The 72089-nt window shown below is 43.1% G+C and overlaps 3 protein-coding genes across 5 annotated transcripts in view; all 3 read left to right on the forward strand.

Annotated features, from left to right (window-relative positions):
• The first annotated feature begins 5569 nt into the window (after positions 1–5569).
• LOC112267036 (TLC domain-containing protein 2) lies at positions 5570–27214 on the forward strand. Its single transcript, XM_024445042.2, has 5 exons — positions 5570–5855; positions 6250–6332; positions 11375–11457; positions 25375–25543; positions 26571–27214. The coding sequence occupies exons 1-5, from the start codon at positions 5677–5679 to the stop codon at positions 26810–26812; spliced, it is 756 nt and encodes a 251-aa protein (XP_024300810.1). The 5' UTR covers positions 5570–5676; the 3' UTR covers positions 26813–27214.
• Positions 27215–41806: 14592 nt separating this feature from the next.
• LOC112267037 lies at positions 41807–49642 on the forward strand. Of its 2 annotated transcripts, none has more exons than XM_042296607.1 (4): positions 41807–42044; positions 43360–43517; positions 46147–46194; positions 48640–49642. In XM_042296607.1, exons 1-4 carry the CDS (start codon positions 41914–41916, stop codon positions 49449–49451), a joined length of 1149 nt encoding a protein of 382 aa, XP_042152541.1. In that variant the 5' UTR covers positions 41807–41913; the 3' UTR covers positions 49452–49642. The 2 variants fall into 2 exon arrangements, with proteins under 2 accessions (XP_042152541.1, XP_024300811.1); XM_024445043.2 differs by having other exon boundaries at positions 41809–42427.
• Positions 49643–62031: 12389 nt separating this feature from the next.
• LOC112267039 (clustered mitochondria protein homolog) overlaps positions 62032–72089 on the forward strand; it is a 29085-nt gene continuing 19027 nt past the window's right edge. For both annotated transcript variants that reach the window (XM_024445044.2, XM_024445045.2), the window contains exons 1-4: positions 62032–62374; positions 70645–70835; positions 71113–71284; positions 71684–71827. In XM_024445044.2, the coding sequence (XP_024300812.1) occupies positions 62251–62374; positions 70645–70835; positions 71113–71284; positions 71684–71827 (631 nt within the window). In that variant the 5' untranslated portion in view covers positions 62032–62250. The remainder of the gene's footprint in view (positions 62375–70644; positions 70836–71112; positions 71285–71683; positions 71828–72089) is intronic.

The following is a 72089-nucleotide window of genomic DNA, read 5'->3' on the forward strand; positions in this document are numbered from 1 at the left end:
GTCCGTCACTCCTCAGCAGGTCAGGCTTGGTCCTGTTTGTGGGTGAGTCCCAGAAAGAGGGCTAATTATCTACAAATTCTAACTTTTGGGAGGGGCAGAAAACAGTTTTCAACCAGCGATTGAGTTGTGAGACTCTGCTGTAGAGCTCATCACTCCCCCTAACTGGGAGGGGGCCAGAGACAATTACTCGATGCCGACACATCTTTCTAGCTGATTTACACGCAGAAGCTATGTTGCGCTTGGTGAACTCTGGTGAACTGTTTCATCCTAACATCGTTGGTGCCGAAGTGGATAACAATATCTCTATACTCTCTACACTCGCCAGTTTTAGCTTTAGCCAGCACCATCTTCAGATTAGCCTTAACGTCGGTAGCCCTGCCCCCTGGTAAACAGTGTATGATCGCTGGAGTCACCAATGACTAGAGTTTTCAATTTGTCAGAGCTAATGGTGGGAAGCTTCGGCGTCTCAGACCCCGTAACGAGAGGAGTAGAGACCAGAGAAGACTCTGCCTCTGACTCCGACTCGCTGCTTAATGGGGAAAACCGGTTGAAAGTTTCTGTCGGCTGAATGAGCGACACCGGTTGAGCATTCCTACAGCATTTCCTTCCAGAAACCGTGAGAAAGTTGTCCGGCTGCGGGGACTGTGCCAGGGGATTTATACTACTATCTGTACTTACTGGTGGCACAGACGCTATTTCATCCTTTCCTACATTTATATTTTTTATTTGATCTTATCTTTAACTCTGCATTGTTGGAAAAGGTCCTGTAAGTAAGCATTTCACTGTTAGTTTTCACCTTTTGTCTATGAAGCATGTGACAAATGAAATTAGATTTTACTGTGATGCCAGCTGCCAATGTCCGATGTTGATCCTCTGGTATTTAGGTATGGTGGGAGGAAAGGATGTCATGTCTCCATGTCTCCAAAAACATCTGAAATGTTGGTCCTCATGAACTGTATGGAAGCAGCAATGTGTTGGGGAGTGTAAACCATTAGTACCACAGTTATTACATCAGCATAACTATAGTTTGTTAATGATAACCATCTCCATAGTTACCTATCAATGATGACAGCCTACCTAGAATCCACCTCCACCTGGATTTCCTCCAGGAAGTCAGAGTTAGCATGACATCTAACATCGAACCCAAACCCGCTGCGCATGTGCGCCATCGTGCATAAATGTATTTTGCCCCCCCCACACCAAACGCGATCACCACATGCAGGTTAAAATATCAAAACAAACTGAACCAATGACATTAATTTGGGGACAGGTCGAAAATCATTAAACATGTATGGCAATTTAGCCTGTTAGCTTGTACTTGCTAGCTCACGTTAATTTGTCCTATTTAGCTAGCTTGCTGTTGATAGCTAATTTGTCCTGGGATATAAACATTGAGTTGTTATTTTACCTACAATGCACAAGGACCTCTACTCCGACAAAAAACGGCCAACCGAATCGTTTCTAGTCATCTCTCCTCCTTCCAGGCTTTTTCATCGTTTAATTTATATAGTGATCGCATCTAAACTTTCATTATATTACCACAACTACCAGCAAAACAGTTTATCTTTCAGCCACCCACGTGGGTATAACCAATGAGAAGATAACGCGTGGATACCTGCTTCTATAAACCAATGAGGAGATGGGAAAGGCAGGACTTTCAGCGCGATCTGCGTCAGAAATAGGAATGAGTTCTATTTTAGCCCTTGGTGTCGCAGACGCTCGTTGGCGCGCGCGAGCAGTGTGGGTGCAATAATTGAATAACATGGATTTCTAAATTTAATTTGCGACGCTCGCGCACGCGATGTGTCCGGTCTGGTCAGCATGTAAGGAGAGATCATGATGGTTACCTCAATAACTACAAAAGTGCGTACGTTTGAGACATTGTGAAACCCCATCTATCAGACCTGCGTTCAAATAGTATTTATTTTCTTTAAAATATTTCAGCTCTGGTTGATTGAGCTTGCCTGACACTGAATACTACTTGAATCCAGGTCTGGTTAATTCAAACACATTGTGGAAATAGGATAGGAAAGTTCCACAGAGACCATGTAGAGAGATTTAACAGTGAAAGTGTGAGCTGATGGAAAGTCTAATAGATAATTGATGTATATTTGAGGATATGTAGAAGTATCAGAGATGACCTACCAATCCCTGCTATCACCAAATCCATTTCCACAACTGCACCGCTGCTCAGAACAACCTCTTTCACCTACACAAACAACTATTTACCATCTTAATCATCACTATGGGTCTTGAGAGAATGTTGATTACGTGTATTACAGTGATATAACACTCCCTAAGTAAGGAGGTTGTGATGATGTTTGCTGATGGGTGAATATTGGTTTACTTTACCTTACCATTCTCCCCTCTGATCTCCACCACTCTGTCATTCATGTAGAACTTGATTTTTGCTCTCCTCCAACATTTTTGACAGAAGAGAAACACACACTCATGTTGATATTTGTACTATCAAAACTTGGGATTTACATATACATAAACATTTGTAGCCTAGTGGTGGGTGTTGTATCAGGTAGAGTACATTACGTATGATAACCATTGTCTCAGGCCTGCATTGTCATCTTCCCAATCTCTGGGCCCAGGCACCTCTCAAAGGGATATGAGCAGTTACCAACCATCACCACACTGGCAGCTTTGTCTGCCAAGTAGGATGCCACTCCATATTTATGACTTAAAAATGGAGGAGGGAAAACTTGGTTTTGAGGCACACAAATCAAATGAAAGTCTTACTTATCAAATTCAACAACCTTACCTCACTGTAAACAACCAAGTCACAAATTATAGTATATAAACTATTTACTATTTACATTTATAAAAAATAAAATAAAATAAAAAATAGGACTTCTCCGCAGTGTACAGTATGAAATTATCTCTTTATGGTTAACCTATGAAGGAGGCTCCAATGACCACAGCTTTCTTTCCCACACAGAACTGGTGGATCTCCTTCTCGTAGCTCTGCAGTGTCCTCACTCCCTCCAGCTCAGAGGCCTCGTCAGCTCAGAGGCCTCGCCTTTAGAGAGGCAGGAATAGAGGGAGACGTCGGTAAAACAACAGCTAACATGCTAATATGCTAGCATAGGACAGAGCAGTAGATAGGCATACAGATTCAGTAGTTTGACATTTAAAATTCAAATGGTCACCAATTCAAATTAGAATGTGATTGTCATGGAAAATATGGTGACAAACGTTGTAGGCCTATAGCTATTGGTGTCCTTTAGGAGTGGTTTCTTTGCAGCAATTTGACCATGAAGGCCTGATTAACACAGTCTCCTCTGAACAGTTGATGTTGAGATGTTTCTGTTACTTGAACTCTGTGAAGCATTTATTTGGACTGCAATTTCTGAGGCTGGTAACTCTAATGAACTTATCCTCTGCAGCAGAGGTAACTCTGGGTGTTCCATTCCTGTGGAGGTCCTCATGAGAGCCAGTTTCATCATAGCGTTTGATGGTTTTTGCGACTGCACTTGAAGAAACTTTCAAAGTTCTTGAAATGTTCCGTATCGACTGACCTTCATGTCTTAAAGTAATGATGGACAGTTGTTTCTCTTTGCTTATTTGAGCTTTTTCTTGCCATAATATGGACTTGGTCTTTTACCAAATAGGGCTATATTCTGTATACCCCCCTACCTTGTCACAACACAAATGACTGGATCAAACGCATTAAGGAAAAACATTCAACAAATTAACTTTTTAGAAGGCACACCTGTTAATTGAAATACATTCCAGATGACTACATCATGAAGCTGGTTGAGAGAATGCCACGAGTGTGCAAAGCTGACATCAAGGCAAATGAGTGGCTATTTGAAGAATCTCAAATATAAAATATATTTGGATTTGTTCACCACTTTTTGGTTACTGCATGATTTCATATGTTTTTTCATAGTTTTTATGAATTCCCTATTATTCTATAATGTAGAAAATAGTACAAATAAAGAAAAACTCTTGTATGAGTAGGTGTTCTAAAACTTTTGACCAGTAGTGTACATAATTTTCTAAACGTATTTACTTACTTGAATAGGTTCTCCCAGCCATGTTGATGATTGGAAACAAGGCAGCAAAGTTTGTTTGTCACCAGAGCGTTATAGAGCATATTACTGTATACCTGTGAATAAATTCATGAAATGGAGAATGGATTAAACTAATTACCCCTTTATAACCAGACCTTCATACAAACTTGCTGTCCTGAATTCTTGACGCACAGTCGAAGGTGCTGCTATATGCTGCCATATGCTGCCAGCACACCCAAAAGCGAGCCACTCTGGGCGCCTAAGCAGCACGCGACAATTTACCATGTGCTCGTGTACATGAGCCGCAGGCCTACAATGGAATAATATATTTTGTATCTTACAGTTACAGCAAAAGTAATATAATATTAACAATCTATCCGATTGTGTGATGGGTGTGTGATAAGATCTTAATGTCCATCTTGCAGGTCAGACTCCAGACACACCATCCCAGTGACCTGATCCTGACCTGTAGAAGCTTGACCCTGGCATTGACTCATATCTGCAATGGGGGAAAAATCATATTCAGCAGGGAAAATGTAAAAGGAAGGTTATGTCTGTATTTTTTCCCCACAAATAAGATAATGCAAAGAGGATGGGTTAAAGAAGCCATTCTTTTTTACATTAAAAGCAAATGCTGTCAAATGGGGAACCATTCTCTCCAAGCACTTTTGTGTTTTCCATCCGATGGCGATGAGATTGCGTGCACTGTCAAAATTGCGAACATAGTTTCCTAGAACAGGCCATTCATTTTCTAAATAACAAACTTTGCTCACCTGTTGTCCTGCCAGGCAATGCACTAGTCCCGAGAAAATGAAACATTGAACGTATCAGACTGTACAATACAGTTGGTCGGCTCTTTTATTTTTTAACCAAAGAGTCGTTCGCGCGTGCCTCCCAGTCTGTCACGTTGAGACGTCGGAGACCTTTTCTACCCACAGCAGCACCAAGAGCCAAACCAAGCTGAACTACTTTTATCCAAGGGAAATAACATAGCTATATAATCCATACAGTCATACCCCACACCTCCTCAGCACTACACCGCTGATTCAAATAACCAGAGTTGGTTGCACCCAGTATGGGCCCACGGACCGAGTTTGGGAAACCCTGTCATAGCCCACTGAATATTGTAGCCTACTGGATTTTAAGCTTATCAGTCCATGCACAACCATACATGTAAATTCCAAATACATTTAATTTACGGAGGATTATGCCTAATAGATTAGGAAAATAAGGAGTCAGTGTGGATGAGGGAGTAATTATAACTACTACATAAGATAGATATGTATTGTGCAGTAGTAGCCTAATTAGCGGTCATGTATGCAATAACCACTAATCACATACCATATATAGGAGTTACAAAATCAATTGTGTGGCCTAATATCTACCATGACCACAAGAAGTCGCCCTTTTCAACACAAAAATCAACCTGCGTCTATTTTGTCTGGTACGTTTCAGGAAAAAAACGATTCCCATAACGCTTTATGAATGAACAAAGGCGGGGCGATAACTTCATGACGCACACTTCAGTGAGTGTAGCTGCACCCGCGTTGACAGCGTAAATATCAGTCCCGAGCAGAGACTTCAGCGCGCGAATTTTCAGACGTTGAATTCTTCAAGTGGAGAAAGACACAGACAGGAGTTGGTCGTGGCCATGGAGTTGAATTCAGTGCTTTTGACGGCGGGTGGCTCTATTGGATTTTTTAAACTTGTCAATTGTGGTGTCAGTAAACTCCCTATACCCGAGTCTGCGTGCAGAAACGCCTGGAAATGGAGAAATGTATGCACATCTTTGACACACAGTCTGATAACTGGGATATGGGCTGTACTGTGGTGAGTCGTTTTCCACTGCCATGATGCTTAAAATGTAAAGATACATTGTTTTCAATTAGCCTACTGAAAGCTTATACGTTACAGACTAGTAACTGATATAATAGGTTTTATAATACATTTGTATATGTTGATTTTTGTCGGATAAGGTAACGGAATAATGTGGACAATGTTTTGTTCTGGACTGAATTGTGAAATGTTAAATCAATGAATCTATGGTCATATAAAATGCTTCAGATTCTACTTTTATCTAGCCAACACATATTTTCACTATTCTAATTATGTCAATTTCTCTCCCAATAAAAAAAATATATATTTCATTGTTTTGAATAAAATATCAATTTTAATTGCTTTCTGCTTATTATCGCAAATTAATTTGTCTATTCTTCCCCTACAGCTTTTTCGTACACCCACAGATGGCCGAAGATTTGATAGGAACCCATTCTGTGTTCTCGCATGCGTTGGTTTCTGTATCAATCGGTGAGTGTGTGTGGATGGACAGAGGTAAAGGGAAGGGGTGTGTGAGCTTTCCACACATAGCCACAGGAAGTAGGTGTGCTGGAGGTGCTGCAGCTCCCCCTGATAATTTAAAATAATTTTGCCAAAATTAGGTTATAACAAATCATTTCCCCCAAAATGATATTACTCCTGTTTAAACAGACACGAATCAAATTATTCAAAATACTACACCAGAGAGCTTAATTTAGCTACAGAGGGTCAATAGCTTCTAAAAAAATAGCAGTCGTTTAAGTTTTATCACAGGCACGTACAGTTGGGAAGGCTGCAATTTGACCAATACACCCTCCAAATATATAACAGCTTGTTCCGTTGTGGCCAACGCGGACTGATTGAGACAAACACACGCAGGCACTCACACAAGCTAGCACACAAACGTATATTTTTATATTGTTATATGGTGGTATTATACATTTTGTTGTAAATATGGAGTGGGTTAATGATGTTTTATTAAGAAAAGTGTTTGTTAATTGTGTGATGTGCCTTAATGTTTCTGGACCCCAGGAAGAGTAGCTGGCAGCAGCTAATGGGGAGTTTATTTATAGAGTGTGCGACTCTATTTATTTTTATAGCAGCTAATGAGGAACCATAATAAATACAAATCGATATAACCCATAGAAGGATTTTGGAACTTTGACTGTTAAACTCATGGCTACACTAGCAATTTCTGTCAGTCCTGACTTGAGTGGGAACTGCCATCTATTAATTATATTTCTGTGGTTGGTTACGGCTGCCAGTAAGCATTTCACAAATTTCAAAATACATTCACGAGAAAAACGTGGCCCTACCGGTTGGAAAGCAAATGCCTACGGGTGAAAAGAGAATACTAATCTGTCTGTAGAAGTTAACTTTATTTCTCAATTTTTGAGCGATTCTGAGCGAACAGCACTGCTTTTCAAAGTAGTTTATCTTGAGATATTGGCACAAGCACATCAGCCATTACCGGTGAGTAGCCTATGCTTCATCTTCATAATTGAGTCAGTTACTGGACAGTTTATTTTGTACCCTACTGTAGCCTATACTATATATCAGGGTTTCCGTTATGAAGATTCGACGCCGGACAAATTTACCGGTCATCCATATGCACTGGGTTCATAACCTATTAGGATGCCCACCCACGCAGCCAGCACAATCAATATATATATATATATATATTTTTAAATATTTGTATTTATTTAACTTAGGCAAGTCAGTTAAGAATATTATATTCTTAATTACAATGATGGCCTACCCCGGGCCAAACCCAGACGACGGTGGGCCAATTGTGCGCTGCTCTATGGGACTCCAATATCGGCCGGATGTGACGCAGTCTGAATTCAAACCAGCTACTGCAGTGACGCCTCACTGAGGCTCAGGAGCCCTAAATGAGGGACATTAGCCAAATAAGCCACATTTACATGACGTTAAAAACAGCCTATAACAACTTACAAAAACACTATTCCTTGTGTTTCCTTGTGGGTTATTACTTTCCTAAAGCAACAATTGTCACCCTCACGGTTCAGCTGTCAGAGATTTGAGCACTAAATGCATCATCGTAAGGGATGCATAAGCCTGTAGGCTTAGGCGTCTACTGTGATATTAATATTTTAAAAAATAAATTAAAATGGAGAGAAACTTAGCTCTAGCCCCAGAGAAAGAGAGAGAGGTATGCCGGCGGTATGCTGGCTACCCAGACTATTTGCAACCCCACCCCCTCTTTTACACCACTGCTACTATCTGTTATTATCTATGCATAGTCACTTTAATAACTTTACCTAGTAGTACATATTACCTCAATTACCTTGACTAACCGGTGTCCCCGCACATTGACTCTGTACCGGTACCCCCTGTATATACTCTCGCTATTGTTATTTTACTGCTGCTCTTTGATTACTTGTTACTTTTATTTCTTATTGTTATTCGTATATTTTTGAAACTGCGTTGTTGGTTAGGGGCTTGTATGTAAGCAGTTCACTGTAATGTCTACCTTCACCTGTTGTATTCGGTGCATGTGACTAATACCATTTGATTTGTTTTGAAGCAGTGTGGGACCGACTCTACAAACTCATGTTTGTAATGTGACACAATGAGGGAAAAAAACAGAAATGTTTTTGCCTATATTCGAACTTGCAACACCAGGCCCTGTATTCATAAATTTTCAAAGTAGGGGTGCTGGTCTCGTATCAGTTTTGCCTTAATCTAGATTATAATGAATAATATTATATAGAGAGGGGGGACCTGATCCGATATCAGCACTATGGCACACTAGGCTTAGTGAAGCTGGCTGGATCAACAGATTAGACCATCAACAACAGAGGCACCGCGATGTGGAACACACACCACCTTCCACGACATGTATATCCTCTATAGATGAGGATACACCACCAATTCACTGAAAAGCTGGACTCCCTTAATTGTGTCTAAATTGTTTCTTAACTGTCGCTCGTGGTTACTGATGCATTCATATGGCCATTTTCTATTATTTGTATGGTTAACTGTCACAATGATCTGTGAGGACCATTATAAGGCAACTATGAAATTGTGTGGATGGACACACTGGACTGACATTTTTTAATTAAAAAAAAATTAACTAGGCAAGTCAGTTAAGAACAAATTCTTATGTTCAATGACAGCAGGTTAACTGCCTGTTCAGGGGCAGAAGGACAGATTTGTACCTCGTCAGCTCAGGGATTTGAACTTGCAACCTTCCAGTTACTAGTCCAATGCTCTAACCACTAAGCTACCTGACCTGCCACCTTACAATGTCTATCTCTCAGGTGATTTGGAACAATACTGTGTGTGTGTCAGGCAGCCTATACCCTTCCACTGATCTCTCCCCCAATCTCCCCAACACGCTTCATGTGTCTGACAGCTAAAATTGCTCTGTAGAATGAGAATTAAGCCTGCAGCACAAGTCAAACACCAGACCATAGCTTTCACATTTTTAGGAGTCTCGGCTAGTTGGACAAAATCTTTACGCCAAGCTTAGAGTAAACCCCAGCAGTACAGCTCCTTTAAATATAACTTCCTCTATTTTGACTTTGACTCTAATTGGCTAGTGTATTGTTTCCCCCAATGGCATGAGCCCATTTAAATGACTGCATGCCATGCTATAAACTGCTAATTTATTGGATATGTGCCTTGCTAACAAGGGCTCCAACAAGGGCTCCCTTATAATTCCAAGGCTTGTTAGCATTCTCCCAGAGAATCCCACCCACCCCCGAATGCTGCCTGCCAGTGCTGTTAGTTTTGCCAGAGTTCTAGAATCAATGGAGGGGCATTATGTTGCTTCGTCCCAAGCACCGCTCCGGACCTACCCCCATAGATCACGTGACCCTAGAATGGGCTGTAGCGCCTGAGAAGAAGGCTGCCCGGGTCAAATGCCATATGTAACAGAGAAGGGAGTCAGGGTGAGGAAGGAACGTCCTCTGGGCCCTGCCTACAACAATGTGGCGTGACCATGACACTGAGCCTATAGTATGGTCGTCTCTATCAGGCCACAATGCAAAGCCACAATGCAAAGCCGGAAAGAGAAAGTATTTCCACTATAGGCAATTTCAACATGGCAGTTTGGCCACATAGTGAAAACCCACTATATGTTCGGAGGACATATTGACATCATTTTTTCTTTTTTCTTTTGCTCTGATTGACCAAACAAACACTAGCCTGGGACTCTGTTTGTGGGCCAAGTTGATGTTGTCAGGCCAAGACAACGGTGTTGACATTTTGGAATGCAGAACAGTTACATTAGGTACCCTCCCAGGCTGACCAAAGGTAAACGCAGTGTTAGACACCAAACATGACACTCATGAAGTGCCCCTCTCCTATTGGGTGTGTCGTTCTTTTCATTCAAAAATATTTTTGTTTTGAGAATCCGTGATCGGTCACAATATTTTCCGATAATAACTATTTCAGTAGACTTCTGTATTATTAGTTGCCATCTCAAGAACCAAACATTCCAGGGTTTGGCTGTCAGCCAGTATAAAGACAAGTTGTGTTTGATCGCCATGTCGTTGTACGGTCACTGCCCAACACCCACAGAACGGAAGAGTTTGGCTCCAGTCCCCATTGTGACAACATATAGAGAGCTATGCTGCTGTCGTATTTAAACACTACTCAAAAAATACAACTTTTTCAGCCACGTGTGGTGTTAGACAGGTGAGAGACTGGGGCAGAAGGACAGGGGCAGGGGGAGAGAGAGGGAGAGAGGGGCAGAGAGAGACAGAATCAATGAATCCTTATGAAACACTGTCAGTGTCGTTATGATAAGAGAGCCTGTTGGAAGGCCAACTGACAGAGTGTTGGTCACATGCTACCATGGTTCGATAATGTGAACACTTGACCTAGGTTGCCTGTCTTCACTGGTTGTAAAATGGCTTTTCTTTATACACCTCTAAGAATGATAAAATATGAATGGATGACACTTTTTAAAAATCTAATATTATGGCTCCTATTCAGTCAAAATCGATTCCCAATGCACAGTGAGAATTCTTTTGGAGATTCAATTTGGACGATTTGGTTAAGTAAACATCAGTCGTTTCTTCAGCGTGTGTTTGTCATATACTGTAGCAACTGAGGATGCTCTCAAGGTGCACATCTCATCACTATATTTACAGAAGCTTTTTGGTGTTGTCAAATGGATGTCAAATGGAATATGTAGTAGGAACGCAGACTGGGGTTAATTCTAGTCTGCCCTAGAGGAGGACCTCCTCCCCTACACACACACACACACGCGCGCACGCACACATGCCAGACTATCTTTAACTCTTCATTCTTTTTACACCATTCTGAAAGTCTGTCTCCATGGTTACACCCATAGCGGAGGACTGATTAAATAGCGTTCTCTAACTGACATCTTGGTTACCATCCTTGGTTTCGTCATGGAAGCGACTGGCAAGAGGGGTTCCCACTAAATATACTTGATAAGCCAAATGGTCCTCTACTGAAAAAGCCTTTATTCAATCAATCTCCATTCCTTTGTTTTGGTTCTAAGCTAGAATATGCCTTTTCTATATTTTGTTCAACAGGTTACTTCATCTATGACTTCCTTGATATGGTGCTCAACCAGAAGATGATCCTGTCATGGGAGCTCCTATTCCATCACACAGTGGTAAGTGGTCCTCCTGGTAGCATCTAGGAGGTTTGAGGTACACGTTGTGTACAACCACAGATCTAGGATCAGGTTACCTTACCTCACTCACCATAACCTTGATCATGTATCAGCGGTTAGGTGAAACCTAGCCTAGAATCTCCTGTCTCAACCTTATTATCTAGCTAACACCAGAGAATACTGAAACAGTGCACACACATTTTACACATAAAACTACCACAGTCATTGGCCCCTGTTAGCATACAGCACAGACCAAATCACATTTTATTGGTTGCTTGCACAGTTTTGCAGATGGCATCACAGGTGCAGCAAAATGCTTATCTCTCTAGCTCCAACAACGCAGCAATATATAGCAATACAATAACAATAATCACATAATCACAAATAAAAAGAAGAACAAGAAATGAAGACTTATCAGAACCTGCCTGTTAACCTTGTCCAGCTAGCATTCCTCATCAGGCTCCTGACCTGTCAGACATCCCCTTGAGGATGTCAACCCCCAGGCACTCCAGTGTAACAGAGGTCTTTGGGCAACCACACTCACATGACGAGTAAATTTGCCAGAGACCTGATGAGTTGCATTGGCTCCCTAAGTCAACGCCTAGACCTTAGCTTAGCAGGCTAATGTGCTCTTCTGTCCCTCAGAAACTCAGAGTTCTAACCCCATCAGTCACAGTAGCTAGGAACTACCCCTCATTATCGTTCTCTTTCCCATCAAAGCTAGACAGCTCCAGTATGACGTAATAGGCCTCAAATGAGAGCACCTGCTGAAAAGAAATGCTCATTATTCATCATTGTCCTTTGAGAAAAGTGTTCATTGTTTACCAGTGTTCTTGAGAAAGACCTGATGGTCTTGTTCTCATTCCCTTGAGAATGGATGTCTCATCTTTGTAGAATGCTGCTCCAGGCTTTACCTCAGGGAATAAAGTTGCCTGTTGGCAACAGATCTAGGATCAGTTTTTCCCTCCCCCCATCCTAACCTTAACCATTGAGGTGTAAAATGCCATTTCCATGGCAATGCTGAGCTTTTGAATACTTTTTTTTAAGGACCTGTTTGGGATGTTGATGTACATTTTTAAATGAGTGGATAGAAGATGATTTGTGTAGGTTTGCACCTGCCTTTCAAGGATTTTGTTGTGTCGGTTTCTGTCTGCCTGTCTCATAGATTTCTTACTTATATACTTAATGTTTGTGTATACAAACAGGAAGTCCCCTGTGAGCCTCTATAAGTGTGTGTCTCAGTATCTCTCTCTGTCTGACTGGACTCACACTGCCAGGCAGCTCCATATCTAAACTGACTGACTGGACTCACCCTGCCAGGCAGCTCCATATCTAAACTGACTGTCTGACTGGACTCACCCTGCCAGGCAGCTCCTTATCTAAACTGATTGACTGGACTCACCCTGCCAGGCAGCTCCATATCTAAACTGACTGACTGACTGGACTCACCCTGCCAGGCAGCTCCATATCTAAACTGACTGACTGACTGGACTCACCCTGCCAGGCAGCTCCATATCTAAACTGACTGTCTGACTGGACTCACACTGCCAGGCAGCTCCATATCTAAACTGACTGACTGACTGGACTCACCCTGCCAGGCAGCTCCATATCTAAACTGACTGTCTGACTGGACTCACCCTGCCAGGCAGCTCCTTATCTAAACTGATTGACTGGACTCACCCTGCCAGGCAGCTCCATATCTAAACTGACTGACTGACTGGACTCACCCTGCCAGGCAGCTCCATATCTAAACTGACTGACTGACTGGACTCACACTGCCAGGCAGCTCCATATCTAAACTGACTGACTGGCTGACTGATTGGATTCAGCTCAGCTTGTCAGGCAGCTCCACCTGCTTCTGGCCCTGGAAGGTTAGTGAACCAGTGTATTTTGGCTCAGTCCCTCCCTGGACTCCCAGCTCCCTTGATGTCTCCCTATGGTTCTCATCCTTTCCTATCCCAGGGCCAGCAGCCAGCCAGTCAGTCCCCCATTCTGAGGTTTTGTTGTTGTTGCTCTTTGCTCCTTTAATTTGCTGGAAGCTCCATTCAGGACAGGAGAAGGAGGAAGTCTGGATGTGTGTTGACAGACCGTCCATGGCTGTGGCCTGGGAGGAACTATGACTTCCACTTTTCCTCTCCTTCCAACACATCCTCCTTTTTCTCTGTGTTGTGATCCCTTTCATTTCCCCGCTCCCATCCTCTCTTTTTCTTTATCTCCTTATCAGTCTTTCTATATTCTCTCTCTCCTTCTCTCTTTGCTCTCATCCTCTCTTTTCCTCCTTCCATCTGGTGTTTACTGCTGGGGTCTGGTCCTGGCACTAATAATAAATAAGAACATTGTTTTGTGATTTTGGGGAAAAGTAAAGGGAGAGAAACTCTCTTTCTGAATCTGAGATCTCAATGGAGCATTTTGTTGGTCTTTGCTATTGTCTTGTTGACTATTTCTATGGTTTGCGGCAAAAACCACCTTAGTTTGGCATACCCCGTCCCCATCCTCTGAAAGTAATGTTGGTTACAGTCAGTCACTCACTTTGTAATCCAGTAGAGGGGTTTCTCTGAAATGCAGACTTAACAACACTAAAGACTCAAGCTAAGGAACGTCCCTAAAGAGTTAACAAGGAAAAGTTGTAGTAGTAGTTCCAGTAGTCGTCGAGCAGGGTTCGTATTCATCAGGGCAAATCGTAGCAAAATGGGTCAAAACGATGTGCAATGGAAAACATAAACTAAGGTTTCTTATTGGACAAGTTCAGATAGAAGCCTACCTCCCAGTTTCAGCCCGTTTTCTACCATTTCATGTCTAGTGAATATGACCCAGTCTTAATAATTGGGGGTGGATAAGCTGTCAAACGTTCCATGGAAACTTGGGGATTTTTTCCACTTAAGTGGAGCTTGCTGGGTAAGAAAGGCGGGAGTTCTCTTACAATGACATATGGGTACACCACTGGCAGTTTTACACAGAGCAACACAGAGTCCCCTAGTATAGACACTGACCCTTCCTTTCCTTTGAGAAACTGTCTGTGGCAGAAATAGGGCACCTGTAACAACACAGCACTGCCCCACTCAGATCTGACTGAGAAGATACTGTAAAATATGTATGAAAAAGTATAATGAAGATAATGAAGATTCATAACAGAAGATATAAGGGCTTTATAAGTGTCTGGAAACAGAACGAAATGGACAGACATTCTGACAAACACTAGATTTGCATTTTCAGAACTGTAGAAGTTGTCAGGGACGCTTTTTGTTTCTAGGGGTTTTTCTCCTGTAGTTTCAGTAACATTTTTGGAGCTGCCACTGCCCTTAACTGGGTTCATGGAAAAACAAGGAATCATTTACCATAAAACACTCCCCTCTCCTCCTCGTGTGCTGCCCCAGTTGGCCATGATATTTGGAAATATTAAGGTTGCTATGAACGAGGGTGAGTAGATGCTAGAGAACTGCTGCAGAAGTTAATGAAAAAAGCATTTTGAAAATGGCATTGCATCTAATACAGTTCATTTAAGGTATGTAGATCAGCAGGGAAGATGAAATTTGACGCAAGTTGCTTTTATAATTGAACTCTCTATAGCTACGCTCTCAGTTCAAATGTTCTCTCACTGTCAGATGTTTTTGTGTGTTTGCCATTTCCCTCATCCCTGTCTCGTTACGCAAAATGGAGTTTGCTTATTAGTAGTGCTTAGGGCTGGAAGGGAAGCGAGTGTCATGCGCTACCCTCTAACTGACATTTACTGCAGTGTTCCATCTTTGAGATTTACTATGTTCTCTATTCCCTTACATTCTGTATGTGCCCTGTCTACGACTGCTGCCATATTGGGAACCCAGTCTACCCTCCTTGATCCTCCCTCAGGTTCTCTTACCCCATCTTCATGCTTAGTCTATTCTCCACTTGAAGAGTCATAAAACACCAGCCTAAAGATATGAATGGAACTCTGTTCAGTTGACTACAGTGATGATTGATATAAGCAGGCAGTATTGGAGAAGCTGGACGTTTCTACTTGCTCCCTGTGAGAATGTCATGCGATTGGATCCATGACTTAGGCCTAACTTGGAGACTCCGTGTTCTACAAGAACTTCCGCATGGCCGTATTTGGACGTCACCGGTGGCTGTGGTTGTGTCACTGTGGTGTGACGCTTATGGAATGTCATGCCTGCCAGCTTCTCTTCTCCTCCTTTCCTCTCCTGTCCTCTCATTTTCTCTCCCCCAAGCTTCTTCTCTACTGTAACGAATGTCGTCGGGAGAAGGAGAAGAGGACCAAGGTGCAGCGTGGTAAGTATTCATAATACTTTTAATAAATACGAATACTTGAACAAAAAACAACAACACGACAAACGAACAGTTCTGCAAGGTGCAATACACACAAAACAGAAAACAACTACCCACAAATCATAGTGGGAAAACAGGCTGCCTAAGTATGGTTCTCAATCAAAGACAACGATAAACAGCTGCCTCTGATTGGGAACGATACCAGACCAAACACAGAAATACAAAAACATAGAACAACACATAGAATGCCCACCCCAACTCATGCCCTGACCAAACTAAAACAGAGACATAAAAAAGGAACTAAGGTCAGGACGTGACATCTACAGACCCTGATAGTCCTACTCCTGCAGACCAGTCTTTCTCCATGTCCCCTCGTTCTGTCAGATTCCACTGACTCGCAGTCTAATATGGCCGCAGTACAGCAGCCGCCAAAGCTGTGGTACATGCCATGCGTTCTGCTTCGTCATTCCAACATTTTTGAACATTCTCAACCCCCTGCTCTCTCTTATGTGTACTCTAAAAGCAAAACAGCATGTTGAGTTTTAATATCGAATTTGCTTCGGAAGTAAATTCCTTAACATACATTTCCGTAATGTGGTTTGTTTTGTTTGTTAAATTTTGGTTTGCTTTTCACAAACCACTTTAATGTCCCTGGACTTGAAGAAGCAATGCCAGCAGGAGCAATTTCATTTGTATAGCAGGCTGCTGAATGTATTTGCAAAATAAATATTCCAAAAAACTTCATGTGCTCCACACAGACACTCCCATTTTGGCCAGGGTTCTATTCTGTGGGTTGAGGAGCCAGAAGGAATACCGCTTGCTGTTTATTCTTGCACAATTCTCATCTCTTTCAACATGTCGACTAAACATAGAGCTATGAGCTATAACCTCATATGGTGTTTTAGCCCTGTCCCTGCATGAATGTTATTCGAACTTACAATAGCCAAAGTGAGAACACCAGTTTTGAGTTGGGCTGCCATTCTACCAAGCATCCACCCACCTACTGTGTAGTACAATAGAGAAGGATAATGTGATTGAGAGTGAGATTGAGTGTGAAGGGTAGGGTAGGAACGCAGGGTGAGGGAGAGAACGTGTCTATAGATTCTTGGCAGGAGAGTCGTGGTGTGTTTTGCGGAGCAGGGAAACACTCCAAAGAGCACCTGGTGTGTTTCCAGACAGGAGACATCTGGTCTCCACATGAACCCCCTCTCACACACACTCCGCCCAGCTGTCCGCCCCTATATCCCCTACACCCACACAGTCAAAACATCACCCCATCCCCCACGAATCCACCCACTCAAGACAGCCTCCGCCCCTTTCATCATTTAGCTTTCCATTCCTCAGTGTTGTTCTATACAGTAAACCACTCACCCAATGATACCATCCTATCTAAGGCCCCTCTCATCCAACATCCATACATAGATTGAACCACTCACTTAACTATAAACCAGTCAACCATAAAACATGCAGGGCAGATGAGTAAAGTTCTCAAAAATGCAAGTAAATACATTTTCTTGGAATTCTAATAACTCAACAGTGAACTGTAAACATTTTGTTGTACGCTGGTATTGGACAGAAACATATTTCTTGTGCTTAGGGCCTGACAATAAGAATGCCAACAACATCCCCTAGAGAAAATGTCCCTGCAAAGTCATGATGTCCCTACATTGTTATGAAGTGTCCACATTGTCAGAAAACCCCCACATTGTCCCCTCATTGTCATGACAACACCTTCAGTTCCAAAGGTCGGGCAGGAAATCCAGATGTGCTTAAACAGAGTGACTGTTGTGAGACATTGACATGGCAACCAGGAATGCGGTTCTTTGAGGAATCTGCCGCGTTTAGAAACCGTAGAGTCAGGCTCAGGGGGAGGAGAATGAGGGAGTTGGTCTTTACTAACTTGAGGAGGAACGGCCTCTATTTGTTTTGTGTGTGTCCCCCACCGAGAGAGATCCCTCCCTGACTTAGCTGCCAGCTAGAAGGATACCTGGGAATTCCAAAGCATGCACGTCTGTGGTTTTCCAGCAACTATGGAATGTGTGTAGTCTTGGGAGGAGAGGATGTACTCAAAAGATATCCCAGATTCCAACGTGTTTAAGGGAATTCCTACATTTAACTCACTTACACTTGTTCGGAAAACACAGCATATACTGTATGCTGGGTAGTTATGGAAACATTTTCATTTGCTAAAAACTTAATGCACAAGTATCCATAGGATAAGTGTATTGTTTCACTGCTAGTAGTGTACATTTACAGCCAAGGGGTCACTGAATAGTGTAGGTACATTGTTTTTAAAGTAGCTTCTGTACTAATCAACATCTAGAAGAAACAGTTACGTGAGAAATAGTGAGGTGAGTCACTGCAAAAACACACCAAACCAATTCACACTTCCACACCTATTGCCTGGCAACCACTAGTGAGGACTAGTGACTTGATTATGAATAATGTTACAGCAACCTCTAAACATATTCCTTGACAAACTTTGTTTTTCTTTTACCATTACTAACCATTGATACACACCATACACATAATGTTTTGGGTTTTCCTAAATCTATGGTCGTCTGTTTAACTTTAGTCTTGTGACATTGACCCTGGTCAGCCCTAGAAGCGTCATCCTAGTATCTACTACTGAGGATGTGTGTTATTTTATGTAATGTGGATGTGTGTGTTTATGTTTATGCAAGCTTGTGTGTATGTGTCACGACCTTCGTATGAATAATTGGACCAAGGCGCAGCGTGAGTGGAGTTCCACATTTTAATGATAGTGAAACTTCCAAAACAACAACGACGATATAACGATCGTGAAATACGTAGCGCACATAGGTACTCACACACAACAATATCCCCCATAGCAGGTGGGAAAAAGGACACACTAAGTATGAGCCCCAATTAGAGGTAACGATTATCAGCTGCCTCCAATTGGAAACCATACACACACACACCAACATAGAAATATAATACCTAGAAACCCCCCTAGTCACGCCCTGACCTATTACACCATAGAGAACCCTGAGGGAAAGTATGTGTATATGTGTGAACATGATGGTTCATACACGTATCTTTTACGTGTAGACCTTGACCCCTCACTACACTCCCGTACTGTACATAAAACTTCCTCTCCTGAACCACACCCTGGCCCTGCTTTATACAAGACAGGACATCTTCCAAAGGCTTTCCCATTAGTTCCTTACCATAGACTTGCCAAGCCCATTTTCACTTCCCTTACTCGAGTCCAGTATTGACACGTTGCTATCAGTGTAAATGTTTGAGTGTGATGGTCTCTATGGAGCGTGGCGTTATTAGTCAGTAAACTGCTCTCTGGGACCGACCAGCCTATGAGGGGCGGCGAGGGGGGGGGGGGGGTTGAATGCAGTGGTGGTTACGGGGTTGTGTGTGTGAGCTTACCAGACTGGTTGTGCAACCCAACTTTACAGTAATAGCCTTGTGTGGGTTTTTCCTCATAAAAAACATGTTGCCGTTTTGATTCTTAGAATCATGACTAGTGGAGATGACACAGAACTCCTGCTGTTGCTATGTTCTTCATAGTCAGAAGCCACAATATTAGACAACCCACCCTCTGATGTCATCCCACTCAACCCACTCTCTTTAATCATTAGGCTTGTGATAAAATCACAAAAGCATCAAACACGTAACACCCCATTTTGGGTTTGGCATGCTTATTGAGTGTGTGTGAAGTTTGTGCACATGCGTGATAGTATATTGTACAGGGAGTTAGGGTCTGAGTGTTGTTTATGCCTTCCTGTTATATTTAGGCCCTGTGAGGAATTTGTGGGATGCAGTGACACTACCTGGCTGCCTGGTCCCTGTCCCCATGTTTACATTACCCATACTGCACTGCCCTGAGGAGTGGCCATCACAAAGGCTGTTTACCTTCACCTTTGACGCTGTGATGAGACACATTAAGATTTGGTGTGAGGGGGTGCTCGGCAAATAAAATCCAAATGTATTGGTCGCGTACACAGTTTTGCAGATGTTATCACAGGTGCAGCGGAATGCTTATGTCTATAGCTCCAATATCTCGCAATACAACAACAACACACATAATCCAAAAGTAAAAATAAATAAATACAAGAAATGAAGACATATCAGAATGAGCAATATCAAAGTCCGGATATAAACAAATATATGTATGTGAATGGTATGTATAGACCTGGGTTAGGCAACTAGATTCAGCTGCAGGCCATTTTTTTGTCCGAGCAAATGGTCTGGGGGCCGGAAAATTATAATTTAAGCCCAGAAAATTGACCACAACTAAGCCCCAAAAAGAGATTTATTATTTTTCAAACAATCTTTTCATACCTTACATTCTCATACCTTACATTTTTATTTGCGGGAATAATTGGAAACAGATTTACTAAATAAACCTACATTTCAGCTGGTAATTTAGTCTTTTGTGAACAAAAACTAAACTTTTTTATTTTTTATAAATATAGTCACTCGCAGCCGGTTTTGGGCCTCCTGTTGCCGACCCCTGATGTAGACAGTATGGACAGTGTATGAATAGAAAAGGTATGTACAGCAGTAGTTATATAGAATTGGCCACAACTAAAGTACAGTATATACATATAAAGTGGGTAACAAGTTATGTAAACATTATTAAAGTGATTGTGATTCCATTTTTTAAAATGTTTTTTTAAAGGGCAGCAGTCTCTACGGTGCAGTGTAGAATACCTGGTGGTAGCCAGCTAGTGACCGTGTCAAAGGTGTAGGGAAGGGTCTGGGCAGAGGATGGCTAGTGATGACGGTTTAACAGTCTGATGGCCTAGAGATGGAAGCTGCTTATCAGTCTCTCGGTCCATGCTTTAATGCACCTGTACTGTCTCCACCTTCTAGATGGTAGTGTGTGTGTGTGTGTGTGTGTGTGTGTGTGTGTGTGTGTGTGTGTGTGTGTGTGTGTGTAGCGTGTCTTCATTTCATCATTCTGATTATCCTGCAGAACAGGCTGCTCAGGCTGCCAACATTCACTCCGGAAGCCTTTTTTTGTTGAGAGGTTTCAATTCATCTGTAACCAGGGGAACAGGTTTGGTTCCAGGTGTGTCTCTACCGCTCAGAGAGAGGATGAGCTGACTCTGTTGTTCCATTCACACCTGTCTGACATTTTGGTTTCTCTGCTGCTTTATCTTTGTCTGCCATCTTTGCCATGACCCTACAAATCTTAGTCGGAGGAAGTTGCATCTAAAGGCTTTTCTACACCAAAGTCCATTCTATGTTATTCCTACAAATTGAGTATCTATGCCACCTCTGTTTTTATCCTCCGCCTTCGTAGGTCTGCCACTGCTGTGTGTCACCTTGGCTCTTCCTGAACAATATCGGCCATCTTGGCTCCATCTGTCCTTAATCTGCCATTCTTTACTGTGGTTGAGGAAATATCTTTTGAAATTAGGTTTCTACTGCTGATTTTTGCTTTCCGTTTCAAAACGTATTGCTACGTTGTACCCTACTGAACACGACACAGCAGCACATACTGTAGGGACAAGGTTAACCTCACCGTGCCCACAGACTGGGTCCCCTGCCAGCAGTCTCATCACCCTGGCCCTGTGTGTATCCACTATGTATCTGTCTGTGGCACTGTTAATAAGCTACCAGCAGCTAGATGTCCAGCCTTACCTTGGCTTAACAGGGGATAGCCTGCTAATGCTGAATCATTCTGATGGTCCAGGGGGCTGTCTTATCTGTGACGATCCAGGGAAGGGGGGATTACAGTAGCTTCAACCCCAACCAGTGGGGCTCATGGTCAGGCACAGTTTGGGGATTCATCCCCTCTCATGGTTTGATTTGATTTAATTTGGTTGACTAACAAGACCCGGCCAGGACCCAGGCTATGGTCTCTGGTCCTAATCCTACCCCACAAAGAGCCACATGCCTGAGCTCGGGCCTCGTGATGACCCCCTGTCTCTCTCAGGATGAGTTCAGATGGGGCAGTTGGGACATACTCGGTGCTTTGGGACTACCATCTCCAGATGATGCCTTGACTGATTCGCTGGGTCATAGTAAGGTTAAAGGTTTTGTAACCACCAACTGTTATATTAAATGGCTGGCTGCTGTATAAGAGATGTACAGTTCATATCACGTGTTTTATAGTAGTAGGGTGTGTGTAGCTTGTGTAAGGTGATAGTGTGTAGCTTGTGTAAGGTGATAGTGTGTAGCTTGTGTAAGGTGATAGTGTGTAGCTTGTGTAAGGTGATAGTGTGTAGCTTGTGTAAGGTGATAGTGTGTAGCTTCTGTAAGGTGATAGTGTGTAGCTTGTGTAAGGTGATAGTGTGTAGCTTGTGTAAGGTGATAGTTTGTAGCTTGTGTAAGGTGATAGTGTGTAGCTTGTGTAAGGTGATAGTGTGTAGCTTGTGTAAGGTAATAGTGTGTAGCTTGTGTAAGGTGATAGTGTGTAGCTTGTGTAAGGTAATATAGTGTGGAGATTGTGTAAGGTGATAGTGTGTAGCTTATGTAAGGTAATATAGTGTGGAGATTGTGTAAGGTGATAGTGTGTTGCTTATGTAAGGTAATATAGTGTGGAGATTGTGTAAGGTGATAGTGTGTAGCTTATGTAAGGTAATATAGTGTGGAGATTGTGTAAGGGGTTATTGAGTGAGTGCCTTCTCACCCACTTATATCAATGATTACAGTCAGTTATTATATACATGGCTCTGATTACCCACAACCTTCCCAAGACCAGGGAGGAAACTACAATCAGTGACTTTACTGAAGATCCCGCTCACTAACAACACTCCTCAAATATCGTAAAGGAAGCCATGGACATACAAGCAGGCATAAACACACATACTAGGATCTCCAATGAGTCTGATAAGTCTATTGTCCCAGGAATCATTATTTTTTAACTAGGCAAGTCAGTTAAGAACAAATTCTTATTTACAATGACGGCCTAGGAACAGTGGGTTAACTGCCTTTTTCAGGGCAGAACAACAGATTTTTACCTTGTCAGATCAGGGATTCAATCTAGCAACCTTTCAATTACTTGCCCAAAGCTCTAACCACTAGGCAACCTGCTGTATGCAGGCTTTTTATTTCAACCAGCAATCCATGGTCAAATTCTACTATTTGAGTATCACAGATAGGTAACCAAAATAGTGTCTGAATATCTAAAAGTATTTATGAAATAGGTGATTCAAAAATGTGTGTTCTAATTAACCACGCAGTTGTTCTTAATACATACAGCAAGTGTCTGTCTTGATGTTCAGCTGAAGTGAGAACCAGTCTACACAGTGAGTGCCAAGGATCAACGTTGAGAGACCATACAAGACGTAACAGAGAGAGCTGCTAGGTGATAGATAACTACAGTATGTAAACAGAATCCTGGCCATGAGGTCTCTTATCAGGGCATTGTATAAGGCTATTATTTGACCTCCACGGTTCCTGTTTTGAGTGTCCCGAAGAACATGTCTGTTTGTGTGTGACCAGGAGGAATGATCAGACAGCTTGAGGTTTAGTGTGAGTGTGTATATATAAGAGACTGGGGTGTTTACCTGGGGCTTCTCTCTGGGGTGAAAGTCACACACACCTTATTGACTAAGAGCAGCATGTGATTAAGGCCTCTACATTAGAAAACAAGGGGAAGATAGGACATAGTACTGTATCTCATGTCAGTGCTGGCCTACTGGTAGTCTGGCTAAATAGGTGTTATTATTCAGACATGCTTGGACTTGAGTTGCTACATGTAAGCGTCTCATTCTGTCTTTTTATTCCTGTTGAGGGGGTTGCCACTAGCCGGTGTGTGTGTGTAACGGATGTGAAATGGCTAGCTAGTTAGCGGTGGTGCACGCTAATAGCATTTCAATCGGTGATGTCACTTGTTGATGTGTGCAGAGGGTCCCTGGTTCGAACCCGGGTATGGGCGAGGGGACGGACTAAAGTTATACTGTTACATGTGCTGACCTTTAGACTAGACCCCAGTGTGTGTGTGGTGCTGTATATCACATGACCATTTGTCAGTTTAGGGACGGCACCTCCTCCGTTGACTTCAGCCTCACCCCTGGGGCCACACACACACACTCACACACTTAAAGCCTCCCATTGGGTCCTGCCTAATTGTTAAGCTCAGTCTCACAACCAAGCCATTGAGGATGTTTGAACCGTTGTGCTTTACATTGCTACATTGGTGTGCCAGTAACTGCTATGTAACATGGTCTACAGTTAGTTCTGGGGGGCTAAGGCTGCGTTTCAATTGGCACCCTATTCCCTATGTAGTTTGCTACTTTTGTGCAAAAGCATGTAGTGCACTATATTGGGAATATGGTGCTATTTGGGAGACAGACTGAGTAATCCAGTGCTTTGAATGGAGAGTAGTGACAGTGTGGAGAAGGTTAGGGTTAGTAACAGTGTGGACAGGGTGAGATCATTGTACTACTAGGATGTTGTTCTTTCGGGATGGGAATCTGCCCTCCAGTCTGCTACAGTAACTAAGTTGGATGTGAGATTTACTGATCAAACTCTGACACACAATACAATACAGACCTTGTAAAGGCAGCTGCAGTCTAATAAAATATTTTTCAAAAGATTTCCCTGAAGTTGTTGTATCACAGAGCAGTACGTATACATTCATAGTGTCTCTATTGTAGCCTGGCGCTGGGGGCCACCTATTGGTTCTGTTACGCTACTACAACATCACCCCCTGTTACCAAAGACTCACAGATAGAACAATGAGACAGATATTTCACAGGATGTGTACGTGAAGCATCTGCTTGGCATTTCTACTCACTACCAAATATGGTAGTGAGAGGAAGCCCAGTGGCCGGCAGTGGGAGAAGATGGAACAAGATGGATTTTGGCCGACCTTCTGTAAATGTTCTCATCGATGAAACATTTGATCTCAATACAGTTTTCTGTTCCTAAAACTATAATCTGTTAAGAACAGAGTGGACTACATTTTATAGACTTTAATCTTTGCCAAAGTTGTAAAAAATGTAGTTGTTTAGAAGGAGTGCAAAGGCGAATTGAGTTATTGCATATGCACACTTCACAGAGTAGGTGTTCCCTAACGGAAATATGCAGATGTATGCTAGAACGGGCTAATAAGATCTCGCTAGCTCGTGCTTGGCTCTGCCCACCTCCTTGCTTGTTCTGCCTACTATGACTCATTTGCTCACATTAGTTATATAAATCTTTGACTATCTGATATGCTCTAACCTCACTGACATTAAATTCATAACCATGACCTTGCAGATGTTTGATAAGCATGATGACCTTCCTCAATGTAATTATATAGTGTTTGACGTTCAGAGGCATGTATCAAATAAAGGAAAAACAAACAAGGGCTTGTTATGAGAATCTAACTATGACATTTTCCTGGAAATAATACAATATTTATCATAAAAACAAAGGCTGTAGTGTTGTGAGTCAGACAGAGATGGTCTTGCACCGTTGTTAATGTGGTAGACATGACCTAAGTCATGAGATCCCAGTCATCCCACCACTACCTCATGAGATGATGTTTAACCATGTGACTTCCAAGTAGAAGAGTTAGTTGTTTTTTTGTTATGTTATAGGACTCGTGAGTTGACTTGCACTCGAAAGCTGGAACTTAGGACTTGAGTCAAACTCTCGACTTAGGAACCTGAATACATCACTGCCACTAAGTGACTAACTTTCTCTCATTCTCTCTCTCACTCTTCTTCCTCCAAGGTGATCAGCTGTTTTGGCATCGCCGTCCTGACCGGTCGCTACGTTGGCTTTGCTGTGGTGGCCCTCCTGGTTGAGATCAACTCTGTGTTCCTCCACCTACGCCAGATCTTACGCATGGCCAGCCTAGCAGCGGGCGACCTCTACCGCATCAACAGCATGGTCAACCTAGGTACTGTCATGTTCATAAGGTTTCAATGATGAAAGCATATTTTTAATGAACAGCTAGCTTTTGCTAGTCATTATCTATAACTTCACATCATGAGTTGCCATGAAGGGGTTTGTTTACATGACGTTTCAACTGTTGTAAAGCACTGTTGTGAGTAGATTATACAAATGTTAGCACCATAGAATTACATACAGAATTACAGATACACTGAACAAAAATATAAACGCAACATGTAGTGTTGGTCCCATATTTTATGAAATTTTGTTTATTAAATTTATTTACATCCCTATTAGTTAGCATTTCTCCTTTGCCAAGATATTCTACCTGACTAATGTGGCATATAAAGAAGCTAATGATCATTACACAGGTACCCTTTGTGCTGAGGACATTAAAAGGCCAATCTAATATGTGCAGTTTTGTCACACAACACAATGCCACAGATGTCTCAAGTTTTGAGGGAGCATGCAATTGGCATGCTGACTACAGGAATGTTCACCAGAGCTGTTGCCAGAGAATTTAATGTTTGTTTCTCTACCATAAGCCGCCTCCAAAGTTGTTTTAGAGAATTTGGCAGTACGTCCAACCGGCCTCACAACCACAGAGCACGTGTATTGCATCATGTGGTGTGAACAGAGTGCCCATGGTGCCGGTAGGGTTATGGTATGGGCAGGCATGAGCTACGGACAACGAACGCAATTGCATTTTATCAATAGCAATTTCAATGCACAGAAATACCAGCGGGCAATTTCAATGCACAGAAATAACTGTCATCATGACGAGATTGTGAGGCCCATTTTTAAAAAATATATATCTGTGACCAACAGTCATGGGGAATCCATAGATTAGGCCCTAATTAATTAATTAAAATTTACTGATTTCCTCAAATGAACTGTAACTCAGTCAAATCTTTGAAATTGTTGAATGTTGCGTTTATATTTCTGTTCAGTATAGAAATACATATAACTTAATAAATATATGTTCTTGGCGCTAAGACGTTGTGCTGAAAGTAACAACCTGCATATCATTCCAGGTACCTACGTGGTGTTCCGGATCAACACCCTGGCCTGGATGACCCGCTGGCTGGTCCTGAACCGGGACAACGTCCCCCTGTTCAGCTACACAGCTGGGAGTGTAGGGCTTGCCGTCATGACCGCCATGAATATAGTCCTCTTCTACCGCCTGCTGAGGTCTGACTTCCTCAAGAGTAGTGCACCCATGCCCACAGAGGTTAAAGAGAGTAGAGGGCAAGGAGAGGGAAAGAAGGAGACGTAGTGTGGGATAATCTCTCTCCTGTTTTGGGGTACAGGCATTTGCAATTCACACAAGTCCATTGAATGATAGCCAAAAATACACGTATGTATAAAATATACAATTCTACTATTCATTACATTTGATGTTTTACAGTGCATTCGGAAAGTATACAGACCCCTTGACTTTCGCCATATTTTGATACGTTACAATCATATTCTAAAATGGATTACATTTTTTCCTTATCAATCTACACACAATACCCCATATGACAAAGCCAAAACAGGTTTAGTCATTTTTGCAAATTAATTTGAAAAAACACGGAAATATCACATTCACGTAAGTATTCAGACCCTTTACTCAGCACTTTGTTGAAGCACCTTTGGCAGCTATAACAACCTTGAGTCTTCTTGGGTATGACGCTGCAAGCTTGCCACACCTATATTTGGGGAGTTTCTCCCATTCTTCTCTGCAGATCCTTTCAAGCTCTGGCAGGTTGGATGGGGAGCATTGCTGCACAGCTATTTTCAGGTCTCTCCAGAGATGTTCGATTGGGTTATAGTCTGGGCTTTAGCTGGGCCACTCAAGGACATTCAGTGACTTGTCCCGAAGCCACTCTTGCCTGTGTGCTTAGGGTTTTTGTCCTGTTTTCATCTTTGTCAGGTTTTCATCAAGGATCTCTCTGTACTTTGCTCCATTCATCTTTCCCTCGATCCTGACTAGTCTCCCAGTACCTGCCGCTGAAAAACATCCCCACAGCATGATGCTGCCACCACCATGCTTCACTGTAGGGATGGTGCCAGGATTCCACCAGACGTGATGCTTGGCGTTCAGGCCAAAGTGTTCAATCTTTGTTTCATCAGGCCAGAGAATCTTGTATTTCATGGTCTGAGAGTCCTTTAAGTGCCTTTTGGCAAACTCCAAACATGCTGTCATGTGCCACCAAGAGTCTTGGTAGTTCCAAACTTCTTCCATTTAAGAATAATGGAGGCCACTGTGTTCTTGGGGACATACAATGCTGAAAACATTTTTGGTACTCTCCCCCAGATCTGTACCTCAACACAATCCTGTCTCGGAGCTCTACGAACAATTCCTTGGACCTCATGGCTTGGTTTTTGCTATGACATGCAAGGTCAACTGTGGGCCTTTATATAGATAGGTGTGTGCCTTTACAAATCATGTCCAATCAATTTAATTCATCAAAGTTGTAGAAACATCTCAAGGATGATCAATGGAAACAGGATGCTCCTGAGCTCAATTTCGAGTCTCATAGCAAAGTGTCTTTCAGTTTTTTAAATTTAGAATACATTTCTAAAAACCTGTTTTTGCTTTATCATTATGAGTTATTGTGTGTAGATTACTGAGGGGAAAAAATAATTTCATCAATTTTAGAATAAGGCTGAAACCTAACAAAATGTGGAAAAAGTCAAGACATTTGAAATTATACATATGAAATGTCTTACAAGTTGAGGTGCAAATCCCATAGCACTGACAAAGAATATATATATATATATATATATAAAAAAATATACATACTACAGGGAATTATTGAATCCAAACCTGTGTCTTCTTAAACATGTTGTAAACATGCTGATTAGCACTAAGAATTGAAGACGTTTATTGGCCAATTCTTATATAAACTAAACACTTGCTACCTCAAAAGTCTGTAGCAGATGCATCTGTTCCCAACATGAGCTTTGCTATCTATGTTGTAAGGGTTCAGCTGTCTTGTTGCCAATTGCAAACTGGTAAAAAGGAAATTGGCCTTTTTATTTGAAGGTTGATGAACTTGACTAGTTGTTCGGTTGTTGAAGTCTTTAATGTTTCAACCAGAAGAATAATAAATCATCCAAATTAAGAATAGAAGTGGCATGTTGGTATTCATCAAAACTGTTTGGTTGCTAACCAAACAACAAGGCTGACTTCAGATTGGGTTTCTCTTCTCTCTCTCTCTCTCTCTCTCTCACACACACACACACACACACACACACACACACACACACACACACACACACACACACACACACACACACACACACACACAGAGGCAATAGCTGCTATGTTAGTCCATTTGGAGATTGCTCTTTAAGTCTAGAGTGTACCTGTCAATTCTAGGTCCACACATTCACCTTGACAACCAAGAGAGAAAGCTCTTCCCACGCCCACCAGCTAATGACATCACTAATGACATCCAGCCCCACGGGCCATTAGGCTGGCATCTGATGACTCACATGGGGTGGTGGTCATTGAAGTGTCATTACCGATTTGGCCTGAAGGAGGCAGCATTCTCCATAGATTCATAATCTAGGTCAGGGATTGGGTTCCTTACAGTCTCTAAGGAAGGATATGGGACAGGTGAACTAATCCTGGATTTGTGCCTAAAAGGGCAACTTCAACCTAGAGCTCCAGTCCTGATTGATGTCACACTTTTCCCCCAGCTAACACACCTGACTCCAGTAATCACCTAATCATGGGCCTCCCGAGTGGCGCAGTGGTCTAAGGCATTGCAGTGCTAGCTGTGCCACTAGAGATCCTGGTTTGAGTCCATGCTCTGGCTGCGACCTGGAGACCCATGGGGCGGTGCACAATTGACCCGGCGTCGTCCGGGTTAGGGGAGGGTTTGGCTGGCAGGGATCTCCTTGTACCATTGCGCTCTAGCGACTTCTGTGCCGGGCGCGTGCATGCTGACACAGTCGCCAGGTGTACGGTGTTTCCTCCGACACATTTGTGTGACTGGCTTCCGGGTTAAGCGGGCATTGTGTCAAGAAGCAGTGCGGCTTGGTTGGGTTCTGTTTCGGAGGATGCACACCTCTCCCGAGTCCATACAGGAGTTGCAGTGATGGGACAAGAAATATGGGAGAAAAAGGCAGAAAAATAATATATATATATATATATATATATATATATATACAAAAAAAAAAATTGAATCACCTAATCATGATCTTCAGTTTAGAATGAAATGAGTTTAATCAGCTGTGTTTGTTAGGGATGGGAAAGTGTGGCACCACTCCGGCACTTCGGTATTGTTGCGCTGAAGAATTTATAACAAGATGTATTTCTATGTTTTGTTCCAGTTTTTATTTAATTAAATGTTTTTATATTTGTAATTTATTTGTACTCTAAAAAAAATGTGGATTAATTGTCAAGGGTGAATAAAAGTATAAATATGTTTAATGAACACAGTTATCCCTTTGAATAATATTGTTTATACCTTCAGAAGAATTGTTGGTTATGTTGGAGATATATGGATTGCTAGCTACAGTATGTGGTGTATAAGCTGTTGGGCATTGTGGTGTTTCTGTAACCAGTGAGGTGTTCTGCCTGTTTCCCTGAGTCTAGAACATCCATGAGGGTCTTTTGGAAAGAGACTTTATTCTTTTTTGCTTTTTGCTTATTTTGCTCTCTGACTAAATACATCCACTATTGCAGGGGTGGGCAGTCTTACCCTGCAAGGGCTGATGTGGGTGCAAGTTTTGGTTACATCCAAGCAGTAATTCTATTTGACCAATTCTTGATGGAATAGTATGATGAGAATAGCAAAATTAGAAGACCCTACCAATGGCAACACACTGCTATACTCAACCGCTATCGACAATGAAAAGACACTAATGATGTTTGATATGAAGCTAATTAACAAAGAATAATTAACAAGCTTGCTTCAGCTGCTTGAATAGACCTCCCTAACAACCGAGAGTCAATGAAGGGCTGAAGATTTGTCTATAAAAACAGTCATTTGTTTCCATTCAAAAATTGCCTTTTTTTGCGAAAAGACTCTTGAATGAACTTCACTTGTTCACCACGTATATGTATGTGCTATATTTGTTTATTTTCTAGCAGCTTAACCTTCAGTTGTGATGGTGATATCTGAAGTACTTGCATTAACTTGTGAGCTTTATATTGTGTGCTGTTTTGTAATGATATGATACCAGGAATGACATACTGTTATTGCTATTTGCCATTATAATTAAAAAGTACCATTGTGGCCTAGATGGTTGGTAAGTGTCTATATTGTTGTAGTCTTTTGTAACTTTGGTAATAAAGGATACGACAATCCTTACAGTGTTGCATAAGTGGTGGGGCGAAGCCAAAAAACGTGAAGTTGGTCGATCCCCGTCGAGGGAGGAGCTGATTTTTTGTTAAATATATGAGAGTACAACATTCTTATGATGACCGGAAAATTTGTTGGCACCTTCAGTTCTTGCACATTTTCTCATAAGTATATTTCAACACTCTGCTCAGGCAAATTTGCCAAACTTGGAACCAATCAGAACTCCCATGCCCCTCAACTACAAGACCATTGTACTTGCCTATGGAGCAGCAAGAGGATCTGCCCCTCCCTACCTTCAGGCTATGCTCAAACCCTATACCCCAACCCGAGCACTCCGTTCTGCCACCTCTGGTCTGGCAGCTTCATTAAATAGTACCCGCAAACACCAGTCTCAACGTCAACAGTGAAGAGGCGACTCCGGGATGCTGGCCTTCTAGGCAGAGTTCCTCTGTCCAGTGTCTGTGTTCTTTTGCCCATCTTAATATTTTATTTTTATTGGCAAGTCTGAGATATGACTTTATCTTTGCAACTCTGCCTAGAAGGCCAGCATCCCGGAGTCGCCTCTTCAATGTTGACTTTGAGACTGGTGTTTTGCGGGTACTATTTAATGAAGCTGCCAGTTGAGGACTTGTGAGGCGTCTGTTTCTCAAACTAGACACTCTAATGTACTTGTCCTCTTGCTCAGTTGTGCACCAGGGCCTCCCACTCCTCGTTCTATTCTGGTTAGAGACAGTTTGCGCTGATCTGTGAATGGAGTTGTACACAGCGCTGTACCAGATCTTCAGTTTCTTGGTAATTTCTCACATGGAATAGCCTTAATTTCTTAGAACAAGAATAGATTGATGAGTTTCGGAAGAAAGTTATTTTTGTCTAGCCATTTTGAGCCTGTAATCGAACCCACAAATGCTGATGCTCCAGATACTCAACTAGTCTAAAGAAGGACAGTTTTATTGCTTCTTTAATGAGAACAACAGTTTTCAGCTGTGCTAACATAATTGCAAAAGGGTTTTCTAATGATCAATTAGCCTTTTAAATGAAAAATTTGGATTAGCTAACACATCGTGCCATTGGAACACGGGAGTGATAGTTGCTGATAATGTGCCTCTGTACGCCTATGTAGATATTCCATTAAAAAATCTGCCTTTTCCATCTACAATAGTCATTTACAACATTAAGAATGTCTACACTGTATTTCTGATGAATTTAATGGACAATTGTTTTTTTCAAAAACAAGGACATTTCTAAGTGACCCCAAACTTTTGAACAGTCATGTACATATTAGCCAACACAGCATATCCTACACATATAGCATACCTTGCAATTCAATCTTCTCTAAAAACAGCTGGGCTGCCCAGCTAGTGAAGTATTTTGAAAAGATGTGCAATAATTGACATTGCCAACAACCAGACATGTGTTCAGAATACATAAATATACACAATATGTGAAAACCAGCTAATCACTCACTAGGGACCGATCATCTTGAAAACTAAAGCAGATACAATGCTTTGGCCCACCTAGCCGTGTTGAGGTAGAAATGGCCTTAACCACCAAAGATCTAGGTGTATTTGATACCATTCCATTGATGTATTTGATACCATTCCACCAATTCCACTCCAGCCGTTACCACAAGCCCGTCCTCCACAATTAAGGTGCCACCAACCTCCTGGGAGGCCTGTAAAAAGCAACTCAGAGTAGGAGTGCTGATCGAGGATCAGTTTTGCCTTTACATTATAATGAATAGACGGGGGGGACCTTGAAATGCTTTATGAATACAGGCCTTGATTACCCAACACCAAATCCTAGCCTTAACCATCATGAGGATGGTAAAAATATCTGAGCTTGGGCCAGTCGTTAGAGGCAACTTCTACCCAGCACCACAGTCCACAGATGTCCCAAAAATCTTGAAACGCCTCCTTGCCTTATCTTCTTTCCTTCATTATTACTGATAGATGATAGGACTATTCAACTTGAATATCAGTGGCGCTGTAAAAAGAGACAAGGGCTATTTGAACACCGTGCAGAGCCTGAGATTACTTACACTCTTTCTTCAGACAAATACAGTATCTTGCTCATTATTTGATCTATAACATGTACACTACCGGTCAAAAGTTTTAGAACACATACTCATTCAAGGGTTTTTCTTTATTTGTACTATTTTCTACATTGTAGAATAGTAGTGAAGACATCAAAACTATGAAATAACACATATAGAATCATGTAGTAACTAAAAAAGTGTTAAACAAATCTAAATATATTTTATATTTGAGATTCTTCAAATAGCCACCCTTTGCCTTGATGACAGCTTTGCACAATCTCGGCATTCTCTCAACCAGCTTCACCTGGAATGCTTTTCCAAGGAGTTCCCACATATGCTGAGCACTTGTTGGCTGCTTTTCCTTCACTCTGTGGTCCGACTCATCCTAAACCATCTCAATTTGGTTGAGGTCAGGGGATTGTGGAGGCCAGGTCATCTGATGCAGCACTCCATCACTCTCCTTCTTGGTCAAATAGCCCTTACACAGCCTGGAGGTGTGTTGGGTTATTGTCCTGTTGAAAAACACATGATAGTCCCACTAAGTCCAAACCAGATGGGATGGCGTATTGCTGCAGAATTCTGTGTTAGTGATGCTAGTTAAGTGTGTCTTGAATTCAAAATAAATCACAGACAGTGTCACCAGCAAAGCACCCTCATACCATAAGACCTCCTACTCCATGCTTTATGGTGGGAAATATACATGCAGAGGTCATCCGTTCACCCACACTGTGTCTCATAAAGACACGGCGGTTGGAACCAAAAATCTCCAATTTGGACTCCAGACCAAAGGACAGATTTCCACTGATCTGATGTCCATTACTCGTGTTTCTTGGCCCAAGCAAGTCTTGTCTTATTATTGGTGTCCTTTAGTAGAGGTTTTGTTGCAGAAATTCAACCATAAAGGCCTTGAGATGTGTCTGTTACTTGAACTCTGAAGCATTTATTTGGGCTGCAATTTCTGAGGCTGGTAACTTATCCTCTGCAGCAGAGGTAACTCTGGGTCTTCCATTCATGTGGAGAGCCAGTTTCATCATAGCGCTTGATAGTTTTGCATTTGAAGAAACTTTTAAAGTTTAGAAATTTTCCATATTGACTGACCTTCATGTCTTAAAGTAATGATAGACTGTCATTTCTCTTTGCTTATTTGAGCTGTTCTTGCCATAATATGGACTTGCTCTTTTACCAAATAGGGCTATCTTCTGTATACCTTGTCACAACACAACAGATATTCCATAATTTTGTGTTTTATTGATGGTGGTGGAAAACTCTGTCTCAGGCACAACTCCAGAATATCCCATACGTTTTCAATTGGTTTGAGATCTGGTAACAGTGGGTCATGGCGTATGGTTTACATCGTTTTCATGCTCATCAAACCATTCAGTGACCATTCATGCCCTGAAGATTTGAGGCATTGTCATCCTATGGGGGCATAGCCAAGGTAGCCAAAATAAAAGCCAAAATAATAACTTGGCCAGCCTTTTTATTATACATGGCCCTAAGCATGATGAGATGTTCATTGCTTATTAAATCATTCAGGAACCACACCTGTGTGGAAGCACCTGCTTTCAATATACCTTTTATCCCTCTCTGATTCAGTGGGGTTGGGTTAGATGCGGAAGACACATTTTAGTTGAATGCATTCAGTTGTACAACTGACCTTTCCCTTTCATTGCACCTATGCACCTTTCCCTTTCATTGCACCTATGCACCTTTCCCTTTCATTGCACCTATGCACCTTTCCCTTTCATTGCACCTATGCACCTTTCCCTTTCATTGCAACTATGCACCTTTCCCTTTCATAGCACCTATGCACCTTTCCCTTTCATTGCACCTATGCACCTTTCCCTTTCATTGCACCTATGCACCTTTCCCTTTCATTTACTTAAGTGTTTCCATTATTTTGGCAGGTACCTGTGTATGTTTAAGCCTATCTGCCTTTCCCCCTGAGTAGATCATATGTGTCACGCCCTGGTCTAAGTATTTTGTGTTTTTCTTCATGTATTGGGTCAGGCCAGGGTGTGGCATGGGGTTTTTGTATTGTGGTGTGTTTTGTCTTGGGGTTTTTGGTGTGTGTGTATTGGGATTGTAGCTAGTGGAGTTATCTAGCAAAGTCTATGGCTGTCTGGAGTGGTTCTCAATCAGAGGCAGGTGTTTATCGTTGTCTCTGATTGGGAACCATATTTAGGCAGCCATATTCTTTGAGTTTGTCGTGGGTGATTGTCCTTAGTGTCTTTGTTCCTGTCGCTGTGTTAGTTGACACAAGTATAGGCTGTTTCGGTTTTCGTTACGTTTATTGTTTTGTAGTGTTTTGTAGTGTTTTGTAGTGTTTTGTGTGTATTCGTGTTACGTTTGTTTTATTAAACATGGATCGCAATCTACACGCTGCATTTTGGTCCGACTCTCCTTCACACCTAGAAAACCGTTACAGAATCACCCACCACAACCGGACCAAGCAGCGTGTCAACAGGCAGGAGCCGCAGGAGAGGCAACAGAGGCAGCAGCAACAGGAGCAGCAGCAACTACAGTAGGAGAGACTGCACTACTTGGAGAAATGGACTTGGGAGGAGATTCTAGACGGGAAAGGACCCTGGGATCAGCCTGGAGATTATTGTCGCCCCAAAGCCGAGCTGGAGGCAGCAAAAGCAGAGAGGTGGCATTATGAGGAGCTAGCACGGCAGAGCGGATGGAAGCCTGTGAGTCAGCCCCCAAAATTTATTGGGGGGGGGCTCAGGGAGAGTGTGGCGGAGTCAGACCTGAGCCAACTCTCCCTGTTAATCGTGAGGAGCCAAGGAGGAGACCAGAATCAGAGCCGGTGTTGGAGGTGAGCGAAACAGAGACTGTGAAGGAGTTAATGGGGAAATTGGAGGAGAGAGAAATGAGGGAGTTGCTGTGTTGGTGATTTTTGCATGGAATTCGCCCGACGGAACGTGTCGGGGATTTGATGGCACCTGGGTTAGCGCTCCATACTCGTCCTGAGGTGCGTGTTAGTCGGCTGGTGAAGTTGGTGCCAGCCTCACGCACCAGACCTCCTGTGCACATCCCTAGCCTTGCACGTCCTGTGCCAGCACTGCTCTCAAGATCTCCAGTACGCCTTCGCGGTCTAGCCCATCCTGTGCCACCTCCACACTCCAGCCCTCCGGTAACAGCTCCCCGCACCAGGCTTCCTGTGCGTGTTCTCGGTTCAGTACCACCAGTACCAGCACCACGCATCAGGCCTACAGTGCGCCTCGCCTCTCCAGCGCTGCCGGAGCCTTTCTCCTCTCCTGCGCTGCCGGAGTCTCCCGTCTGTTCAGCGCAGCCAGAGCTGCCAGCCTGCATGGAGCAGCCAGAGCTGCCAGCCGGCATGGAGCAGCCAGAGCTGCCAGCCGGCATGGAGCAGCCAGAGCTGCCAGCCGGCATGGAGCAGCCAGAGCTGCCAGCCGGCATGGAGCAGCCAGAGCTGCCAGCCGGCATGGAGCAGCCAGAGCTGCCAGCCGGCATGGAGCAGCCAGAGCTGCCAGCCTGCACGGAGCTGCCAGCCTGCACGGAGCTGCCAGCCTGCACGGAGCTGCCAGCCTGCACGGAGCTGCCAGCCTGCACGGAGCTGCCAGCCTGCACGGAGCTGTCAGCCTGCACGGAGCTGTCAGTCTGCACGGAGCAGTCAGAGCTGTCAGTCTGCATGGAGCAGCCAGAGCTGCCAGCCTGCAAGGAGCTGCCAGCCTGCACGGAGCTGCCAGCCTGAACGGAGCTGCCAGCCTGCACGGAGCTGCCAGCCTGCACGGAGCTGCCAGTCTGCACGGAGCTGCCAGTGCATGGAGCTGCCAGTCTGCACGGAGCTGCCAGTCTGTAAGGAGCAGCCAGAACTGTCAGTCTGCATGGAGCAGCCAGAGCTGTCAGTCTGCAAGGAGCTGTCCGTCTGCATGGAGCAGCCAGAGATGTCAGTCTGCATAGAGCAGCCAGAGCTGTCAGTCTGCATGGAGCAGCCAGAGCTGTCAGCCTGCATGGAGCAGCCAGATATGTCAGTCTGCATGGAGCAGCCAGAGCTGCCAGTCTGCATGGAGCTGCCAGTCTGCATGGAGCTGCCAGTCTGCAAGGAGCTGCCAGTCTGCACGGAGCTGCCAGTCTGCACGGAGCTGCCAGTCTGCACGGAGCTGCCAGTCTGCACGGAGCTGCCAGTCTGTAAAGAGCAGCCAGAGCTGCCAGTCTGCATGGAGCAGCCAGAGCTGTCAGTCTGCATGGAGCAGCCAGAGCTGTCAGTCTGCATGGAGCAGCCAGAGCTGTCAGTCTGCATGGAGCAGCCAGAGCTGTCAGTCTGCATGGAGCAGCCAGAGCTGTCAGTCTGCATGGAGCAGCCAGAGCTGTCAGTCTGCATGGAGCAGCCAGAGCTGCCAGTCTGCAAGGAGCTGCCAGTCTGCAAGGAGCCGCCAGAGCTGCCAGTCGCCAGTCTGTAAGAAGCCGCCAGAGCTGTCAGCCTACATGGAGCAGCCAGAGCCGCCAGTCAGCGTGGAGCAGCCAGAGCCGCCAGTCAGCATGGAGCAGCCAGATCTTTCAGCCTGCCAGGATCCGCCAGTCAGCCAGATCTGCCAGTCAGCCAGACTCTTCCAGATCTGCCAGTCAGCCAGACTCTTCCAGATCTGCCAGTCAGCCAGACTCTTCCAGATCTGCCAGTCAGCCAGACTCTTCCAGATCTGCCAGTCAACCAGACTCTTCCAGATCTGCCAGTCAACCAGACTCTTCCAGATCTGCCAGTCAACCAGACTCTTCCAGATCTGCCAGTCAACCAGAACTGCCAGTCGGCCAGGATCCGCCAGGATCTGCCAGTCAGCCAGGATCTGCTGAAACCACCAGCCAGCCAGGATCTGGTAGATCTACCTACCTGCCTGAGCTTTCTCTCACTCCCGAGCTTTCTCTCACTCCCGAGCTTTCTCTCACTCCCGAGCTTCCCCTCAGTCCCGAGCTGTCCTTCAGTCCCGATCTGCTCCTCAGTCCAGTGGGTTTCTGGGTGAGGACTACTAGGCCATGGTCGGCGGCGAGGGTGGACTATCCAGGGACCCGAGGAGAGGGGACTAAGACATTAACTGAATGGGTTCCACGTCCCGCGCCGGAGCCGCCACCATGGACAGACGCCCACCCGGACCCTCCCTATTGTTTTGAGGTGCGTTCGGGAGTCTGCACCTTAGGGGGGTTCTGTCACGCCCTGGTCTAAGTATTTTGTGTTTTTCTTCATGTATTGGGTCAGGCTAGGGTGTGGCATGGGGTTTTTGTATTGTGGTGTGTTTTGTCTTGGGGTTTTTGGTGTGTGTGTATTGGGACTGTAGCTAGTGGGGTTATCTAGCAAAGTCTATGGCTGTCTGGAGTGGTTCTCAATCAGAGGCAGGTGTTTATCGTTGTCTCTGATTGGGAACCATATTTAGGCAGCCATATTCTTTGAGTTTGTCGTGGGTGATTGTCCTTAGTGTCTTTGTTCCTGTCGCTGTGTTAGTTGACACAAGTATAGGCTGTTTCGGGTTTCGTTGCGTTTATTGTTTTGTAGTGTTGTGTGTGTTCGTGTTACGTTTGTTTTATTAAACATGGATCGCAATCTACACGCTGCATTTTGGTCCGACTCTCCTTCACACCTAGAAAACCGTTACAATATGTCATACAATCTTGTCTAAACTATGTATAGGATGATCATTTTGTTTTTTTTTATTCTGTTTTTTAAATGAATTGGGGTTTTGTAATTAATAAGATTCCAATGTAACAGATATTTAGTATTTTAATGTGAAAATAAAAAACATAACATTGGAAATTATTTTGTGTATTCATTCCATCAGTGGTTGAGTAATGAACACGAGGGGAGACAGAGCTGGTTTCAAGCGCAGGGCACACCAGGTGTTTATTGCAAAGGACCACAGGAGGCAGGTAGCTGGGTCCAGGGGCAGGCAGAAGGTCATACACAGGAGGAGGCAGGTAGCTGGGTCCAGGGGCAGGCAGAAGGTCATACACAGGAGGAGGCAGGTAGCTGGGTCCAGGGGCAGGCAGAAGGTCATACACAGGAGGAGGCAGGTAGCTGGGTCCAGGGGCAGGCAGAAGGTCATACACAGGGGGTCCAAAAGGGCAACAGTACAGGCAGGGAAATGGCAAGTAACATCGTCCGGGAGATCAGGCAATAGGGAGATAACAGGAAATCCGATAGGCTAAAGTACAGGCAGGGAATAAGCGTTGTTAGTTTTTGCCTGCCTCGCTATCATTCATGGGAAACCCAGCACTCAAAAAGCTGTGTGTCACAAAACAAACACCTCAAAGAACTGAACTAAATAGTGTGGGATAATGACATACAGATGTGTGAACAGGTGATTAGAATTCAGGTCATTGGGATCTGCGTTCAGGGGATCTACATGTTTGAGGGTGTGAGTTGGAAGCAGACGTTACAGGGTGCAGATGTTTGCCAACATCTTTGAGGCATCAGTAACTCAATATCACAGCCTGGTCTCATAGACTAGACGTAACATAGTAAAGGTAAATCCGGGACGCCCAAATTAGTATGATATCAAATCAAATCAAATTTGTCACATACACATGGTTAGCAGATGTTAATGCGAGCGTAGCGAAATGACTGTGCTTCTAGTTCCGACAATGCAGTAATAATCCAACAAGTAATCTAACTAACAATTCCAAAAAAAAAACTACTGTCTTATACACAGTGTAAGGGGATAAAGAATATGTACATAAAGATATATGAATGAGTGATGGTACAGAGCAGCTTAGGCAAGATACAGTAGATGGTATCGAGTACAGTATATACATATGAGATGAGTATGTAAACAAAGTGGCATAGTTAAAGTGGCTAGTGATACATGTATTACATAAGGATGCAGTAGATGATATAGAGTACAGTATATACCTATACATATGAGATGAATGATGTAGGGTATGTAAACATTATATTAGGTAGCATTGTTTAAAGTGGCTAGTGATATATTTTACATCATTTCCCATCAATTCCCATTATTAAAGTGGCTGGAGTTGAGTCAGTGTGTTGGCAGCAGCCACTCAATGTTAGTGGTGGCTGTTTAACAGTCTGATGGCCTTGAGATAGAAGCTGTTTTTCAGTCTCTCGGTCCCAGCTTTGATGCACCTGTACTGACCTCGCCTTCTGGATGATAGCGGGGTGAACAGGCAGTGGCTCGGGTGGTTGTTGTCCTTGATGATCTTTATGGCCTTCCTGTAACATCGGGTGGTGTAGGTGTCCTGGAGGGCAGGTAGTTTGCCCCCGGTGATGCGTTGTGCAGACCTCACTACCCTCTGGAGAGCCTTACGGTTGTGGGCGGAGCAGTTGCCGTACCAGGCGGTGATACAGCCCGCCAGGATGCTCTCGATTGTGCATCTGTAGAAGTTGGTGAGTGCTTTTGGTGACAAGCCGAATTTCTTCAGCCTCCTGAGGTTGAAGAGGCGCTGCTGCGCCTTCTTCACGATGCTGTCTGTGTGAGTGGACTAATTCAGTTTATCTGTGATGTGTATGCCGAGGAACTTAAAACTTACTACCCTCTCCACTACTGTTCCATCGATGTGGATAGGGGGGTGTTCCCTCTGCAGTTTCCAGAAGTCCACAATCATCTCCTTAGTTTTGTTGACGTTGAGTGTGAGGTTATTTTCCTGACACCACACTCCGAGGGCCCTCACCTCCTCCCTGTAGGCCGTCTCGTCGTTGTTGGTAATCAAGCTTACCACTGTTGTGTCGTCCGCAAACTTGATGATTGAGTTGGAGGCGTGCGTGCCCACGCAGTCGTGGGTGAACAGGGAGTACAGGAGAGGGCTCAGAACGCACCCTTGTGGGGCCCCAGTGTTGAGGATCAGCGGGGCGGAGATGTTGTTACCTACCCTCACCACCTGGGGGCGGCCCGTCAGGAAGTCCAGTACCCAGTTGCACAGGGCGGGGTCGAGACCCAGGGTCTCGAGCTTGATGACGAGTTTGGAGGATACTATGGTGTTAAATGCTGAGCTGTAGTCGATGAACAGCATTCTCACATAGGTATTCCTCTTGTCCAGATGGGTTAGGGCAGTGTGCAGTGTGGTTGAGATTGCATCGTCTGTGGACCTATTTGGGCGGTAAGCAAATTGGAGTGGGTCTAGGGTGTCAGGAAGGGTGGAGGTGATATGGTCCTTGATGTTATGATATGTTAGATATGGTTACATAAGACAGATGGTCAAGTAAGGCAAAAACAAAAGTACGGTGATTGGTCGGGGTGAGCATATAACACGAACATCAAGCAACCCAAAGGTTTGAATCTCATCTCAGACAACTCTAGCAACTTTTCAACTACTTACTACTTTTTAGCTACTTTGCAACTACTTAGCATCTTAGCTAACCCTCCCCTAACCCTAACCCTTTTAGCTAACACTAAACTTAACCTTAACCCTAGCATAGCTAACGTTTGCCAACTAGCTAACCGTAGCCACCTAGCTTGAATTTGTAAAGATATCATACATTTAGCAAATTCATAACATATTGTACGTTTTGCAAATTCGTAACATATAATACGATTTGTAATTTGTAACATATCATACGAATGGGTGATGGACATTCACAAATAAATAAATATCATACCAAATGTAGCATATCATACTTCATACTAAATGTAGGGTCTCGGATTAACGTAAAGAAAAATACTAAATGCTCTGAGACCAGGTTGACTCAATGATTGACAGAATTAATTCATGGCCAATTAAGCCTAATTATTATGCCAAATGTTGAGAAACTATTTAGAAACGTAGATCATTTCCCTATAGTCTTAACAGCTAGGCCTATCCGTCAAGCCTAGCAAGACATTGCATATTCTCAAAGTAGCCCATTTGATATCGTAAGAGGCCTGGCAGAGATAAACAGGCTTTGGTGCCACCCCAACATTTGTCTAACCAAAAGTACAGTCATTTTAATATTCATAATAAAGGCTCTCCTGTCCTGTCTCTTCCTTCGGACTACTGCTATATCGATCCTGGCAAAAGTCGATATTGGGTACGGCCACTTCTTACAACAAGCTGCACTCTAGTCGTACGATCATCTCGCGTGTTCCGGTCACGATGTCTTGTTTTCATCATACGACAGTAGCCTACAGTACCAGCTCAACCAGCGCAACCCAACGGACGAGGGAGGAGAGGGATGCTGCGCCTGTCGAAATGTGTCGCGCTCCGATTCAATATGTTACACAGATGTAGGCTACAATCTACTTGCTTATGGTGACCTTGTTATGAGTATTATTTTTGCAATAACATTGACTGACGCAGCGAGATGGTGCGGCAGTAAGGAATATATATGTATCCTGTTGTAGCCTCCCAGGACCGTTGTGCTATGCGTCGCTAATTTTTTTCTGCATACAGGCTATCCTTGATAGATTCGTCGTCTTTCGTCCTTCATACAACGTTGTCGTCGGCAGATAATGTTGAATTGAACTCAATTATTGGACGAATAGTATAAATGGTTTTGGAACATTCCTGGAAAACAATAATGTATGGATCGAATAACTTGTTTATAGATCTTATGAATTCCATATAGTAATTCTGTGGGACTCCGTTCAAAATTATCTAAAATAGCACGGTAAGCATGGATCATTTTCATAACATTTCCACATCTATTGAGTGTATTGTAGGCATGTAATCTATTGATAAATTGAATTATACTGGTATTAGGACTGTCAACATACCGTAACCTACCAAGCATGTTGCGTTGGTTTCTCCCATCTCTCTATTGGGTGATCAATGAACCTTTTACCGCATGACCTCAATGGTGAACTCATACACACGTTATCTTGCCTGACATCACCATCATCAATCAATGTGGGTTTTTATTTATCTTAGAATATATGGCGACCTCGGTGTTTCTCTTGTTGTAATGCTTAATGAAAATGTATGTCAGGTGGTATTCTAAACTGCATTATAAAGTAACATTAAATAATTAACCTACAGGGAAGTTCAATAAAGAAGGGGGAAAGATACTGCAAATGCATCATTACACACACACACGCACGCACACACACACACACACACACACACACACACACACACACATTTGTAATCCTTTTATTATTGTTCATCATTAGTAGCAGAAAAGTGACACTTATACACATGCAGGTATAATTAGGCCACAAGGCACTAAGTCGTATATATATAGCCAATATACCACGGCTAAGTGCTGTTCTTATGCACGACGCAACGTGGAGTGCCTGGATACAGCCCTTAGCCGTGGGATATTAGCCATATACCACAAACCCCCGAGGTGCCTTACTGCTATTATAAACAGGTTACCAACTTAATTAGAACAGTAAAAATAAATGGTTTGTCATACCTGTGGTATACAGTCTGATATACCACGGATGTCAGCCAATCAGCATTCAGGGCTCAAAACATCCATTATAAACCACGTTGCATCGTGCGTAAGAACAGACCTTAGCTGTGGTATATTGGCCATATACCACACCTCCTAGTGCCTTATTGCTTAATTAACACCCTCTGACCCCATTCTCTGTGCAGGGTGCAGGACAGGTGTGTCATCATGGAACCTACAGGCTCCACCTTGGACATGCAAATGAAGAGTGTTGAGAGGAGTACAGTGTTTCTCAGACAGGAACATCTCACCCTACTGCATGGCCTACACCTGGAGATCCTGTCCTTGCAGAAACGATGCACCGGTGAGTCTATACATCACAAACACACACACACAATTACATCATTTCCTGTCAGTGACTAATGTATGGTGTGGTATGTATTTAATCAGGCTTTGTGGCAAGCGATGTGGGACAGAATGCATTATAGAATTAATACACTATCTCTCTCTCTCACACACACACATCATACATAATCCATAGACAGATGTCATAACCCATATGAAGGAGGCTCAGCTCTGTCCACTTGACACGTCAGCAGCCAAGAACAGATCCAGAGAGCAAGAGAGAGAGAAGGGGTGGTCAGATCAAATTAGACTAGTGGAGTAGACTGTGACCCTCTTTACAACAGCAGTATTACTGCAAGCCATGCAGAGGGAGCCCTCACTGCAGAACAAGATGTAGCCAAGAAGGCCATGAAGCATCCCTATCGATGCATCTCTTCTCTGCCCTCGGCTCTCCTACTGTTGAGTTAAAGGGCATCACCACATGGTGTTATGGTTTGACTGACAGACTAGGCCTATACATAGCAAAGATGCTATAGCCATCAAATCTTAGATACAAACTCAATGTAGCCTACTGTACTAGTCTCTCAGCGCAATAGTTCCTTGGGACTATTAACTTTAACAGAGCAGGTTTACCTCAGTGAATCCTCTCCCCACTACAGCCAGAGTTTGTTTCCATGAAAGGGAACCACAGGTCAATACCTTCCTGTTCCTGGTAGTCAGAGGGTCTGATTCCTCCTCTCTGCTGTGGTTCATCTATTATCCTCCTCCTCTTTCTCTTTCGTCATCCCTTTCTCTTTCTTTCTTTCTTTCTTTCTTTCTTTCTTTCTTTCTTTCTTTCTTTCTTTCTTTCTTTCTTTCTTTCTTTCTTTCTTTTTCTTTCTTTCTTTCTTTCTTTCTGTCTGTCTGTCTGTCTGTCTGTCTGTCTGTCTGTCTGTCTGTCTCTCTCTCTCTCTCTCTCTGTGGAGGTTGGTGGGATTTGCTGAGCAAGCAAAGAAGGGTGATAGGTTAAAGGATTTACTGTGCTTATTTTGGGATGTAAACTGTCTATTCATGTGAGTGAGAGGGCATGGGCAGGGAAAGAAAATAAATACTGCACAGTATATTTTAGTCTTTGTCCTTGAGGGCAACCCAAGCATGGCGTCTGTCTGTGCTGACTGGAGAAGTGCTTAGAGTCCACCCAGATAAACAGAATCAGTTTAACTCAATGTGATTACTGTATGTCCAGTCTACACAAGGCCCTAATCATGTCTGTTTGAAATGTCTGCAATCAAGTTACTTGACAGACTATATGCAAACAAATATATTGGACATATTCAATAGCAACACTTTTTAAAAACTGTTTATTTTTCAATGACGGCCTAGGAGGCAGGGGCAGAACAACAGATTTGTACCTTGTCAGCTCGGGGATTCCTGCTTGCAACCTTTCAGCTCAGGGATTTGAACTTGCAACCTTTCAGTTACTGGCCCAACACTCTAACCACTAGGTTACCCTGCCGCTAGGCTACTTCAATAGCACTACAATTACAAGTAGAGATGAACATGGGTAACAGGGATCCCGGGACTGTCCCGAGAACACTGTTCACATTTCCTGAAAAAATGTAATGAAAGACATGAAAAATGACTCAATTTCAATGTTAGCACTAATGCAGGCCCTACACATGCGCAGTGTCAGATCAGCAAAAAACAAAACAGCAGATTATCCAAACAAATTGTCAATGAAGCCTTTAGTCCATCTAGCGCATTGACTTCACACAAAGTCGCCATAAATTCAAAGTGCATGCATAATTGACACTGCCGGACTGCACACGCAACCCGAATGCAGTTAAACCCTACAGGAAACCCCTACTATAAGCCTTTTGACTACAAAATAACGTGTGCCTCTTTTAGCTGTCATGGTGAATCTTCAGACAGTCACAAATTTGATAGGCTTATACACAATTCACTACATAGGCATCTCTGTCACAGACATGAAGTCTGTTAACAATTCGGGGAGGCATGAGGAAAATGTACTCTTCTCCTGTCCTAGAGCCTAGGCTATTTTCCTATCCAGTCCCAATCCTAGTGAAACCTAAAATCCTGATTCCTGTCTTGCATGAAAATCCCTAACTTTATTCTGTAATCCATAGGTTGCATTATCAAAGCACGTCTCTTGTCAAAATACCGCAATAACATTTCCCCTGCTTCTCTGCGCTGACTCATAGCCTAGCCGACTTGCTGCCCATATGAGTGCTGAGGAAATATTCTGTTGAAGAGTATTTTGCTCCACTCATACAGGAGTAATAAAGACCTAGTGCACAACAGTTTTGTATTTTTGGGGTGATTTATCAGGGGGTGTTGCAGCACCCGTACTTCCCGCGGCTATGATGGCACTTCCGATTTTTGCGTTATTTCCCTGAGACTCTCAGGTTAAATATGAATTATTCCTGGTATTGAAACTTTGTCGATTTTTGTGAAAATATGAATCCCTAGTTTCGATCAGTTTTAGCATTTAGTCTTTCAATGAGACACATCCCCGCATTCCTTTCTTTTATATTTTTATATTCCTATCTGTCTCCTAGACTTACTCATATTACTAATTTCTGTCTCACACATTACTCATTCATGTCTCTGTCTCACTGATGTCTCATTTCTTGTCTCTGTTTTCTCAGAGTTGACATCTGAGCTGAATGTGAAGCCTCCAGGCAAGAGTGAACTGGGTAAGTTCTGTGTCTCTCTTTCTTTCTTTCTTTCTCTCTCTCTCCCCCCCCTCTCTCTCCAAGCTTGGCTTTGTGACACTGACTGTTTGTCCTCTTTGGCTCATCACCCCAACTCCCCATCGCGCCCTCATGGCAGTAACCCTCACTTTACCCATCCCCCAATAGACATCCCTGTGATCGACCTCCCCAAACAATCTCTCCCTTCTCCCTCTCCCATAAAGACCATATTCCAAAACAATCATCATATAGGGGATTCACATTTTATGGCTTGATTTGCTGTTACCAGGAAAAACATATAGGAGGATGGGAATTGTGTAGATTGGCAGCAGAGTTCAAGTTCATGAATATGAACCATCAGACAAAGGGCTGTGCACCTTAATAGGTTGTTTGTTGAATTGGAATGTCTAGATACAAGATGGATATTATGCTAATATCTTAGCTTAGATAATTACAGAGACAGAGGGGATGGGAGGGAAGGGTGGTGGAGAGAAAGAAAGGAGGAGATGGGGGGGTCATGCCCATCTGCAGCCCATTAGAACTCATCAGGACCCCCTCTTTTTCCAGAGCAGGCCATCCCTTGCTCTATCACTCCGCCACAGCCCCCCCACTCCTCTATCCTCGCAAATTGATCCATCCATTTTTACTCCCCTCTCATGTTCCTCTGTGCCCTGGTGGAGGGATCCAATTACAGTCTGTTTGCTGAGACAGAGAGGTGGAGGGACAAGGGAGGATGGTACAGTTAGGGGGGCACAAGAAAGTGTTAGAGGGACAGTAAGAGAAAGAGAGAGATAGAGAAAGTGGTAAAGAGGGAGTGAGAAAGAGGGGAGAGAGAGAAAGAGAGAGATAGATAAAGTACTAAAGAGGGAGTGAGAGAAAGAGGGAGAGCGAGAGAGAAAGGGGGAGGGGAAAAGGATGGAGAAATGGAGATTAGATTACATAGCATTTTCTATATTTGGAGCATGACCTCACCACCCTGGTCTAGTGAGTGACAGTTAGACAGAGACCAGGGAGAACTACACCCAGGAGAGAGAGAGCTGGGGTTACCCAGAGAGAGGGGGAGGGGAGAGAGACATGAAGGGAGGGAGGGGAGAAACAGAGATGGAGAAAGAAAAATCTGTAAAATAGTGATTGGGATCGGGAGAAGAATTAAGATAGAGGGATGGAGAAAGAGGTATGGAATGAGAAAGACTGGTACAGAGAGAGGGATTAAGAGGGATGAGAGGAGAGAAGAACAAGAGAAAGAGAGGAGGGTGAGAAAGGAGATAGAGGAAGGAAGGGCTACTTATATGAATATCAGGTTCCTCCTATTCTAAACGTAATGCAGCAATCACAATATAGGCCTAACGAATATCTCTACTGATCATTTTACAAGGATTTCATATCAAAGTTTCAACTAATCACAGCACCTTTTGCTCCTCTTTTTGGGGGATTCTTCCTTCCCATCCGTCTTCTTTGACCTAATTCTTGGGTCAACCAGCGTACCAGAGGCTGTGGTGTAATTCCTCTCCGTTTGCACAGCTGTCTAAGCCCAAATCCACAGCTACAGTACAGCTACAGTTAGGTCTGACTTAGGCTTTTTTCCTACTAGAGGGATTTCAATGTGATGGAGAACCGTAGGTTTGACCAAAAACCCCTGCAAATGTTGTACAATGATTTTAAACTGGCGGTTAAAACTGGATGCAATGATGTTATCACTGCCAATTCCTGGTGTAATGATGACATCAGTGCAGCCAATTTTGTCCACTGGGAAATAAGTTATTATGTTACTAGATTGAATTAAATATCGGCCACCAACCCACCAAAACAATCACCTTCCTTCCCCTCCAATCACACCACCACTGCACGTGAGCAGTCTGCCAGTCTGCTATCTTCAATCTCTCTCTATAGTGGGTAAGTGGCAGCAGATGGCACATCCTGCCAGTGGCCATGCCGTGGTTGGTAGGGATTGGGTGGTGGCTACTGGCAGGGATTTCCTCAATGGCTCTGTAATCCTTTGCACATATGTGCTCAGTCTTCTGCCTTTGTCCAGGCAATCCCTAAACCCACATACCATTTCCTATCTGCCAGATTATCCACAAATGTGCATTGAGGGTAAATTGGTGATTGAAAGCAGCAAGCTCTGGTCACATTACTTCATTTCATATCCATTTGACTGACTGGATCATATCCAGGCTGTGTGTTATTTCTCTGTATGTGCTCTATGCTCTGTTCTCTGGTCCTATGTCCAGATGAACAGGGGGTTGGGGGATGGGGTTAGGAGTGCTATGTGTGGGTAATATGTCAGCATGGGTAATAGATGCCAAGTACACACTGCCCTTAATGTAAATCTGGCAGCTGCATTTGGGGCATGTTTTTCTGTCTGTATGTTAGTCATCTGTCTGTGAATCTCTGATGATTTGACTTGTGTGTGCTTATCTGTTTGTGTGTTTGTGTGTCTGTCCTCAGACCTGGCGGAGGAGGAAGAGCAGCTGGAGGCCCGCTGTCTGGAGGTCGAAGATCGCCTGGCCGAGCAGCAGTGCACCCTGGGAGAGCTGCGTAAAGAGCTGATTCACAAGGGGGCGCTGGTAGGCGCGCTGCGGGCTAACCTCAAGGACAAGGAGCGCCGCTTCCTGGACGAGCTGAAGAGCCGCAGCCACCGCTCCACGGTGCTCAACACAGAGCTGCAGAAGCAGACCGAGGCGGCAGCCTACCTCTCCTTCCAGCTGCACGCCGCCCGCCAAAAACTGCACCACCAGAGACTGCAGCAGAGGCAGCAGGCCCTCAGGGAGAACCGGGAGAATAGGGATCATCATGGGAAACCCCCTGGGCTCCAGTACAGCCAAGCAGCTGAGTGGGACACCGCCACCTTTTCTCCATTTTCTCCTCAGTCGCCCTCCGGTTTCTCCAATGCCTCCAACGCCAGCTCCGCCATAGCCTCCCCTGTGGTAAAGCCTAAACGCAGGGGCAGCAGGGCCACATCAGGGCACCAGCTCCGGGCGGAGAGGGCCAGGGAGTGTGTCCCCCAGGAGAAGGTGATGGGTCCCGCAGAGCCCACCGCCATGCCTGACCCAGCGCTGTTCCTCCACCCTCACCGCAGGCACCATAGGTCCAGGGCCAGGCATTCCCACTCCCCGGCCCACAGACAGCCTCCACTGGTGGGGGAAAGAGGGGAGGAGGAGGGGGGTGGAGAGGGGCCAATGGAGCCCCAGGATGGAGCTCCTCCTAGAATGGCAGCCACGGCCACAGCGCCACCTGCTGGCTGGTCAGATCAAGGCTGAATAGCTAGCCCCACTGTGACCATCCCTAGAAATGCATCATCATCACTAGCATCATCATTACTATCATCATAATAATTGTAATCATCATCCCTATGACCGTCTGATTTTATTAATACTGTAAATTGCCCATTGTCCTACACCTTGATGGAATTGATTCTGAAATGAATATAGCATTGTTGATTATAATCCTATTAACTCTAATGACTGGTATTTAGATGTATTGCTATAATGGACACTTTTTATAATTATACATTTTGACATGACCTAAATTAACTCAAACTTCCAGGTGTACGAACACCCAAAGGGGGTTGTTGTTACAAATCACTTCACGTCAATGTGTGGAATCATGTAGTTGAATGCATTTACACTGCGTCGCTCTATATAACGTTATTATGGGGCCTTATCCGAGTGTGGCGTCCTTTGTGGAGGTTAGTTTAACCTATGGCCTGTAGCCTTAGACCACAGCACCTACTGTGCAATTACCTTACCCTACTGTGTTGTTTTAGGGCCAACCATAAATCAACACTGGGTCGCCCTTGTAGAAAAAATGTGTCTGACCTCTGTTGCGCTGAGTCACAGTTGGGTAGCGTTTGAGCATCTGCATCTGTGTATGTCCTTGCTGTGAACACGATTGATCTTCAGATCTTCATTGTTGGCCTTCACTGGCAAAGGTCCCACAGGTCCAAGAGGGGTAGTCATGCCGTCCTATCCCACTGAATCTTTCTTTATTCCATTGGTCATACAATAGGTAGGCCTACAGCACACTATATATACAATAATTTAAAGTAACATTAGTTCACTGGCCTGACACAAAAATCTTAGTGGGTTTCAAATAAAATGTGCCTCTGAACTTAAAAAAAACGAAAAACATATTAGATCACAGGATTACAATCAATCAATCAAATGTATTCATAAAGCCCTTTTTACATCAGCCGATGTCACAAAGTGCTATACAGAAACCCAGCCTAAAACCCCAAACAGCAAGCAATGCAGATGTAGAAGCACGGTGGCTAGGAAAAACTTCCTAGAAAGGCAGAAAACCTAGGATGAAACCTGGAGAGGAATCTGGCTCTGAGAGGTGGCCAGTCCTCTTCTGGCTGTGCCGGGTGGAGATTATAACAGTACATGGCCAAGATGTTCAAACGTTCATATATACGTTCCTATATATGACCAGCAGGGTCAAATAATAATGATCACAGTGGTTGTAGAGGGTGCAACAGGTCAGCACCTCAGGATTAATAGCCGATCATTCAGAGTTAGAGACAGCAGGTGCCGTAGAGAGAGAGTCGAAAACAGCAGGGTAGCACGTTCATTGAACAGGTCAGGGTTCCATAGTCGCAGGCAGAACAGTTGAAAATGGAGCAGCAACACGACCAGGTGGACTGGGGACAGCAAGGAGTCATCAGGCGAGGTAGTCCTGAGGCATTGTCCTAGGGCTCAGGTTCTCTGAGAGAAGAGAAGAAAGAGAGAGAGAAAGAAAGAAAAGAGAGAGAAAGAAGAGAAAAAAGAGAGAGATAAAATTGAGAGAGCATCCTTGAATTCACACAGGACACCGGATAAGACAGGAGAAATACTCCAGATATAACTGACTGACCCTAGCCCCCCGACACAAACTATTGCAGCATAATTACTGGAGGCTGAGACAGGAGGGGTTGGGAGACACTGTGGCCCCGTCCCAGACAGGGCCAACCACAGCCCCAAAACCACTAGGGGGATATCTTCAAACATTGTTGAAGCTTTTGGATGAGTTAAACTGGAGTTCCTGGGTAAATAGGAATAGGTTGTAATCTAGCAGATGCTTTGCATAAACAGGACACTTTTGGGTGATAATATATTGGGACCAGTTTGGCCAGATGTTTCTCTCAGGTTTTGTGAGGTGTTTGTAATACCGTACACAGAGAAGAGTGTTTGATTCGATTTGAATTCTTTGTGTTTTTATGGCTGATTTGATTTCACTATTGATTTCACTATTACTAGTCAAGCAAAAAGGGTTGTTAGGGCATTCTGGCAGATTTGTCTCAAGTCTCAGAGAGCTGAGAGGAGAAAATGTTTCTTAAGTAAAAGGGTCATATTGGTTATATACACGGTAGATTCCAAGCTGTGGAGGCAGCATCTGTTGAAAGTCATTATTTGACACAATAGAAAAAGCCAATGACATTGAGTTGCACTTGGCGGACCCCAGTGGTGTAGAGACAGAATAGCACCCAAACAGATTAAGATGTGGGGTGTCAATGGATCTGAAGATTTAGCCTAATCTATTTGACTTTTTATGAGCTTTTAGTAGATGAAATTGGTGGATTTTACATTCAATGTCAGATTCTTACATTTTTAAACCGTTTATCTCGGTAGGTAATATATCATAACCCTTATATGAATGTACATATACACACACCTATATATACATATAGTCTGATTATAACTAAATATAACAGGGAGGACATTAAAAAAAGTTGTCATTTAGCAGACACTTACAGTAAGTAAGTGTATAGGTTTTCATACGGGTCCCCCGTGGGAATCAAACCCACAACCGTAGCGTTAGCAGCACCGTTCTATACCAACTGAACCACACAGGAAGAGTCATCTATGGATTATTAAATACATGTAGTAAAATGGAATACTGTAAAAGGTATTAGAAGGATATGTTTTATTACAATTGTTTAACTTAATATTTAAACTTATTTAACTGATTGTTTATTATATCACATAATGTTATAAAACTATTGTTATTTTCCGTATTTATCTGTCTATAAGGCATTTAGAGGAGGAATTGTCATGGAATGCCTTTGAATAAGTGAAGATGGGTTGAATTTAGTGCAGACATTTAACGTTGTAAAAAACAACAATGTAAGAAGAACCTGTCTCATTACTGAAAAGTAACCAACTGATAAATTGCAACGGTTACCGTTGCTGGCAACAATTGCTGTCAAGCCCCCTAAAAGATGTCCCATGTCCCATAGGAACAACGTTCTTTCCGTGTAAAAAAAATGCAAGGAGGTTCTGCCATGGTGCCCAGATTAATGGTCAATGTAATTTAACCCTTAGCCTGCAGGCAAGCAATTTGTCATGACTGTGCACTATTTCCTCAGCTCCTGAGAACACATTCCCTATTCAATATCAGATTTACAGTAACATGGCAATCCTCATTGAAAATGTTTTTATACAGCACATGTGATTCTTAGGGAACTAGAAGTTAGACTGTTAAGCTTTCGTGTAAAGCAAACATCCTTTGATGATGTACATGTGATATACCTGTGCTTATAGTGATGTAGGTACAGATGTGGTCTGTGGCTAGAGCCAGCCATGTCCAAAATACTCTACAACTAAGCAATAAGAACAGAGAAGACTGACACTTCAAATCTTACAAATTTTGGACATTGAAATGTGTAAGAGTGACACGCTGATACGATATTATATCACAGATAAATAACAAATAAAAACACTATCCCTTTATTCTTAATGAATCAAAATGCTAAACAGCTTTTAATATCCTGTTGAATCAGATTGTGGTGAAAGATGTCTTATGGTGACAATGATGAGCCAAAGAGGCCCAACACAGTTGTCTGGTGTTCTGTCTTAGAGTAGTCGCGCTGTGACTATGCTGCGTAACGTTACAGCACAGCCATGCACAATTACATAGAAAAAAACGAAACGTCCCTTGAGTGCCACGGATGTTGAATACAATTATATTTGAACTTACTCAGCCAATTGTGCGTGGGGTTGGTCATTCAGTTGATCAAAATTAGTGAACCAACTTCAAAACGCAGGTCTCTTGTGGGTGGCAATCAATATTCGTTTGCTCGAGACCAAAGGAATATGCGCGAGACGGAAGTACATGCACGAGATGAATGAATACTAACCGAAGTCTTGCAGGTGTTTACATGGATTTGCGAATGTGCCAGGTGATAGAAATTGCAACGGCAATTAAACGGCAAATAAAAGTTGGGTAAATAATACTTTCCTGTGGATGTTCTGAAGGACCAACCTCACAACAGGTAGAGTAAGTTCAAAAGTAATTTTATTGAAGATTCTGGCTTGTAAGGAAACTTTGTTTCAGACTATACCAATAATTCATATCAGTCTGATTTATTAGGCAAGCCTTAGTGTTGAGTTCTGTCAATGTTATCCTATTTCTGGATACCAGGGGAGGATGAATCACAAAAGCATTTGGTTGATTATTCATAGAAAACTCATATCTTCCCATCCTGCTCTCATTTCTTCCTTCTGATGCTTTGAGGAGGTGTCAAGGAGAACAGACACAAGGATTCAAGTAAAGACTTTTGAGATACTATATCACTTCTATCTGGTTTCCAATTCCACATTTCCTCAAATGTTTCTCTATACATTTACTCACTAGCATGAAGAAAATTAGGATGAGGGAGACATTTGAATACATTTCTCCTGCAGAGAATATCTTCCATTTTGATGAGCCATTTTTTGGTTGTTGTTGCCATTGACGCCCAGAGGTCAATCCCGACAAAGTCAGAGATCACTGAGGTAAATCCGCAACATTATTTCATACCAGTGGGTGTCACCATTACCTCATCGAGTCCGACTCATGTCCGCTACATGGGCATTTTAATAAGTATTTGGTTTTAATCTTGTTTGATATTTTTGGTCTTTTCAAGCAATAAAAAAGGCACCACTTCATACGTTCCCTCTGGCATACAACATAATGTATGCCGTGAGACACTCTGAAGGCGCCTCCTCTCAAGACCCGGAGGTGTGCTGTGTCACATGGTCCCTTGCTGAGCGCCCCCCAACCTCCGTCTCTACCGCACTACTGTGTTAGCTTACTGTAGAGCATAGAGCTGTACATGTTATTTGAATAAAAGTTAGGTTTGACTAAAGTTTGTCTATCGTGTGTTATATTTTTGAATGCGTTACCCTGGATTATACAGTTTGATGACGAACACCAGCTCTGAAATCTAGATACATAAACTCAGCAAAAAAAGAAACGTCCCTTTTTCAGGACCCTGTCTTTCAAAGATAATTCGTAAAAATCCAAATAACTTCACAGATCTTCATTGTAAAGGTTTTAAACACCGTTTCCCATGCTTGTTCAATAAACCATAAACAATTAATGAACATGCACCTGTGGAACGGTCATTAAGACACTAACAGCTTACAGACGTAGGCAATTAAGGTCACAGTTATGAAAACTTAGGACATTAAAGAGGCCTTTCTACTGACTCTGAGAAAAAATAAATTAAAAAAATGCTCAGGGTCCCTGCTCATCTGCGTGAACGTGCCTTAGGCATGCTGCAAGGAGGCATGAGGACTGCAGATGTGGCCAGGGCAATAAATTGCAATGTCCGTACTGTGAGACGCCTAGACAGGAACAAGGGATCAATTTGGAGGTGGAGGGTCCATCATGGTCTGGGGCAGTGTGTCACAGCATCATCGGACTGAGCTTGTTGTCATTGCAGGCAATCTCAACGCTGTGTATTACAGGGAAGACATCCTCCTCCCTCATGTGGTACCCTTCCTGCAGGCTCATCCTAACATGACCCTCCAGCATGACAATGCCACCAACCATACTGATCGTTCTGTGCGTGATTTCCTGCAAGACAGGAATGTCAGTGTTCTGCCATGGCCAGCGAAGAGCCTGGATCTCAATCCCATTGAGCACGTCTGGGACCTATTGGATCAGAGGGTGAGGGCTAGGGCCATTCCCCCCCAGAAATGTCAGAGAACTTGCAGGTGCCTTGGTGGAAGAATGGGGTAACATCTCACAGCAAGAACTGGCAAATCTGGTGCAGTCCATGAGGAGGAAATGCACTGCAGTACTTAATGCTTTTTGATTTTGACCCCCACTTTGTTCAGGGACACATTATTGCATTTCTGTTAGTCACATGTCTGTGGAACTTGTTCAGTTTGTTTCAGTTGTTGAAACATGTGTAGATATTTGTTTGAACAAGTTTTCTGAAAGTAAACGCTGTTGACAGTGACAGGACATGTATTTCTTTGCTGAGTTTACATATACATACTTAAAATATACACATCCCTTGACTTTTTCCAAATTTTCCTGTGTTCCTGCCTGCATTAAAATTGATTAAATTGGGGCCTCCTAATGCACTGCATTGCAGTGGTAGAGGCGTCACTACAGACCCGGGTTTGATCCTGGGCTGTATCACAACCGGCCGTCCCATAGTGCGGCGCACAATTGGTCCAGCGTTGTCCGGGTTAGGGGAGGGTTTGGCCGGGCGTTCTAGCAACTAATTCTGATGGGCCGGTAGCCTGCAGGCTGACCTCTGTCATCAGTTGAACGGTGTTTCCTCCGACACATTGGTGCTTCCAGGTTAAGCGGGCCGGTGTTAAGTGCGATTTGGCGGGTCATGTTTTGGAGGACGCATGACTCAACCTTTGCTTCCCGAGCCCGTTGGAGGGTTGCAGCGATGAGACAAGATCAAAAAAGGTAAAAAATGTGTTTTATTAAATTGAGATGGTGTGTGATACCCCATAATGTCAAAGTGGAATTATGTTTCAAATAAATGTTTACAAATTCATCAGAAATGAAAAGCTGAAATGACTTGAGTCCATAAGTATTCAACCCCTTTGTTATGGCAAGCCTAAATAGGTTCAGGATTAAAAACATGCTTAACAAGTCACATAATATGTTGCATGGACTCACTCCAATAATAGTGTTTAACATTATTTTTGAATGACGGACTCATCTCTGTACCCCACACATACAATTATCTGTAAGATCCCTCAGTCGAGCAGTGAATTTCAAACACAGATTCAACCATAATGATCAGGGAGATTTTCCAATGCCTCACAAAGAAGGACACCTATTGGTAGATGGGTGTAGATAAAAAAGCACATTGACATTGAATATCAAAAACATGCTTTGCAAACAACAGATGTAGACTAACAGTGAAATGCTTCATTACGGGCCCTTCCCAACAATACAAAATACAAAAATATATACACTACCGTTCAAAAGTTTGGGGTCACTTAGAAATGTTCTTATTATCCATGAAAACATACATGAAATGAGTTGCAAAATGAATAGGAAATATAGTCAAGACGATGACAAGGTTATAAATAATGATTTTTAATTGAAATAATAACTGTGTCCTTTGTCCTTCTAGTTGTTATTTCGTTGAGGTAATCTGAAGAGATTTCACCCCATGCTTCCTGAAGCACCTCCCACAAGTTGGATTGGCTTGATGGGCACTTCTTACATACCCTACGGTCAAGCTGTTCCCACAACAGCTCAATATGGTTGAGACCCGGTGACTGTGCTGGCCACTCCATTATAGACAGAATACCAGCTGACTGCTTCTTCCTTAAATAGTTATTGCATAGTTTGGAGCTGTGCTTTGGGTCATTGTCCTGTTCTATGAGGAAATTTGCTCCAATTAAGCACCGTCCACAGGGTATGGCATGGCGTTGCAAAATGGAGTGATAGCCTTCCTTCTTCAAGATCTCTTTTACCCTGTACAAATCTCCCACTTTACCACCACCAAAGCACCCCCAGACCTCCACATTGCCTTCACCATGCTTGACAGATGATGTCAAGCACTCCTCCAGCATCTTTTCATTTTTTCTGTATCTCACAAATTTTCTTTGTGATTTTCTTTGTGACACCTCAAACTTAGATTCGTCTCTTCATAACACTTTTTTCCAATATTTAGAGGCTGAGCCCAGTGAGAGGGAGAGACCTTACTGTGAGCACCTGCACCCGGGTGAGGTAGAGCAGTGCCAGCGGTGGCAAACTCACCCACACTGCGGCTGGATGAGAGGAACGTGAACGCTGGCAGCCAAAACAGGATGGGGGCGGGGGGTGAGTACCAGAGAAACAGGGTGAAAAAAATAAGAGAAAGAAATATAAACCAAAAAGGGGGGAAAAGTGTGAAAGTCACCCAAAAGCAAAAGCAAAATCATAACAGAGCGAATGGAGTCAGTGTGAAAGCAGAAGCAAGGCAGTGTGGTGGTCAGTGTGAATGAGAGAAGGAGGAGCCTTTGAGAGAAAGGGGTGCATCTCCATAGTCTAAAGTGGTTTCCTCTCCTTGTCTCCTCTGCACAGATCTGAAAACATATAGGATAGGTGAAAGATCAGTGTGGATGATGGAATGGAGACAAGGAGAGGACGCCACTGTAGAGTGCTGCGATGCACCCAGAGAGCAGTGCTTTCCCATCCACCACTGTGTAGAAGTCACGAAGTCATCTGCAGACAACGTCCAGCAGAGGGCGGTGTGGTACATTCAAAACTAATTCCCTTGGGGGAAACTAGCCATTGAGTGAGTGTGTGTTCCTTGAGCAACCAGCTTGCAAATACAGTTCCAATATTTCTCTGTCCAGTGTCTGTGTTCTTCTGCCCATCTTATTATTTTATTTTTATTGGCCAGTCTGAGATATGGCTTTTTCTTTGCAACTCTACCTAGAAGGCCAGCATCCCGGAGTCAACAGGCGTCTGTTTCTCAAACTAGACACTCTAATGTACTTGTCCTCTTCCTCAGTTGTGCACCGGGGCCTCCCACTCCTCTTTCTATTCTGGTTAGAGCCAGTTTGCTCTTTTCTGTGAAGGGAGCAGTACCCAGCGTTGTACGAGATCTTCAGTTTCTTGGCATTTTTTCGCATGGAATAGCCTTCATTTCTCAGAACAAGAATAGACTGACGAGTTTCAGAAGAAAGTTCTTCGTTTCTGGCCATTTTGAGCCTGTAATCGAATCCACAAATGCTGATGCTCCAGATACTCAACTAGTCTAAAGAAGGACAGTTTTATTGCTTCTTTAATCTGGACAACAGTTGTCAGCTGTGCTAACATGATTGCAAAAGGGTTTTCTAATGATCAATTTGCCTTTTAAAATGATAAACTTTGATTGGCTAATATTGGAACACAGGAATGATGGTTGCTGATAATGTGCCTCTGTACGCCTATGTAGATATTCCATAAAAATCAGCCGTTTCCAGCTACAATAGTCATTTACAACATTAACAATGTCTACACTGTATTTCTGATCAATTTGATGTGATTTTAATGGACAAAAATATGTGCTTTTCTTTCAAAAACAAGGAAATTTTTAAGTGACCCCAAACTTTTGAACAGTGTACATTTAGAATAATAATAGAAGAAGAAAATAGTAACACGAGGAGAAAATACACAATGAGCAATGATAGCTTGGCTAAATACATGGGATACCAGTACTGAGTCGATGTGCAGGGATACAAGGAAATGTAGGTACATATGTACATATAGGTAGGGGTAAAATGACTAGGCAACAGGATAGATAATTCACAGTAGCAGCAGCATATGTGGCGAATGTGTAAGTGTGTGTGATGAATGTGTGCCTGTGTGTTATGTGTGAATGAGTGTGTGTTGGAGTGTCAGTGTAAGTACAGTACCAGTCAAAAGTTTGGACACACCTACTCATTCAAGGGTTTTTCTTTATTTTTACTATTTTCTACATTGTAGAATATTAGAGAAGAAATCAAAACTATGAAATAACACATTAAATCATCTAGTAACCAAAAAAGGGTTAAACAAATCAAAATATATTTTAGATTCTTCAAAGTAGCCACCCTTGATGACAGCTTTGCACACTCTTGGCATTCTCTCAACCAGCTCCATGAGCTAGTCACCTGGAATGCATTTAAATTAAAAGGTGTGCCTTGTTAAAAGTTAATTTGTGGAATATCCTTATCCTCTTTCCTTCTTAATGAGTTTGAATGTGTGGGTAGAATCCAGTGTGTGTACATAGATTCAAAATGAGTTAGTACAAAAAGGGTAAATGCAGATAGTCCGGGTAGCTATTTTGTTAACTATTTAGCAGTCTTATGGCTTGGGGGTAGAAGCTGTTCAGGAGCCTTTTGGTCCCAGACGCTCCGGTACCGCTTGCCATGCGGTAGCAGAGAGAACCGTCTATGACTTGGGTGGCTGGAGTCTTTGAGAATTTTTAGGGCCTTCCCTATGACCCATCCTTGTATAGAGGTCCTGGATAGCAGGGAGTTCGGCCCCAGTGATGTTCAGGTCCGTAGGCACTACTCTCTGTGTTCAAGCAGTTGTCATGCCAAGCGGTGATGCAGCCAGTCAAGATGCTCTCAATGGTGCAGCTGTAGAACTTTTCTGAGGATCTGAGGGCCCATGCCAAATCTTTTCAGAGGGGGAAGAGGCTTTGTCGTGCCCTCTTTACGAATGTGTTGGGGTGTTTGGACCATGATAGGTCCATATTGATGTGGACACAGAGGAACTTGAAGCTCTCGACCAGCTCCATTACAACCCGTCAATGTTAATGGGAAGTGTTCGGCCTTCCGTTTGATGTTGTTCCCGATAAGCTCCTTTGTCTTTCCCATATTGAGGGAAGAGGTTGTTGTCCTGGCACCACAATGACAGGTCTCTGACCTCCTCCTTTTGAGCATGGTGAAGTTATTAATTACACTTTGTATGGTGTATCAATACACCCAGTCACTACAAATATACAAGTGTTCTTCCTAACTCAGTTGCTAGAGAGGAAGGAAACCACTCAGGGATTTCACCATGAGGCCAATGGGGATTTTAAAACAGTTACAAAGTTACATGGTTGTGATAAGAGAAAACTGAAGATGGATCAACAACATTGTACTTGCTCCACAAAACTAGCATAAATTACAGAGTGAAAAAAAGGAAGCCTGTACAGAATAAAAAATATTCCAAAACATGCATTGTGTTTGCAATAAGGCACTAAAGTAATACTGCAAAGAAATTTGGCAAAGAAATTATCATTTTGTCCAGATTACAAAGCTTTATGTTTGGGGCAAATCCAACACAACACATCACTCAGTACCACTCTTCATATTTCAAGCATGGTGGTGGCTGCATCACGTTATGTACATGCTTTTTAAAAATAAAAACAAACAATAGCGCTAAGCACAAGCTAAATCCTGGGTTAAAACTTGGTTAATTCTGCTTTCCAACAGACACTGGGTGGCAAATTCACCTTTCAGCAAGACAAATATACACTGGAGTTGCTTATCAAGACGACATTGAATGTTCCTGAGTCGCCTAGATAGTTTTTACTTAAATCGGCATGAAAATCTTTGGCAACACTTGAAAATGGCTGTCTACCAATGATCAACAACTAACTTGGCAGAGCTTGAAGAATGTTTTTAATAATAATGGGCGAATATTGTACAATCCAGGTGTGCAAAGCTCTTAGAGACTTACCCAGCTGTAATTGCTGCTAAAGGTGATTCTAGCATGTATTGACTCAGGGGGTTGAATACTTCTAATAGACACTCATATATCGAATAAAGATATATGAGTGTTTTATTTCTGGTCCCATGTTTCATGAGCTGAAATAAAAGATCACAGAAAGGAATATTTCTGTCTCTAATAAAGGCCTTTTGTGGGGAAAAACTCATTCTGATTGGCTGGGCTCCCCAGTGGCTTCGCCCCTGCCCAGTCATGTGAAATCGGGCCTAATGATTAGGTCCTATTGAAGTTATTTCAATTGACTGATTTCCTTATATGAACTGTAAACTCAGCAAAATCTTTGAAATTGTTGCATGTTGCGTTTATATTTGTGTTCAGTATACATACATACATGTTTATATTGAACCAATAAGGCCAAGGTGGTGTGGTATATGGCCAGTATATACCAAGGCTAAGGGCTGTACTTACGCAATGCGGAGTGCCTGGACACAGCCCTTAGCCGTGGTATATTGGCCATATATCACAAACCCGAGGTGCTTTATTGCTATTTTAAACTGGTTACCAACGTAATTAGAGCAGTAAAAATGTTTGTCAAACCCATGGTATACGGTCTGATATACCATGGCTGTCAGCCAATCAGCATTCATGGCTCGAACCACCCAATTTATAAACATCAACAACAACATCATCGGAAGTGTAGGCCAATATGGGTAAAGGTCAACCTATTCAGTCCTATATCCCTGGTTCATCAGCTTTGATATTGAGTGCAGTAGTTTTTCACACCCCTATAGCCATAATAACCAAAGAATGATGTTATATAAAAATTCTACATTTCGTAATACCAGTATGCCATATGGGCACAAATTACATGTCCAAAATAAATTCCAAGTTATAATTTTGTGATCCTAGATACAACTGTTCATAAAAAAAAGTTAAAGAAGTTATTTGGCACACTGCGCTTCCCGTAGCCAGACGTTTTGGACAAATATTTTTTATAATTATACCAAGATAGACCACAGAACAAGAAAGGAGGTGGGCAGAGCCAAGCATTCTAGTATACATCTGCATATTTCCGTTAGGGAACAACTACTCTGTGTGTGCGTGTGCAATAACTCAATTTACCTTTGCACTCCTTCTAAAAAGTATTTGTTTACACATTTTGCAAAGGATACATTTCACAAAACATAGTCCATACTGTTCATAGCATATTCTAGTTTTGGGAACAGAAAACTGTATTGAGATCCAATGTATAATTGATGAGAAATATTTGCTAAATGTGGGCCAAAATCCATCTCTTTACATCTTCTCCCACTGCCCACCAGTAGGCTTCCTCTCACTACCATATTTGGTAGTGAGTAAAAACGCAAACCGGATGCTTCACATTTATACATCCAGTGAAATATCTGTCTCATTCTTCTATCTGTGTTTTGGGGGGGAAGAACGCAAAGAGGTCAGGGGGAGGGGGAGGAGGAGGAGAAACCACGTGTGATTGCCATGTTCAGCGTTGACTGTCCTTCTTCTGTAGACTTGTTTTTGTAAGATCGTACCCTCTGCATGTAGCTGGCTAGCCCGTTAGCTAAATAAGGAGCATTTAACAGATTCACATAGCAATTTTGAACAACGGATTTTTGTTGCCACCTTTGACTAACTAGCTGCCAAATAATGGTGAGCAAGACTGATGACATCCCGGCGTCAGTACCCAACTGTAATGTTAACACCGTTGATCTTGTAGAAGAGACGCCAGACCGCAAAGAGACTACCAAGGCAACACACAGGGACCCTTGTGGTAAGCAACTAGCTAACGTTACGTATTTATCAAGTTTGATAGGCTATCCTGCGAAATGTTAAAGCGGTATCGGAATGCTGGGTAACTAACGTTAACTAGCCTAGCAGCGGCATCGGTTGTAAGTTATGAAAGTGTGCAAGTAATGTTAGCAAGCTAACTGCACAGATGCAGAGTTCATTCAAAGTAACTTAGTCATCTCATCTGTCACTGAGTTGATTAGTCTGCTAACTAGCTGGAAATGCAGCAATGGGCCTCAGCATTCAAAACAGTTTTCTATAACCAAGATGAGTCAATTCTCAATTAAACGATGACAGCTAGCTACACCAGCCATTTTTAGGCTTGTTTGAGCTGTTGAACTAGCTACCGTTAGTAGTTGTGTTGGCTAAACTAACGTTAGCATGTCGCTAAGTGGTTAGCTCTGGCTATATCACGAGGGTTTGGCTAACAATCAAATAACTTAAGTATTTAGATAATGAGAACATTGTTGACAGGTGAGCTGTTCGGCTACCAAGTTAGCTCATTAGCTGTATGTCAAACAAAGACACAACCGTTGTTGTGTGGCTGACTTGATGTAGCTAGTTAAAGTTAGCTAGCTTAGAAATAGTTAACTAGCCAGGCTTGGCTAGCTAGTAGCAACGCAGCCAGCGGCAATGCTGGCTTGTTGTAGAAAAATGGTTGATATAAATGTGATTCTAGAAATAGTCGTAAATGTATCCAGTATCTTAACAGTGTCGTGCGAGCACATGGGACCACAGCTGTTATGTACCTGCCTGAAAGAACGAATGGACTGAAGGTCACCTTCAGTGGAACTGCACATTAAGAGAACAGAGAGGTTCTAATCGATGTGAAGTAATTTCACACGCCGTTTTCTATTAATAGAAACGTATTTGTTTGACATTGTCCATCAAATGCATGCTATTGTTGTGACCTGGTAATATCGAAGTGACCAGATCACCAATGTCTCCGTTAGTTGGCGTGATACCTCTCCGGCCTCCCTCCCGTTCAGAACCAGAGGTTGGCTGTTCCTCGACCGGGAAGCGGAAGCTGGCCCTTTGAGAATAGTAATGGTGCATGCACCGTGAGAGAAGGTTGTACTTGAGACATTCTGAGTCATATAGTTGGTAAGTGTCGTTTAAACAAACCGATAATCATTGTTCGCCACCCGATCGCATCATTTAAAGTATTGAATGGTCGAGACCAGAGGTCGACCGATTATGATTTTTCAACGCCTATACCGATTATTGGAGGACCAAAAAAATGCAGATACATGTATTTGTAATAATGACAATTACAACAATACTGAATGAACACTTATTTTAACTTAATACATCAATAAAATCAATTTAGCCTCAAATAAATAATGAAACATGTATTTGTAATAATGACAATTACAACAATACTGAATTAACACTTATTTTAACTTAATACATCAATAAAATCAATTTAGCCTCAAATAAATAATGAAACATGTATTTGTAATAATGACAATTACAACAATACTGAATGAACACTTATTTTAACTTAATATAATACATAAATAAAATCAATTTAGCCTCAAATAAATAATGAAACATGTTCAATTTGGTTTAAATATGGCAAAAACAAAGTGTTGGAGAAGAAAGTAAAAGTGCAATATTTGCCATGTAAGAAAGCTAACGTTTAAGTTCCTTGCTCAGAACATGAGAACATATGAAAGCTGGTGGTTCCTTTTAACATGAGTCTTCAATATTCCCAGGTAAGAAGTTTTAGGTTGTAGTTATTATCGGACTATTTCTCTCTATACCATTTGTATTTCATTAACCTTTGACTATTGGACGTTCTTATAGGCACTTTAGTATTGCCAGTATAACAGTATAGCTTCTGTCCCTCTCCTCGCTCCTCCCTGGGCTCGAACCAGGAACACAACGACAACAGCCTCCCTCGAAGGAGCGTTACCCATGCAGAGCAAGGGGAACAACTACTCCAAGTCTCAGAGCGAGTGACGTTTGAAACGCTATTAGCGCGTGCCCCGCTAACTAGCTAGCCATTTCACATCGGTTACGCGAGCCTAATCTCAGGAGTTGATAGACTTGAAGTCATAAACAGCGCAATGCTTGACACACAACGAAGAGCTGCTGGCAAAACGCACGAAAGTGCTGTTTGAATGAATGCTTACGAGCCTGCTGCTGCCTACCACTGCTCAGACTGCTCTATCAAATCATAGACTTAGTTATAATATAACACACAGAAATATGAGCCTTCGGTCATTAATATGGTCGAATCCGGAAACTATCATCTCGAAAACAAGACGTTTATTCTTTCAGTGAAATACAGAACCATTCCGTATTTTATCTAAGGGGTGGCATCCATTAGTCTAAATATTCCTGTTATATTGCACAACCTTCAATGTTATGTCATAATTACGTACAATTCTGGCAAATTAGGTGGCCCAAACTGTTGCATATACCCTGACTCTGCTTGCAATGAACGCAAGAGAAGTGACACAATTTCACCTGGTTAATATTGCCTGCTAACCTGGATTTCTTTTAGCTAAATATGCAGGTTTAAAAAATATATACTTCTGTGTATTGATTTTGACAAAGGCATTGATGTTCATGGTTAGGTACACATTGGAGCAACGATACTATAATAATATCATCAACCATGTGTAGTTAACTAGTGATTATGATTGACTGATTGTTTTTTTTATAGGATAAGTTTAATGCTAGCTAGCAACTTACCTTACCTCTACTGCAGTGCAATGAGAGGCAGGTGGTTGAGAGGCAGTGCAATGAGAGGCAGTGCAATGAGAGGCAGTGCAATGAGAGGCAGTGCAATGAGAGGCAGTGCAATGAGAGGCAGTGCAATGAGAGGCAGTGCAATGAGAGGCAGGTGGTTGAGAGGCAGTGCAATGAGAGGCAGGTGGTTGAGAGGCAGTGCAATGAGAGGCAGTGCAAATAGAGCGTTGGACTAGTTTTAATTTTTTTTTTATTGAACCTTTTATTTAACCAGGCAAGTAAGTTAAGAACAAATTCTTATTTTCAATGACGGCCTAGGAACAGTGGGTTAACTGCCTGTTCAGGGGCAGAATGACAGAATTGTACCTTGTCAGCTTGGGGGTTTGAACTTGCAACATTCCAGTTACTAGTCCAACGCTCTAACCACTAGGCTACCCTGCCGCCCCCAACTGTAAGGTTGCAAGTTTGAATCCCACGAGCTGACAAGGTGAAAATCTGTTGTTCTGCCCCTGAACGAGGCAGTTAACCCACCCTTCCTAGGCTGTCATTGAAAATAAGAATGTGTTCTTCACTGACTTGCCTACTTAAATAAAGGTGTTAAAAATACCTATTTTCGATTGTTATGAAAACTTGAAATCGGCCCTAATTAATCGGCCATTCAGATTCATTGGTCGACCTCTAGTCGAGACAGTCACATGACGTACTACTGGTATAGGTTTGGTGAATGTATGGCCACTGTTGAAATTACACAACCTTATGCAGCTTTCATGACAATGCCACAGCTTTCAGTGTCACATTTGACAGGACCTTGAGTTGCATGCATAGACGCCTGTGTTGGCACGACTATAACTTTACACACACTATAGTTAGTTCAGTTGTCAAACTTAGATAGGTCTCATTATTGTCACAATTATTGAGCGACCACTGTACTTGCGTCAGTAGAGATTTTCATTGATAGTAGGGACTCATTTTGTCACAGCCAATGACTGACATGTGTATTAACATAATTTGTATCAGAATACAAGTCTTTATTCCAGGTATTTGTAGGTATGTTATGTTTAATCAATAATTTGCATTTGTTAATGCAGATAATTATTTTGAGACATAAACAACACTTATGTACCAATCAGTATTTGTTGGATGATGAAGCATCTTTTTAATTGGCTAGCCTACACCTAGACTAGAGCCTTGTATGTGCAGCACATCTGCTATCATGCTTTCTTCAAGTGAATATAAGTTCATATTGATGGACAAAGTGTTTGTTCATCATAGAGCTTTTGTCTGTTGGCAACGTTTGTCAGCTATTGACAAGACTCATTCACAACTCCATAGGTAAGAAATTATCATTACCAACAACATCATCATTTACCCCTAAACCACTTTCCTATTCTTATCAACACTTCAAGATACTATCACCTCCTTGATCAGCTTTCTAATGCAACTCACCTCTCATTTAATAGAAGCCTGCTGGACTGGATAAATGCCTTAGGCCTAATTTAGAGCCTGTTGGCTAACTACCAAGACACTGAGCTGTGTATCCTGCAGTACTTACAGTATTGTGACAGACAGCACATGGCAGACTGATGGGGGTTGAGGGGGTATGTTAGTGATTGTAACCAAAGAGGCTTAAATGCTCCTCAAGTGTCAAGAGGTGATCTTTATAGTCTTCATGTCACTGTCCAGACTCTCCACACCCTCCCTTCTAGCCCCATGTCATCTCTTGTAAAGTTCTACTAACCTCAGGCCTTCGTAATCACAACACAGAGAGGTATACTACAAAGCAGGATCAAATGAGTTAGCCAGCTAACTTTGATAAGCAACCCAAAATGACTGATTTGCTTGTTCATGAAAAAAAATATTTTTTGGACCATGCCCATTTCAAGATCTTTCTCAAAAATATAAAGTTATATCAGAATATTTAGGAAGGTTAGCTGGCTAAATCTTTGATCCTGCTTTGTAGTACACCCCTCAGGTCTGAGGTCATATATAACAACCCATTCTAAAACACATCAACATGCTTCAGACAGAGGAGCCATTTGACTGGTTATGAGAACTCCCTGCAAAGATGTATGAATGACTCTTCAGGAAAGCTTTCACTCCCTGATCTCTATCAATGTATCAAAATAAGGTTTGCCATCTTGTGGTGTAATAAATCTATCTGTGTTGGGCTTTGTAAAAAATAAATACAAATAAAGCCCTTGCTCTTGCCCTTGCCCTTGTTCCCCCCCAATGTTCTCTGTTCGATTTCTTGTTGCCCTGAGCCCATGGTCTGTAGGTCCGCCATGTCAAGTGGATGGTGAATTAATTAATCTTTAGTCAAAGCAAGAAACGCGGTCAGTCTGTGGTAAACCTTGATCAGAGATAATAACAGCTTACAGCAGACAGGGCAGCAGACAGGGCAGCAGACAGGGCAGCAGACAGGGCAGCAGACAGGGCAGCAGACAGGGCAGCAGACAGGGCAGCAGACAGGGCAGCAGACAGGGCAGCAGACAGGGCAGCAGACAGGGCAGCAGACAGGGCAGCTTGGAGACTAGTGGTTTGCTCTCTGGATTAGTTGGCTTAGTGGTCTTTCGCAATTTTGATTGAACAAGAACGTTAGTAGTGATCAAGACATTCACACCTCGAGGAAATTATTAAATGATTGTTGATCTCTTGTAGCTCCTTTCTATTATTTGTTGATCCCTTGTAGCCCTCTCCTTTCTGTTTTTTGTTGATCCCTTGTAGCTCACTCCTTTCTGTTATTTGTTGATCTCTTGTAGCCCTCTCCTTTCTGTTATTTGTTGATCTCTTGTAGCCCTCTCCTTTCTGTTATTTGTTGATCTCTTGTAGCTCACTCCTTTCTGTTATTTGTTGATCTCTTGTAGCCCACTCCTTTCTGTTATTTGTTGATCTCTTGTAGCCCTCTCCTTTCTGTTATTTGTTGATCTCTTGTAGCCCTCTCCTTTCTGTTATTTGTTGATCTCTTGTAGCCCTCTCCTTTCTGTTATTTGTTGATCTCTTGTAGCTCACTCCTTTCTATTATTTGTTGATCTCTTGTAGCCCTCTCCTTTCTATTATTTGTTGATCTCTTGTAGCTCACTCCTTTCTGTTATTTGTTGATCTCTTGTATCCCTCTCCTTTCTGTTATTTGCCTGATTCATCTCCTTAGTCTTCCTTTCCATGCTATCAGGGACCTAACTCTGTGTTTTTGTCCAACTGGGTTAACTGAATGCTGGTCAGACTGGAGGTCTTCTGCAGAGAATAATGCCAGTATGGCAGTTTGCAGATTTTGATTTCCCTTCCTTTCATATCTTCATGCCCTAATAGACTGCAGCTCTGAAGGGTTTGGCTCTTTGGCAAAAGGTTGTAGTGATAATGGTAATTTGTTGCTGCCCTCTTCATATGTGAATTGTGACCAACAACATGAATCTCTCCTGTCTACACTACACACAGTGACATGAAGGCTCAACCTCAACAAGTTTAGTTTGGCTAAAAGTTGAGTTATGCAGAAGGTTGTGTAATATTGGACCCCATTCCCTATCACCTCACCCCCTCGTGCTCTGTTCTGCTGCTGTAGGGCCAAGTGGGTCTGTTTTGCAATTATTAGGCTACATGATTGCTTCAGCTTTCATAATGCTGTATAGCACTTCGTACTCTTGGTACTGGCTCTTTTGTACTCTTGCCTTCTCAGTGCAGATTGGATATCATTGGCAGCCAGCATTAATATACACTATTATTTGCAGGCATTTCCACTACCCTCTCAATTTTACTTGAGAAACTGAAACTGTTTACGTTTTCATTAAATTACAAGTTACAAAAACAGTCAAGCTGAGCTAAAAACTGAATCTTGAATAAAGCGAAGGGCCGTGTATGACCGAAAGGATTCCCACTGTGTGTTTGTGACCACTCTAAGAAAATGCAATAGCTGGGCCATTGATGGAAGAATGAATGGAGTGATGAAGAGTGACTTGGATCAGGCCTGAAGTAGGACACCCAAGGGGAGAGACAGAGTAACTGATGTAACCTTATCAAATCTGTCTGCTTCTACAACAAGGCAGGAGGAGCAGTCACTGGAGACACAGGTCACTGAACCTGTTCCTAAAAAAAAAGGTGATCCCTTCCTTCACCTCCCTTCTGACCTACAGAAACATTATCCCTTGGCTCCTATTGTATGTTCAAGTCTATTCTCCTTGCTCTTTTTTAGAAGTCTGTCTTCTCTCGTAGCGTTGACCAGTTATTGGCCAAGGCTGTTGTGTTTGGTTTTCAGAGCATGACAAGTCTCTTTCTTTCTCGCTCCCTCATTCCCTCCCCCTCTCTATTTCTATCCCCCTCTCTATTTCTATCCCCCTCTCTATTTCTATCCCCCTCTCTATTTCTATCCCCCTCTATTTTTTTTTTTCAAAATTTCTCTTGCCTGCTCTCTCTTTTACTGTAGATTTCCCCTACCGCCACACCAGCTGTTTACCCTCCCCCAACCACCCCCTCTACATGTTATCCCTGACACTGCGTTACCCTTGACGTTGAACAAGGGCGCGCTGGTTGCAGTTGTCTGGGAGAGAAAACAGCCCTTCCACAGGCCCCACTAGCTGATATTTATGTATGTAGCCTTTCCTCTTGGCAACCCAACCCACACCATTCAAATGAGTTTGACAATATTATTTTGGCTACTTTTTTATGATAGAAAAAAATGTTTAACAGCACCTTCTTGCCCTTTACTGTTGTCTGTGCCCAATAATGTTTGTACCATGTTGTCCTGCTGCCATGTGGTGTTGCTACCATGTTGTGTTGCTGCCTTGCTATGTTGTTGTCTTAGGTCTCTCTTTATGTAGTGTTGCGTTCTCTCTTGTTGTGATTTGTTTTTTTGTCCTATATTTGAACTTTTTAATTTTTAATCCCAGCCCCCGTCCCCGCAGGAGGCCTTTTGGTAGGCCGTTGTTGTAAATAAGAATTTGTCATTAACTGACTTGCCTAGTTAAATATAAAAATAAAGCTGTGGTAAATAGGAAACACCACTGCTACAGCTAGAGGGGGTTTCCACAGTTACAAGGCCTTGTGCCAGTGAGGCCCCTAAGGAGGTTGAGATGGAGAGTAGATGGATACATACACAAGGATGAGGGGAGGAGTTGTGTGGTTGGCTCTATTTTCCTTTCACACTTTATAGTAAAGTTCCTTGTTGTGGACCTTGGGAGTCTGGTGCCCTATGTGGAGAAGGCCAAAGGCACCAGGCAAACCACTAGCTTTTGTGTTCTGTACAATAATCTGAGTGATGGTTGAGAGAAGCAGACTATGGTAACCTGTATCCCTCTGCCCCACAAAGCTGGAGATCTTGTTTTCTGTGCTAATTGGATCCTATTGTTCTCCTTGGATCCTATAAGTCGCCAACTTGGCACTGTAGACAATGCCCTTCCGGAGTAATCTAATCTGGCAACATGCACTACTTTGTTTGCTAACTGTAGTCTTATTATCCTTATTAATTTAGATATGTGTCACTCTGCCATGGCAACGCCTTCTCTACCCATCTGTCCAATCAGATAACAAGCTATGTTGAACGTCTCTCCTTCTGTTCAATCACAGGGCACAGTGTAGACACAGCGGTGATGAATGGGGGTGGGGCCCACAATCTTTCGGAGGAGGAGTCCAAGCAGGATGGGGCTGGTGACACAGACGGTGGGGAGGATTCTAATGAACAGGAAGTGATTGTGATTCAGGATACAGGTTTCACCGTGAAGATCCAGGCACCCGGGACGGAGCCTTTTGACCTCCAGGTACAGTACATACTTAGACAGCCCAACTGCCGGTCCCAATTTGCTCACTACCCCTTGACCCGCCTAATCCTTTGACGTCTACAGATCTGTAAGGTGTAAGCACTATAGTGGAAGCTCCACCAGCACACTGTTTATACCTATCCAGAGGCTTCAGATTTGCAAACATTGAAGGGTTAGGGACAAGGTGTACAAGTAGGGACCAAATTGTGACCAGCTGTACAACCATACACTGTCAGTCTCTATTGCTATAAGATGTTAAATCCGCCCGCTCCCGCAGGTTTCACCCCAGGAGATGGTGCAGGAGATTCACCAGGTGTTGATGGACCGTGAGGACACCTGCCATCGTACCTGTTTCTCCCTGCAGCTGGACAGCAACGTGCTGGATAACTTTGCTGAGCTGAAATCCATCGAGGGCCTGCAGGAGGGCTCCCTGCTCAAAGTAGTGGAAGGTAGGACTTGGTGTTTTGGGTATGTTCTAAAGTCAACCCCTAGTCCTAGACTTTATTGATCTTAAAGCCTAAGGATTGTTTAGGTGTAAGATCTACTCCTAGTTCCCTTCCTAGACTGTTTCCTCGACTGTAGACCAGGCCTGGGCAACTCCAGTCCTCGGGGGCCTGGTTGGTGTCACACTTTCCCCCCCCATCCTTAGCAAACACGCCTGATTTAAACTAATTGCATTTTTAACTGAAGATCATGATTAGTTGATAATTGGAGTCAGGTGTGTTAGCTGGGGCAAAAGTGTGACACCAATCAGGCCCTCGAGGACTGAAGTTGACCAGGCCTGCTGAAGACTGTCCCTAGATTGCCTCAATAATAATGAAATGGCTATCCTCTCTGTCTCTCTCCAGAGCCCTACACAGTGCGCGAGGCACGTATCCACGTGCGTCACATCAGAGACCTGCTAAAAGGCCTGGACCCGTCTGATGCCTACAACGGCGTGGACTGCAACTCCCTCTCCTTCCTCAGCGTCTTCACTGACGGGGACCTGGGAGGTGTGTGTTTGCGTACCCATTTGTTTATTTGTGTGTTTGGGTGGGTCTGTCAGTGAGAATTGGGGTGAGTGATATTTCAGTCAGTATTCTGAGGTATCCAGCCACCTTTGTACTACATATTAATGTGTATGTACAGTGGGGCAAAAAAGTATTTAGTCAGCCACCAATTGTGCAACTTCTCCCACTTATAAAGATGAGAGGCCTGTAATTTTCATCATAGGTACACATCAACTATGACAGACAGCCCCAAAACATCACTGCT

The sequence above is a fragment of the Oncorhynchus tshawytscha genome, linkage group LG14 (assembly GCF_018296145.1).
Source record: "Oncorhynchus tshawytscha isolate Ot180627B linkage group LG14, Otsh_v2.0, whole genome shotgun sequence".
NCBI lineage: Eukaryota > Metazoa > Chordata > Actinopteri > Salmoniformes > Salmonidae > Oncorhynchus > Oncorhynchus tshawytscha.

What these genes read in the sequence shown, in the direction of transcription:
- LOC112267036 (XM_024445042.2), top strand. Translation starts at nt 5,677, where the DNA reads ATGGAGTTGAATTCAGTGCTTTTGACGGCGGGTGGCTCTATTGGATTT. An exon ending in GGGATATGGGCTGTACTGTG is followed by an intron (nt 5,856 to 6,249) that starts GTGAGTCGTTTT and finishes CTTCCCCTACAG; the next exon opens with CTTTTTCGTACACCCACAGA. An exon ending in CAACAGCATGGTCAACCTAG is followed by an intron (nt 25,544 to 26,570) that starts GTACTGTCATGT and finishes ATATCATTCCAG; the next exon opens with GTACCTACGTGGTGTTCCGG.
- LOC112267037 (XM_042296607.1), top strand. Translation starts at nt 41,914, where the DNA reads ATGTCTTGTTTTCATCATACGACAGTAGCCTACAGTACCAGCTCAACC. An exon ending in ATTCAATATGTTACACAGAT is followed by an intron (nt 42,045 to 43,359) that starts GTAGGCTACAAT and finishes TTCTCTGTGCAG; the next exon opens with GGTGCAGGACAGGTGTGTCA. An exon ending in CTTGCAGAAACGATGCACCG is followed by an intron (nt 43,518 to 46,146) that starts GTGAGTCTATAC and finishes CTGTTTTCTCAG; the next exon opens with AGTTGACATCTGAGCTGAAT.